This window comes from Cupressus sempervirens, chromosome 6 (assembly GCF_028749045.1).
Source record: "Cupressus sempervirens isolate cs-2001-9-10 chromosome 6, ASM2874904v1, whole genome shotgun sequence".
NCBI classification, from domain to species: Eukaryota; Viridiplantae; Streptophyta; class Pinopsida; order Cupressales; family Cupressaceae; genus Cupressus; species Cupressus sempervirens.
In genome coordinates this window covers 58,041,352-58,113,440 of record NC_143123.1, presented here as the reverse complement: position 1 = coordinate 58,113,440, position 72,089 = coordinate 58,041,352, and positions in this window count along the sequence as shown.

The following is a 72,089-nucleotide window of genomic DNA, read 5'->3' as shown; positions in this document are numbered from 1 at the left end:
TAAAAAAGGTAAAATCAAATTCATTTCTCACTATAAATTTTTGAGAGCTATTTGTGCAGAGTGTTCTTAGTGCATCTGAGCAATATGTGCAAATTACTATTTAAATTTTTTCATGTTCTCTCAAACTCTACTGAGAAAAATAGCATCCACTAGTAGAAAATCAAAGAAAGGATCTAATATATTGGTTCAAGGTGTGGAATGGAAGGTACCAAACTTCAAGCTGAGTCTAGCTATTGCAGAAACCCTAGATTCGAGCAAAGTACAATCTCAAATTTCATTATAGGTACTATTGATTAATGATATGTGTTAACATTTTTAGTGTGCTATTCAAGATATTGGAACTCTTGAAATGGATGAAACCCTAGAGAAGTTAAGTGTGAATGGTGTACTAAAACCAGAACATCAACACCTTGAAGTGAAAGGTTTGATTCATATTCCTCACATGCCATGAGATTTTTAGATCAAATGGATAATATTTATCCTTAGTCATGTGCATAATGGTTAGCTATAGTTGGAGGAACCCATTATGTTAACAAAGAAGATAATCCATAGGATCACTGATCTTCCCATGTTGGAAAAAGATAAAATGACCAAAACCCTAAGTTATGAAAATCAACTATGTTATGAAAATGGAATTGAAGTTCAAGATACATGTCATTGCACACAAAATATACAGCTCAAGAAGACTCAATAATGTATCATGTGAAATAGTGGATCTCGCATACAAAGTGGTCAAAAATAACTTGTCACTTGACCTTGTTGAGTTGATGCTAAATTAGTTCAACAAAAACATGGAGAGTATAAGAACTTCCAAAAAAAATCCTTGTTAGTTTGGTTCACTCTTAACTTGTGTATTTTTCTATTTGCAAAATTTTTTCTCTTATAAAGGTACTATCGTATGGAGGAAGGATGTACCTATTATTTATCAGATCAATGAATATATAGCTAAAATGGGAGAAAACTATAATAGTATTATGGATAACTACTTTGATGCATTTAAGGACAAGATGAATAATAGATCTAGAATACCAAAGAAACTTGTTGATGATTAAAAAGATTATATTTTTTTTATGGTTGACTGTGATAAAGTATATATTCAAGTAGTTAGACTGAGAAATGTATGGGTTAAGCCTCTAGGTTACGAGGTTAACATTGATGAAATTAAGGACATTATTGAAGCATTATTAAATGAGCCTATTGACCCAAAAGCTACATACTTTGGCACTGATGATGAAGCAAAGGAAAAAATATAACTTGAAATAAAACTCCCTCAGGTAGTCAACAAAGGAAAGAAGAGAATTGAAAAATTGAAAACCAATTCTACTCTTCTATTGACTAAAGGCAAAGGAGATGACATTGAGGATGATGAAGTAGAAGAGGAAGAAAAGTCAAAAGAAGTAGAGCCTATAAAGAAGAAAGGTAAGGTTATTATACCCAAACATACCAAACCATCTACTACTGTGTTCACAAGGAGAGCATCTAGGAAGAAACAAGGTGGAGATGTAATCTTCAAAAAGCCAACACCCTCTTTCCAAAAAAAGTTGAAAGAAATTAACACTAGAGCCAATATGGAAAACTTCAAAGCACTAAGGTATGAAACCAGAACTATAAAGGAGCAGAAGAAAATTAAAGACATGGTTATGTCTAAGTTGGGAAAATGGAAATATTCTCTAGATCAACTTGCTTAGCAAATTCCAAATGAGATAATGGAAAAGTTAAAGCCAAGATGGGATCATGCAAGTGTTAGGATTAACCTTAGACAAAAATAATAGTTACATGCAAATATATCCAATATTAGAAAATAGTAGATCACACATAAGAGAACACAAGACACCAAGATTTAACATGGTTCACCCAATCCCTGGGCTACATTCATCAACAACAAGTCCAATATTATTATGATCCAAAGATTACAACTTGATTACAATATGTAATCCCTTATAGCTCAATACCACTGCAAGAACTAATTTTTGCATCACACATTATGAAAATACCTAACCCTAAGCCTTTTTATACAATCTTTTTTTCTTACAAAATTAGGGCTAGAGTAATAGAAAAATAGTAGCTGACACCTTTTACAATATAAGGTTATTTTTGGCTTCAAGGGCACTACCTCTAAAAACCCTCACAGGGGCATTGCCCCTCAACCCCACCCTATATTGCAATAGGGATCAAACCTGGGGTGCTACCCCAAGACCTTGTATGAGTGCTACCCATTGACATCATCTTCAGGGCACTACCCCCAAACCCCTATAGAAATAATCTGGAGGGAAACCACACCGAATAAACCTCTAAGTCTGATTAGGCTCCACATCACAACAACAAGGCAAACTGCTAAAGACAAATATGAACAGACTCTGAGGAAACTCATGACAAGCTTAAGTGACAAGGAAGTAAAATAATCCTTAAAGAAGAATGAAGAAAAGGTTACCTTGAAGTTTAACACTTGTCTAATTTTGATCAATGACATTGAACATGTAGTGAAAAATGCTACAAACACATGGAGAAACATCTACAATCTTCATAAGAAGAGTGATTTTGTTGTCAATGTTAGTGACAAGAAAGATGATGGTGGACATGAAAAAGATGAGGAAATTGATGATGATGAAGTGACACATTATGATAACATAGATGATGAGGAATAGGAATAGGGATAGGAAGCTACCAAGGAAGATTTACCTAAAGTTCAAAACATAGAGGAGGATGACCCACAAAAAATTGCAGCAATGTTCATAGCCTCACTTCCTCATTCTTTGAGTGAAGCATTGAATACATCCAAAATAGAGAATGCTACTAGAGGATTGATGATGTCAAACATTGCAAGTAAAAGCACTCAATCAATTTTTGCACATCTTTAGCTCAGTACTTCATTGACAGAAGTGACAAGCACTTCATCTACTGAGTAGTCAATAGTTCCTCCTTCATCAGTTCTAATTACACAAGGTATTTCATTAATAATATAGTATTTACTTTTTTAGCTAGTCCTACTATTTATACCATTGTTTCCATTCCTAGCATGCATATAATAAGTACAAGGATAGTTGAGACAAAGCCTCAACCAAGTAATAATCTTTTTAGTAAAGGAAAAGAAAAAGAAGATGAAATTGATGTTGATGAGGAGATTGCTATTCCAAATTGGGACATCTCTAATCTTAATCCTGATCAAATGCATATATTTGGAGAGATAATTTAGAAGAAATCTAAGAAAAAAAGGCTTGAAGATGCAAAAAGTATTCTAGTAGAGGCACTTAGCATGAAGGTTGACACTTCTCAACCAATTTTGGATCAGTTAGTAGAGGTAGTCTAGAAATTTAATGAAGATTTAAATGGATAAGAGAAATTGTCATAGAGAGTGGAGAAGAAATTTGAAAATAAAGTTTTGGAGCTAATTGCACAAAAGATTGCAATTCATCAAGTAGATCTATCTCCTATTCTAAGCTCATTGGAGAGTTCTTGCAACAATGTAACTTCATTATACAGTAAACTCTATGATACTTCAATTTTCACAAAGGAAATCAAAGATAAACTTTGAAAGATTGATGAAGACCTAAAGGAAAGTACACAATAGTTGCAACTTGACCCAAGTTGTAGCTTTTCCCACTACACAAAGATGAGATTTTTAACTGATATGTAGGCAGAATTGTTAAGAGAAGAAACCATAATAAGAGCTACACTGGTAAATATATAGGGCATGATTCCCCCAAACATGGATGCATTATAGAAACATATTGCACATGCTAAAACCGTCATCCACGATAAAAACTTCTCAATTTTAGATTACATGATAGAATTTTTAGTAGAAGTTCAAGTTGCATTGCACACATGCAAGGTTTTGCAAGAAAATTGGGGCAAGACAATGGTGTTGATTCTAAAGGTATATTTAGATTTCTTGTCATATTTTGGCATTATTGTATAGTATATAGCATACATCGTTGGCATTAATGTCAAAAAAGGGGAGAAGATGTATATTGTAGAGAAGATATATATTGTAAAGAGGAAAAGATATAATATAAGATGTAGCATACACAAAAGGGGAGAAAATGTATATATCAGATGTGAAAAGATGTATAATCTATATATGTATGGGGGAGCATTATCATATCATATATGTACAGATACTCAGAAAAAAATTTGTTACAAAAGAAATTTTGAAAAATTCCAAAAATAGAGTACTCTATTGAGTTGGAGACACAATTGATGAATAAAAGGTGTTATTGAACTTTTTGAATTTAGTTTTGACTGATAAGTGTTTTTGACACTAATGCCAAAGGGGGATTTTTGACTTTACAATCATGTTTTTTGTTAGTGACACACACTTATTCAGATAGATAGTATCTATTGAGCTTATTGTATAGTTAATAGTGTTAACCAAGCATTTCAGGCTTTATCAAGTTCTATAGTTGCTACCGAGTTCAAGAAACAATATTTAGTTTACATTGAGTAGTTTCTACCAAGTTGGTAATCAACAGTGTAAACCGAGCATCTCAATGTATGTTAAGTTCCTCAGTGCAAACCAAGTTCATTAGGGCTTATTGAGTTCATATTTACAATGATGTGAATCTAGTGTTAATTGAGCCACTTAGTGTTAACCAAGTGATTCAGTTTATACTAAGCTCATTTTGATAGCGTTGATCGAGTTATGCAGTGTGAATCAAGTGGTTCAGTTTATATGCTAAGTTTCCTAGTATTCATTGAGTCACTAGTGCAGACTAAGTTTAGACTACTTAGAAGTGATCAGTATGGACCGAGCTTCTATGTCTACCAAATGCATGACAATGTCAAGCATTGACAGTAGATATCGAGTATCAAAACCTCATTGAGCTAGTCTTCAGAACTCCAGTTCTTGTAGTTGGGCTAGATTTGTGTAGTTTGTGTAAACTTGTATTATAGTTGACTTTTTTGAATTTTAATTTGGATTGGTATATATGTAATGTATTGTATCACATTGAAAGATATATGATAGAGAATGGAAGTAATGTAACTAGAAGAGAAGAGCATAAGTGCAGAATACAAAGGCTACAACAATATAAGGAGCAACAAATATTTATCTATCACAACAAGGTGATCATTAGACTCAAAGGGATCTAACTCAAAAAACCAAGTTGTAGATAAGATATCAATCACTGTTTCATCCTAACAGGTGGATCAGTTAAATCCTTTCACAAGGTAGACTTAATAGTCTTGTGTAAATCTCTTTACTGAGTGCATACTTCATTGTATGTCTGTAAATCCTTTGCAAGGTGTACCTAGCCATCCTTATTGCTCCTAATAGATAAAATCATTGTAAGCCTTAACATGTCAACTTTATACTGTAGTACTAAAAATTGTGGGTATCATCCCCAACCCAATTTTACTTTCTATTTGGAAGGTTTTTGGGTCACCATATTGTGTGTCAAAAGTGTTATGAATGTTTTGATGCTTTTAGTTTTTCATGCATGCAATTAGATTAGAATATACAAGAAGGATTAATTGCTAATAAAGGATTAAGTTTTATAGGTTGCTAATTCACCCCTCCCATCTTAGTAACTTATCCTATCACATATATTTCCAATAATTTTGACTTTGAAAACTGGTCAAATGATCACTTGGGGGTGTGAAACTTGGGCCATTATGAGAATCTTATGTAAAGAGTATAAAAATGCAATTTTGGATTATGAAAAATAATTGGAAAAATTAGGAAGATGTTCAAAGTTGGGTACTTGAATTTTTAGAACTGGATAATCTGACAAAACTAAGTTTTTTTTGCATATGTAATGGACCTAGGAAAATGTGCAGATACATTCATGAAAACTTGCAAATTGGCACATTTGAAGTAGTTTTAGTCTAGAATATAGAGGTGAAATCCATTTAACTCCATCTATTATAGTTTCAAAGGTATAACATCCCAAAAAGGGATACTTATCTATTTTTTAGTTTTAGTTACACATAAAACTTTAGACATTGCACTAGGAATCACATTTGAAAACTAGTTAATAGATACTTCACAGGCTCAAATTTGGAACATATCAAGTCTTAGATATGCTCTATTATATTCTGTTAAATACCAAAATTGGTAAATCAATTGTAACTTGCACCATATCATCTATACATGTCAACACACTAACATACATCATCATCATGTTGTCATATGTCGATCCTCAATTGTGCATGTCCTAACTTGATCACTGACATCTATATACATTGTATATATCTCTATACTACTACAATTTGTCTAATACTTAGATAATTTTCTATGTGTGATTGCATAAATGAAATACAAAATATATGTTGCCATAAATGAGAATACATTAGAAATCTATGTAACCATATTTTCAACATCTCATTCATCACTGGTGTCCACATCATCACTAACTCACCTGATTGGTCATCAATTCACTTGGGGAAATTATTCTCTCATCACCATTAGACCAAGTGGGCCTACGCATGTGAGAACTTGCACTTGTGTCTAAAAGTGCTTAGCTTTTGACACTACATTACATCCCATTCGCATATAAATATAAATTTTTATTTTCCATCCACCATGCATGTGGGATAAATCAATATTATCTCAAATGTGTATCAAAACTCCCAATTAGTTTTTTTGTTGAAATTCAAAGGGCCACCTCAAGATTCAATTCAGGTCCCACTGGTGAAGAGCTCAAAATGTCATCTCAAGAGTTCAACTCCATTTATTTTTTATTAATTTTGCATGAAAAAAAATTCTTACTAAGTAGGCTACTAGGTTAGTGTACACAGAGGGAAAACACTAGCCCATATCTATAAAAGATTGCAATAGCTTGAATGATAAAGACCCCACAAACTATCAGACCCATTTTGTCAAATGCAAAACATGGAAAGCTGAGAGACATTTGAAATAATCCATTTTCTATTTCAAGCATATTTTAAGCAATGAATTGTCTAGGAAGAGAATTTGGTATTTGGGGCTTTCATCTCTATTTATAGTCATGGTGCATTGATGAATGAAATATTTATCTCGACAATAAAGATCTTTGATATTGATTTCATTTTACCTTTCTTTACACTATTACCATGTGCCTATCATTCTTAATTTAAACATAAAAAATAGTATTCATTGATGATCTCTCCTTGACTTAGCTCTTTTTACTTGCCAAAATAGCACAATACTTCCCACTCCTTGTGACGATATTTTTATTACAAGAGTTACTTTTCTCAAACAAGGAAATAATAGCTAGTTGAGAATCATAAGCTCCTGAAGCATATTCATAATCCTACTCAAGGTTGATGTAAGCCTTCAATTAAGTTGTCACCTATAGAAATGATTCCATCTTCAAAATTAGTATGAAAATTGTAAAAATCTTTCATTGGAAGTGACATTTACTCCTCAACACACATGCTTTCTCTCAACACCCAATCTATAGTGTTACCTCTTCTTAAATATATACATGCTAGACTAAGGGAAACCACTTCAAATTGAGTAGTTGAATTCAACCAAGCTCACCTCTTAACCACCTCAAAAAGATGATACAATCATCCTTTTTACTAGAAAGCATAATGTATAATCTCATGGAATTAGGTCTTACTTTATAGTGTGGAGCACATTGCACATTTTCCATGAAAGGCCAATCACAATATTTCATTTAGAATAGAAATATTCTAGTTTTTGAAATAGTGTCTGACTAAAAAGTTCATTTTAAAATTTTAATGGAACTCCTCTTTATTGATATATTTTCTTTTGGGTCAAGCCCACTTTACAATCTTCGAATGTTGACCTTAGAATAGTGACATTTTCTTTATGTAAGTACATATAATGTTGTAGTTGTAGATCTTCTTGTATTCATTTTGATCTCTAATTCTTCCACATCACTGTTGTAGTCTCTATATTAAATAAAACATGGGATTTTCTTATTTAAAGTAATAGAAGGATCATTAAAATGGTTATCACTGACCCTACCACCAATTATAAAAGACAACACAATATATAAAAGCCATCATTTTTCATTGGGTCCTTCTGACAATTTTTTATATACTCCTTCAAGAAGACATATAAAATGGAAGATTTTTTTCAAATTTGATGAAATTCCTTTTGAAACCTTCATGTTTCAAGACTTTGAAATGGATTCATGACCCTTGATTTGTCACATTTACTCTTTTAAAACCTTCATGTTTGACATGTTACTCTCTTACTCTTGCAAAATTTAGCAACTTATATTACTCTTGAACTGATTCAAAGAATATCCCTACATCCCTCACATCTATTTAATATCAAACTTTTTCATATGCATATTAAAATGCCATGCTAATCTCTTAAGATATCTTTACTCTGCAAACATTATTTTAGCCATCTAGTAAAGTTAGTCTGACTAAAACACATTTTGATTCCAAATGCCCGACCTCTTGAAAATACTTTGATTGATCTTCTTGCACTAATTGAAATCAAAATCAATCATATCTAACCCTTCAAAACTCATTTTAAACCTTTTTTGACAAGTGCCAAACTTGTGCCAAGAGGCCAATAGGTCAACTTTATAAATTGACTAATCAAGCAATCAGGCCATAAAAGCTTTGTGATTATGTCCCTTGACATATGCTTTCTCAGTCCGCAAAATATTATTTCATTATGATCTTCCATTCAAAATATATTGACTAACAAAGTTTCTCTTTTTAATTTATCATGTAAATAATATGTTAGAAAATGATAAATGTCATCCAGTTTTGACTTTGAAAACTAGTCAAATGATCACTTGGGGGTGTAGAACTTGTGCCATTAGTAAAATATTACATGGAGAATATAAATGTACAATTTGGGATTATGACAAATAATCGGAAAAATTAGGAAGGCATTCAAAGTTGGGTTCTTGAATTTTTAGAACTAGACAATCTAACAAAACTAAGATTTTTGCATATGGAATGGACCTAGGAAAGTATGCAGATGTATTCATGAAAACTTGCAAATTGGCACATTTGAAGTATTTTCAATCTAGAATATAGAGATGTAATTCATTTAACTTCATCTATCATAGTTTCAAAGTTATCACATCCCAAAAAGGGCTACCAAACAATTTGTAGTTTGAGTTACCCATAAAACTTTAGAAATTGCACTTGGAATCACATTTGAAAACTAGTCAAATGGATACTTCACAGGATAAAATTTGGAATAGAAATTCTTTGACCCCTATAATGTAATGTAAACATATTTTTCTCAATAGTGTCAACTAGTTCAAAGTTGTGACTGGTCCAAAAGGGCTACCTAGAATTCTAAACAATGTATATCAACATGACCAAAATGGATAACCAACTTTGAGGGATTCAAAACCTTATCAAACATATCAAAATGAATTGAAATATGAAACATAGGTTCTATGATATACATATTAGACACTCCCAAAGTGGTGAGTGATGAAACTTTATAGGGTGCAATATATTCAATTACAAACTAGGCTTCTTGTTGTTATTTGACACTTAAGAAAAAATGCACATTTGAGAAATGCTCAAAATGAAACTTCACAAAATGACTCAAAATGGAAAATTATCAACACAATATGCATGAATGTACTGAATGAAAAGTTTTAAACACTTGAAACACATCATAGGCCTCAAAATTATAGCTAGGTACATATGTGTGAAAAGCTCTTATAGGGGCTTGATAGACTCAATTTTGAGAATGGTACTCAAAATCAGTGTTGCAATTTTGAGTCATAACAAAGCCAATAAAAAAATAGGACTAAGGGGAAAAAGAGAGAGATTTGGATCATTGATCTTGATCTAAACCCTTCATCAAATGGTTATAAAAGGAAAATACAAACCCTATTTTGTTAGTGTGTATAAGAGAAGCACAGTTTGGATGCCATAAGTGAAGTGTAAAGGTAAACCATATATAGCGACTGAAAAAAGAACTTAATGGAGGAAAACATACATATAAGATAAGAGATCATATTTGAGATTGTAAAGACAAGATCCATATTCAAAATATTATGTACAAACTAAACGATTGGGTACTAATACATTTTAATAAGTGAATTAGGGTAAATCTCTTAACACTGTAGTACTAATAGACCTTTGTAAATCTCCTAATAGATTGCTTATTTAGTTGTAAGATTTAAATCCTTTAATCAAGGTAGACTAAATAAGTCTTGCAAGATCTTTACATGGTAGACCCCTTATAGGGTAGATCATCAAAAGTGATCAAAATTGTCTCCCTAATAGGAAAACTTTATTGCTGCAGCAGTGAAGATTTGTGGGTGTCATCCCCACTCTAGTTTTACCTTCATGTTAAAGAGTTTCTAGGTAACCAAAATCTTTTTGTTGTGTGTTGATCATTTACTTTCATAACTCCTTGATGTGATTAGTAGCTAGATCTAATACATCATTACAATAAATGTTTATGTGTTTGATGATATTGTTGAGATAATGATATGTGGTGAAGTTATCATATCAAATAATTGTTTTAAAGGGTAAAAGTTTTATCCTGATTCACCCCCACTCCCCCCCCCCCCCCCCCCCCCCGCCCTAAGTATCTAACTTTCCCAGTAGACTTCCAACACTTAGCACATAAAAAATAACCTTATCCTTAAGTGGGAGTCTGCCTTAGAATGGCCAAAAGGAATTATTATTAGAATCCTCAATTTTCTCTTGCCTCACTAAGGCTTTGACTAATGTTGTTCTAGTTATCCTTAATGATTTACTTGTTTTTCTTATTATATTATATTTTTCCATTTCCTCTCCCATTATGGTTGATGTGAGGACATGTGTTTAATAGTATCAACATCTTTAATATGTAATTTTGAACCAATGAATTGATATGCATCAAAGATATTTTTAAAAATACTTCTTTCACTACTCTTTTAAGATGATCTTAACCCCGACATTCTCATCGTCTCTCTAAATTTCAGATTTTTAAGCATTGAACAAGAAGTTGGCATCTTTCACTTTGACTTAGTTTTTGAAAATAGTTATTAAAAATATTTTCAACAATTCTTCTACAATTTCTTTCTGACATTTTATTATGCATTGGTTTCAAAATATTTTTCATCAATGTCAATTAGAAACTTTGGTTTTCTATGAATTATTCTAGGAGATGTTAATGTAGGTGCATGCTCAATATTTTCATTAATTTCATTATGTGAATTCATCATGTCAATTTCAAATGTCACATTAGGTGCATTAGGGAAAAGTAGGTGTATTTGTCATAATCATTTCAATATGTGCATGTTGAACATTTTTATTTGTTGAATAGGGTACATGCTCATGATTTTTATTTTCTACATTAGGTGCACTGATCATGTCAATTTGAATTATTATATTTTCATCACTTACATTTTGTGCATTTGATAATGTACCTTCATGTAATCTTCTCATACACTCCCTTTTTTGTGCCTTTTCCACTTCTCGTTTTTCAATCATTCCTCTCTTATTCTTTCCCATGATTATAGATCCAAATTTCCCTAAAAATAATAACATGAACAATTTGTACAATAAATAAATAAAAATGAATCGTTATTTTATTCTTAATCACAAGATACAAACATAAAATAACATGTGGACATAAGAAAATAAACCAAATTCATCACTTCTAAGCACTAAAGACTAAATATTTGCATATCTAATGCTGAAAAACATGTAAAACAATAGTTGACTAATGGGTTAGAATGAAATAGTATAATATTTATTGATATGTTTATTTATTAACACTTTTTATTAACCCAATCGAGTTATCCATAACTCAATTAGGTTATTAAATCTTGGCTACAATGTCTATAGGATCTCATAACCCGATCCAGTTTTACAAAATTGGATCAGGTTATATAGAACCATTACACAAAGAGGGGTGAGGGATTTGTGGAAGGTAGAGAGAGTGAGATGGAGTGAGTGAGGAAGATAAGGGATTGAGAGAGATAAAGAGAGGATAGGGAGGGAGGGGGAGAGAGGGATAGGGGTTAAGGAGCTAGGGGTTTGAGAGGAGAGAGAGAGAGAGAGGGGGGGGGGGGGGGTTATCTTAGTTAGTGAGAAAGAGAGGTTAGGGGTTATAGAGATGTGGTGAGGAGTTAGATAGAGGGAGAGGTAGGTTATGGGTTTGAGTGGGAGAGAGAGGTAGGTGAAGTGTGTGTGAGAGAGAGAGAGAGGGAGAGAGGTTATGAATATACGTGATTATATATACAAAATAAGAATAAAAGTATTTAATTATATATGAATTTAGTTATATACTTATAAATGTACAACTATTAATATATAATATTTAATTATATAATATTAATTTAGTTATATAATTATAAATATATATAAAATGTTTAATTATATTTGAACTAGTTTATATATTTATAATAGTGAATTAATTTATGATAGATATAACCCAATTGGGTTATTGCTATCATAATAACCTAATCAGGTTATGTGAATGCAATATATTTTGTATTCACTCATTAATAACTTGATTAGGTTTTGTGTAGCAAAATAACTCAATCAGGTTTTTTAAACATTGCAATGCATTTTTGGCTTTAATAACCCAATCAAGTTATTTGAAAACATAAAACTTGATCAGGTTATGGCTTGCAATTAGCCTTGGGAGTTGACCCAAAGGCTTGGAAGCTCATTTTCCCTCCAATTTCAATACTTTAGAAATTTTTTCATCATATAGGATGAATTTTCATCTTTTCCTTCATTAGGCTTCCAAATATAAAGTGGGCATCTTTGAAATCACCACCATAATCTCACACATCCTTATCTTTCTGAATATATACATTTTTTCTTTTTTTGATAACATTAACAATGTAAAAATTAATTAGTTTTATCATTATCTCCATAGTCCTTAGAGACATACGTCTTACTTTTAAATATCTTTTAATATACTTAACCAAATACAAATTAAATTACATATTATTGTTCTACACTTACATTCTACACAATTTTTTGAAAAAAAAAATCATTTTCAATTATTTTGATTCAAGTTATATTGTGCACAAGAACATGTACCAAAATTTCAGTATGAAGTCACTTCAATAATTTATTAAAAAATTACTCATTATTACATAAAAATATACAACTTCCAGATATCACTCTTAATTATTGTCCTATTAAAAGGATTTGCAAAATACTAAATATACGCAGACGAAAACAACTATGTTATGTTTTCTAAACATTGGCAACTATTTTTTGTGTGCAATAGGCTTGACCCACCTAATCTTATCTATTTTGTAAAAAGTCTAGTAGTTTAGAAAGTAGATTTTGAGTACTATAGTTTATTTTTTTACACATCTTGTCATTTTGACTGCATGACCCTCAAACATTTTGTCCAAGTTTAGGTTTACCTAATTTTAGAAAAAAAAAGTAACCACTTATACCCCCCTTTTTATACACCATCTTGGTGCACTTACCCCTATATATTCTTGGATAGATTTTCCCACTTTTTTTTAATCCTTGAATCTTTATGAACAAACCAAGCACATAGTACTCAATAATGAATTGTCTCTTCAATTTATTTACCATCTGATCCCATCTTGTTATCTTATCCTTTCCTCTTCGATTCCTATCCATTTGGACCTCCTACCACCAAATATTGGCATGAATCTTCAATTTTTCCTTCACAAACTTGGCCCTCTTAAGATCTTTTTCATCTTTATACTCAGAATACTCTTCCATAGCATTGATCTATTAATCAATCAACTCTTCTAGAGTAAGATTTCCAAGAAAAGTGGACACTTGAATCTTTGGTCTTTTTCCTAATTATAGAATTGACCTTTAGAATCCTATTAACCTCCAAATTCCTATCCACTTCTTGGACTTCTTCAACCTTCCCCTCTTCTTCATATTCTTCCTCACTTTTTGTTTTTCTATAATATCAATCCCTCTTTGAAGTTATTCCTACAAGGATTCCACTTGATTCTTGAGGGCTCTAGAAGTCTCTTTTGTAACACCTGCAACTCGTCTACCATGGTTCCTTCATGGGGAAAATTTTACACTTATCTCTCAACCCACAACCATAGTCAATGATTTGTCTACTCACTTAGGAATTCATGTTGTGATACCACTTCATGAGGATACAAATTTGGACACAAGTGACACAATAGTAAAGTAAATTTATATAATTTAAAATGAGAAACTACTACATTTAGTACAATCTAAATAAACCTAACTATATGTGATATGGACTACAACATTACTAGATTAAGGAAAACACTATTCTCACAGTACCTTCTCCCAAAAATCCCCAAAAATCATCTTTTGACTGCCAAGATGGGGGGCCTTAAATAGCCTATTTTAGGGTTAGTTCCAAGAATATAATTAACATTATGAAAATTTTCAATTAGGTTCCAAAAAAAAGGATCTAGAATTCAAATTGGAAGTAGGTGCAAAAACATAAGGTTCTAGAAAAGGTGGTCCAACTTTTGAGAAGCATACTTTTTTATTTGGGGCTCTTATTGATGAACTATTTATGCCATTAGAAATATCTTTGAGTACTCTATAGTATTATGGATGGCCTATAGTTCTTCCTCATTTTTTGGGGTTATATGAGATCATTTAGTATCTCAAATATGACTCCAAGAAATTTTCAAGAGGTCTTCTGAAACTTAAAAACTATAATAACTTTCAAAAAGTGAAACATTATGATTCAATTAGTTCTTTAGAGTTCTTGAAAATCCAATGAACATCCCCCTAACCTCACACTCTCCAATTCTTTATAAATATAGCCCTCCTACAAAATAGCTCATTTTTCCTACATTTCTAATGTCAACTTGAAATTTGGAAAGCTAACCCAAAAAAGTAGAAGTGGAAATCAAAATGTTGGGGTCTCTAATTTTCCCAAATGGGTCAAAACTATCAAATAGAAACTATTAGTAAACATAGTTTTGGGTGATACAAGATTTCACTGATGTGATTGGATGCTCCTTCATCAAATATCCTATCCCAATCTTTTGAAACAAACTTGAATAAACCCTTTTAATCATCCTCCTCATCCAACTTTTTTTTTTTTCATCTTCATGCAACAAGTAGAGTGGCATAGATGAATTATGAATGATCTTTAATATGAGCTTGATCAATCTCCTACATCTTAAATTCCATAGCATCAACAATGCTAACAATTTATTTAACCTTCACCTCTAGGCACAAACTTTCTTTTCCATATTAATCAACTTATTTTTAGTATCATCATGAACACTAATGGTCTCCTCAATGATCATATTACTATTTATCCTTAGGGTTAGGGAGAGAGAGTTGGGAGAAGTGGAAATATCCATAATAGGGTCAAGATAGGTATTAGGGATTTCAAATGCATGAGTAGAGCTACTAACCTCAGGAGAGGGAGAAGTGGTAGTCAAAGAGGAACCACATTTTTATCATGCATGTCCTCCTCGTATGGGCTAGTAGAGTTGGCACTATTCTTAGATAACAAGTGATCTTTGAGGGTTTTCTCTTTTTCAAAGGGTTTGGTAGCTATCCTAGTGTAAAAGTGGGGGGTTTTAGCTTCATCAGTAATCTCAACATCGAAAATAATTTATTAAAGTTTGAACTTAGGTATTTTTGGCCCATCAGTTTATTATTAGAAGGGAGACTAACCCATTTATTTCCCTTGTGATAAGTAGGGGTTTCATGGGGAATAACATCATTCAAGGTTGGTTTAACCTCAACAATTATCTTTTGAAATTTTAATCTTTAATAGAAACTAGGTTCAAGTTAGCAGTGGCCAAGGTCTAGGGTTTGGAATCTTACATATCTTGAACTAAAATGGTGTAGGGATGATAGAGAAAGATTTTAAATTTTCCCTTGGTGTAGAATGGTGAATTTTCCCTTCTTTTCAGCCTCCACAATATCTTTCACATTTGAATCCATTATAACATGGAAAAATAGGAATAGAAGTTGAGTCTCTATTTCTAATATGATTGAGAAATAAGATGGTAGAAATAATAAACCCCATACTAGCCCTTTAACATGAAGTATTTCCTAAGGACATAGAAAAACTAGTCTCATGGCTTCAAAATTTCCTCATAGTTGAACTCACCATGAAGTTTCATAGGTTTCTGATTACCATGAAAGAACTAGTTCAGACTAGCAATGTTAGTAATTAAACTTTTCTTCTTCCCTTTTTAGCCTTCCATGGACAAGCTTGTGGCTTGGGAAATGAATTCTCCATTAATAAAATGGAAATTCCCTAATATTGATTTGTTGGTTTGTCCATGATGAGACAAAAATTATTGACAACCTCTCATTGAAGCTAGACACATTTTCCATGAATATGCCAAATTTTCACTCTATGAACACAAATTAGGTCACATAATTATCTTTGAAGTCATCATTTTAATCCAATTCAATTCTCAAATGGTCTTCACCCATATTAACTTTCTTATTCCTCTAGGTTCATAGATAGAATGAAGAAAGTCTTAGACTTGCAGAGACACCCAGAACTGAAAGAGAATAAATAAGAGGGTAGGGGTGGGGGGTGAATATTTTATCCAAGGTCCATATGTACAAATAAAACTTTTCATAGCTTACTGAACCCATATCCATAAAACATATTCTTTATGCATGCATCTAGTAGATCATATAATTACTTAAACTTATCTACTTAGGTTATTGTCAAATCAACTTTGCAAAAATGTACACATGAAAAAAAATAGAATCAATAACACATTTGACACAATAATTTAACATGGAAACCCAATTTGAAAAAACCCACTAGTAACATGCTACTCATTCTCACTCTTCTAGAGTGATTCCCTATGAAAGTTCAACCTTGTTAAAGGTTACAATACACACTATTAAATGTGATCTGGTTAGAGGACTTTAGATCATTCACTTGGAATGTCACATGGTTAAAGAATTTATAAATGACTATTAGGTTAACCTAAATCCAAAGGATTTACCCTAGGCTATTACAATGATTAGAGAGTAACAATAAGGCTTGATCTGATAAAAACTTACAATATAGTTGTAAATTATAGATCTCTATTTTTAGTCCTCCATTTTGCTTAGCTTTCACACACTTCAACTCTAATATCATGTCTAGCCTTCAAGCATCCATGCCCTTATTCTTTTTTTCTTTGCTTTCCAATAATTGTCTCTTCTCTTTGGTCACTAAATGAAGCAATACTGTAGACTCCTTGTCTTCCTCAAGTTCTCATACATGAAAACCTTTTCTTTTGACTAGCCATCTCTATAAATAGAAAATTAAGATCTTTTTCAATTCATCCTCTATCGTCCATTTTAGGGTTAGGTTGGATTAGGTAGGATTTAGTGAATCTACCCATGTCTTCATTATATTCCCTCTAAAAACTTCTTCTTCCATCCTCTTTAAATTTACCTCAAAATGGTTCAATCTTGAATTTTGTACCACCAGCTCATCAATCTTATCTTCCACATGGTTCACACAATCCAAGAAACCAAACTAGTTAGCTCAGATTCATCAAATTCATGATCTTTCTCATAATGCTAACACTCGACATTAACTTGCTTCTGATGCTTAGTACATACTGCATTGCTTAGTATCCACTATCAAATCACTTATTATGAACTAAATTTTATTGGTGCTCGACATCAACTAAAATTTACTTGGCTTACACTATATCAGTCAACATATACTATAATTTTAATTTGCTAAGCTCCAACTGATTTTTTGCTAAGCTTACACTAAATTTTCTCGCCATCTATTGTGCAGATTGTTAAGCTTGGTAGACTCAATTTTATTTTTCTTGTTCTTCTAAACTTAATCAATGTATCCATTCTTTGTAACCTTAAGTAGATTCTCAATAAACTATAATATCATTGTCTTAACTGATCTTTGTACTCCTTTTCCTTATCATAACTCAAAATTTCCTCTAGGTGCTATTGTTACCTCATTTTATCAAATCCTCTTCATTAATCAAACAAATGATATTACTCAAATCATATAAGCAATTGTCTTACTAGTAAGTAGTAGGTTTGACATCAATGACAAAAAAATGATTGAAACACATTCTCATACTTGAATCAATCTTTTTTCAACATTTGTAGGACCACTCAAATCTATGTGAATAATCTCCAACTTTCCTTTTGTAGTGAACTTCTTGCTAGGAAAAGAGGATCTTTTCTATTTATCCATAACATATTCTTTGAATACAATGTTAGTAGGCTTCAAAATTTTAGGCAAATCCCTAATAGGAAGTGTATTGCCCACTTTCACAATATTATCAAAATTTCTATGACAAAACCTTTTATCCCATAGCTAGATATTATGAACTAGAGCAACCAACCATGTCACCTTTATAGGATTCAAAAGAAAAACATCACCTCTTGATCTTGTGTGAGTACCAATAATATTACCATTCTTATCCTTGATTATACATGTCTTTTTTGCAAACTTTTATTGGTATCCCTTTTCAATCAACTATCCAACACTTAGAAGATTATGTTTCAATACATCAACAAAATAAACACCATCTATGTTAGTTTTACCATTAAGAGTAATAGATCTTATTCCTTTAATATGATAAGCCATACTGTTTCTAACTCTAAGAAATCCTCCATCACAATTGTTGAGATCAAAAAAATTATTCACATCACCAATCAAATGGTGTGAACAACTACTATCTATGTTCTAATCAACTTTCTTCTTTATGACACTAGGGATCTTTTTTCTCTAACTTATTTTTTAGGACTTTCTCCTTTTATAGAAACAAATCCTAACTCATAGTTAACTTTTTTAGAATTATTTCTTCTAGTTCATCATCATCATTTTCATACACACATTCTCTAGGATTTCTAGACTTATAATTATTTTTTGTACTTCTTAACTCTTTTAGGACATTTAGAAGCATAATGACCAAATTCACCACAAATCCAACATTTAAAGATTTCTTACCATATGGTTTTCTTCTCACAAGTAGGGAAATTCCCTCTTCAATATTTCTATCTTGTTTATATCTTGATCTATTGCTACCAACATGATTTCCACTAGTGCTTGCACTCCTAGATAGTGTAGGTCAAACCCTCAGTGCACTGAAGGTATTCTCCACTCTAGGAAAATCTCCAAAATATTTTAGATTTATTTGTGTTGCTTCCAATCTTCTAAGAAGAGTCTCTCTAGATAACTTCTTAGTATAAAGGTATCACTTACTCAATCATCTAAGTTGTTTGCTTGAATGGTGGTGCCAAAATTTTAAAGATTTTCCATATGATCACATCTATTGAAAATAGATTGATACAAGTATGATAATGTGTTTCAATCATTGTTTTGTCACTAATATCAAACTTGCTACTTGTTGATAAGACAATTTTTTATTTTATTTGAGTACTATTGTTTGTTTGATTGAAGAGGAGGTTTTGATCAAATAAGATAACAAAAGCACCAAGAGAAAAGGTTGAGTTATGATATGTAAAAGTTATACAAAGATCATTTGAGACAATGATGATATAGTGCATTGATTATATACTTAAGGTTGCAAAGGTTGGATACAATGACTAATTCTAGAAGAACAAGTAAGAAGAATTGAGTTTTCCAAGCTTGATCGAGTGGATAGTAGGTGCCGAGAAAAGCTAGTGCAAGCCAAGTAGAAAATTAGGTGGAGTTGAGAAAAGCCAAAGTTTAGTATATGTCGAGTGATACAATGTAAGCTAAGTAAAGTTTAGTTGATGTTGAGCACTAGTAAATTTTAGTGTTTGCTAGTTATCTAGTGGATCACGAGTGGAAGAACAATATGGAAGCTGAGTGACAACATATTGATGTTGAGTGCCAGTATTCATGTTAAATTGTATATTAATGAATCTGAGCTAACTATTTTATTTTCTTGAATTTTTTGAAGCATGTAGAAGATAACTATGATGATTTGGTGGCACAAAATTCATGGTAAGTCATTTTGAGTTGAATTCGAAGAGGTTTGAAGGAGAAGTTTCTAGCAGGGACTAAAATAAAAATATGGGTAGATTCATTGAATGCTACCTAATCCTACCTAACTCTAAAAGGGAAGATAGAGGATGAACGACAAAAAATCTTAATTTTCTATTTATAGAGATGGATGGTTAGAAGCAAGGTTGATCAATATTTGAGAACCTAAGTTAGGAAAGAGGTCTAAGGTATTGCTTCATTCAGAGACTCAACAAGATACTGGTATTGGCAAGAAAAGAAACAAGGCTTAAGAGTATGAATTCTTGAAGGGTGAACAAGATATCATAGCTGAAGTGTGTGAAAGCCAAGCAGAATGGAGGATTGAATTAGTGATTTGTAATCTATAAGTGAGTTGTAAGTTGTTATCAAACCATGCCTTACCAGTTACTTTCTAATCATTGTAGTAGTCTACAGTAAATCCTTTGGATTAAGTTTGACCTAACAATAATTTTTAAATCCTTTAAATGGGTGACATTCCAAGTGAATGATCTAAAGTCCTCTAACAAGGTTCACTCCTAATAGGGTGATTGAAATCTCTAACCAAGTCACCTTTAATAGTGTGCATTGTAACATTTAACAGGGTTGGCCTTTCATAGTGCATCACTTTAGAAGAGTGAGAATGAGTAGCATGTTACTAGTAGTTTTTCCAAAATTAGGTTTCCACATAAAATCATTGTGTCAAATGTGTTATTGAATATGTTATGTTTCATGATTACATTTCTACAATGTTTCTTTGACAATAACCTACAAAGTTTAAGTGATTGTATAATCTCATGGATGCTTGCATGAATATGTTTTATGAATATGGATTCACTAAGCTGTAAAAAGTTTTATTTGTACATCTAGACCTTGGATAATTTATTCACCACCCCTCTTAGTTATTCTAAATAATTTCAACAATTGATATCAGAGCCATCTACTTAAGAGGACTAGTTTGAAGGTACTAGAATCAAAAGATCAAGATGTAAAAAAGGGAGGTACAGGGAAAAATTGCATACATGGAAAAGTTTGATGAAGCTACACCTAGGAGGTCTTGGAGATCATGTACAATCTACCATCACCAATGAGCATGTTGATCCTGTTGGAGCCTAACTACTGAGATTTGAAAAAGAAGAAAGAATAGAATCAAGCAATGTTGGAGATTTCCTCTTCTCTAAGTTATGCCAATTTTGATGACATAAAAGGTTGTGATAGTGCAATGAAAATGTGGGCTGCTCCTCACGCCATCTATGAAGGTGATGCAAATGTTTTGAGAGCCAAATATGAAAGTCTTAGAGGTAATTTTGATGATACAAGAATGTAAGAAGGTGAGAATGTTTCTCAATATTTGTCTAGGATAAAAGATATTGTTAATGTTATAAGAGAATCTACTAGTAAGATAGATGATGTGACTGTATTAAGAAAAGTTTTGAGAACACTACTATCTTTCTATGCTATTAGAGTTTCTGCAATACAAGAACTGATATGTATACCAGGTTCAAATCTAACTCTTGAAGGTCTAGTAGGGAGTTTCAAAAGTTTTAAGCTATCTAATTTTGACAACTTCAAATCTAACAATGTTGAATTTTTCTTTCAAAGCTAAGCTATCATTGAAGGAACCTAATGAGAAGAAGAAGAAAAAGGTAAAATATGTTTCTAGTAATAGTGATATAGATGAGGAAGATGTAGAACAACTTGGAGTACTACTAGTAAGGAGATTTCATAGAGGTAAAGGAAAATTCAAAGGTAAGTTACCTATCATGTGTTTTAATTGTAATGAGGTTGGTCATATTGCTACTAGATGTCCAAAGAAGAATAACTATAGAGGTGGAGACAAGTACAAAAGTAGAGGACATGAAGACAAAAAAGATTACAAAGACAAAGGAAAGAAGTCTTACTACATTGCAGAAGAGGAAATCAAAGATGGATTTGACAATCATGATGATGAAGTGGTGTATGTTGCAATGAAGGATAATTCTAATGAGGATGAGGCAAATGCCCTAGTGTCTTGTGTGAACAAGAATGATGGATGGATTATTGATAGTGGGTGTTCACATCACATGACTAGAGATAAAAGTAAGACCATAACCCTGAATTGTTATGATGGAAATAGTGTAAGGTTTGGTAATGATGCACTATGTTTGATAAAAGGAAAAGGTTCTATCAAACTCATAGAAAATATTGTATGTGACAATTCTTATTATGTTGATGGACTTAACTATAATTTGTTGAGTGTGTCACAACTAAATAGTTCAGGTTGCAATATTGAGTTTGAGAACAAGATTGCTAAGATATATGATACTAATGGAAAACTAATGGAAAAAGGTGATCAAACTAGAGGTAATTTATTATACCTTGATATGGATGATGCTACTTGTCTAGTTGTAGAATTTGATGATGTGTGGTTATGGCACAAGAGGTTATGTCATGTTAATTTTGATAACTTGGTTAGTATTAGTAACATGAGAAGAATTAGATATTTTCCTATGTTGAAGAAACCTAACAATATAATTTTCAAACAATGTTAGGCAAAATGAAAAAGTCTAGTTTTAAGAGTAAGACTCACACCTCTAAATGAATTTTAGAGATTGTTTATACTGACTTGTGTCGACCAATTGATGTGAATATATACAAAGGTGATAAGTCCATTATACTATTTGTTGATGATTACTCTAGGATGATGATAGTTATGTTTTTGAAACAAAAATATGATGTTTTCTAAATGTTTAAGTGGTACTTAGAAATAGTTGAGAAGGAAAGAGGAAAAATACTAAAATGTTTGAGATCTGACGAAGGAGAAAAATTTGCATCAAATAGTTTTGAGATGTTTTGTAATGAAAGAGGAATCAAAAGACATACATTGACCCTAGGACCCCTCCACAAAATAGAAATACTAAAATGAGGAACAAATTAGTAATGGACTGTGTGTTAGAAATAGGGAATATTGAGGGGGTGAATCAGTATTCTACAAACTTTTGTTGCCAACTAGATTTTACTTGTTACTTTGAACCATGCATACAAAAGTAAACAAGTAATGCTAAACAATAATAATAATCATCCACAAAGAGAACTCATAACACCATTTTTTTAAAATAGGGAATCCTTGGCCAAGGAAAAACCTCGATGGGGATGATACCCACTAGATGATGTACTAATATAAATGTTTCTTGTTAGAGGATGAATCCTGTTAGGAGTCTATAAAAGCATTCAGTACATAGGATTCTCTATTAGGAGACTTTGAATCCCTATTACGAGTTGAAGTACAAAGGACGCAAGAAGAGCTCACTGCCCAACATGCACTTTCAATTACAAGAAGAGCTCAATTCCCAAACAAGTAATTGAACTTTAGGTTCCTCAAATATAGATATATAGATGTTATAACTTCTTCTCAGTTGATCTCTAAACTCAAATGGATATTGGATCACAAAATTAGGCTCTTAAAAACTTTGCATATATCACTTCACAAAAAGTTCACATAATACTTTTTACATGAATAATGCACATTACTTGCACACTTAAGCTCACAAGATATCCTTTGTATAAATACCATGATTTTTCACAAATTCATGCTAGGTCATCTAAGACCACAATATACTTTTCTAACTTAGAGTAAACATCTAGGATGTCAGCCCTAATTGGTCAAGGAATTATTTTGCAAACAAAATAATTCCTTTAACTTTAATTACGTTGTTTTGTTCACTGGTAAATTGTATATATCTATTTTTTGTACTATTTTTACTAATTTTCAAGGTTATATATATCATCATAAATATGTATACTACTTCCATTTGACCCCTCTCTCTTATATAACATCATATAAACAAGTTATACATCAAAACAATACATTGCTATAAACTAGTTTCATACTAAAACAATTTTTTGAATACCAAAAGCTAAGTATCTTTATGTACAAGGTTTTCTACAACACGTGCATCATGTGTTTCCATTAATGAAAATAATTACATCACTACATATAGCCAATTGTCAACAATCTCCCCTTTGGCATTGGTGGCAACAAACTAAGGAAAATTTACTAAGTGACAAAACTTTACCAAAACTTACAATACATAACATCTATTACATTACATACACTTCATATTACAAATTCTCCTTCCTTTGACATCAATGAAAAAGGTTAGAAATTCCAAAAAATTGTCAAAAACTTTCAAACACTATCAAAATTTCTATCTTGCTGCCTCAAACTACCATTATCTTCATACAATCATCAAAATTTGCCTTCAAATTATGCATACTTTTCTCCCATGAGTCCTTAGTTACTTCAGCAATAGTGAGCATTGCACATAAGGTATATGATGCAATCTCAACTACTTTAAGGTTAGAGTAGGTGAAATTGGCATAAGTGTCATTTGCTTTGACACAGTCTTCCAACTGTCTCTCAATAACTGACATCTTTAGAGCAATAGATTCTTTGAATTCTAATAGTCTTATCAAAATGTGTTCTTTTTCAAGTTCTAGTTTCCTAATTTCTATGTGAATACCAGTAACTTGTCCTTGTCCTTCAAACTCATCAACTCTGTAAGAGGGTTGATGTATCTATCTAGTTAGAGCTTCCAACTCACTCAGCTTCCCTTGAATCTTGCTATTCAAATATTTGGTCAAATTATGAGATGAAGTACATTTGATGTACAATACCTTACCAACTTGTTGACATCTTAAAAATTTGTTGATACAAGTATCAAGACTCATTAAATCATTTTGAATGTTTTGACAAATGGTGCTAAAAAGATTAACACTGTGTGAAATTTGAGCCTTAGACTCAAAAAAATTCAACAAATTTGAAAACTTGTCATCAAATGATTTTATAACTACTTGAGCTCTTAGTTCAGGGTCTACTTCTATATTCTTGGCTATGAGAGTGTTGTGCAATCTATCAGTCGCCTCGATTAATGCTCTTTGTAGACTATTAACTCTTCCATTCTTCTCAATCAATTTTGTCAAGGATGAGATCAAGTTAGATTGATTGTAATCATCACCTGTAAGGGCAACAAGAAATATAGGAGTGGATGAGCTAGCTCTTTCACCTTTTCTTTCGCTTATTTCTTCTCTACTACCTTCTTAGATTTTCTCTCTTCTTCTTTCTCCTCTCTTTCTTTTCTTTCTTTATCTTTCTTTTCTTTTTCTACTTCTCTCCTATTTTCTTCTTCTTTCTGCTTGTTTTCCTCTTCAATCAATTTCAGCTTGGCTTCTTCAATCTTCTTCTTCTCTTCTACTAGCTATCTTTTCTCTTCTTTAATTAGTCTCAACTGATCATGAATATCTTCAGAACGGGGCTCAGGTTGATCATAACTTACAAAAGGGTTATCATCAATGTTAACTGTAACATTTGTTTGATCAATTTGAATAGTATCACCACTTATTGATAGTTCTAAAGTTTTCTCGAAAGTGGTAGAAGTTGTCTCTATCTCAATCATCATTTTATTGATAGCTGCAATAGTTTCATTTCTTATTACATCCTTATCACTGCCCATAAATAGAATTGGCCTCATTTTGTTTCATAGATAGGGTGCTAGTTTACCCATCAGTTTCTTTGCTTCTTCTTCATCTTTAGCCTTGCACATAGTTCTTATCATTGATTTTCGAAGTTCCATATCGTCTTCCTGAATTGGTGCCTTCTTTGCTATAAGTCTATTATAGACTTCCTAACTGACCAAACCTTTAATGTCTTCAAGTTTCAAGATATTAAGAATCATATATCTCATAGCAGAGATATCAATCTAATCTTTGTCAATATCATTATACAAATCATAAAACTTATTCATCTGTACAAAGTTTCCTTCATTAACAATGGATGTGTTAATCTTCTCTATCTTAGGTTTCTAGGGTTGACTTGTTTTACCCATCGACTACTTGGAAACAATAACCTTTTCTAGTAGTTTATCTTCTTGTTCCTCTTCTTCTTCATCATTACTGGAGTTTTTAATCATCAACAATGTCTTCTTTCTTTTCTCTGGTCCAGTAGCTTGCTACTTAACTCTTTTTTACTACCTTTTAGATCCACTTGGTTGCTCATCTGATACAACAAAATATGGGATGCTTTGTTCTGAAGGAGTTTCTGCAATAGATACATTAGATGCTTGGCCAACTGATACAGGTGTCACATACATTACACCTTGTTTACTAGTTTTCTTTAATTTGATGATTTTTTTTCTAACTACCTATGATTATTCTTCTCACATACTAGCCTCAAATAGTGCTTTCTTCATTATAGTTGCAATCTTCTTATGAGATGCCTTCTCTAATGATGCCTAGCAAGCTGATTGATTTATCTCTTCATATGTTCCAAATCTATATGATACTTGATCTATATTGGATTGCAACAATCAATCAATATAACCAATAGCTACATCATCACTTAACTCATAATTTAAGGACTCAAGAAATGTTTCCCAAGGGTTAATTGCTTCAATATATGTTAGGTTTGTATCCATGATAAAACATATATCATTCTTAAATTTGTCAACAATTGCAGGGGCAATTCAGAATCTCTATTTTATCTCATTTTGAAATGTCCTCATAATCAAATTTTTGATGTCCAAGAGTTTCTTTTCAGGATGCCTTTTGTACACATTTATTATCTTGTCCATAGTGCATCTTTCACTACTCATAATATCAGTAACTGATAAAAATAGAAATCTCTTAAGTAAATGAAAGAAAATATAATTAATCAAAGACTAGAATCTGAATACACCATTTTTAGTTCTCTTAATCTTTTCTAAATTCTCATGGAGTTGTATTCTTAAAATCTCACTTAAATTTACTTGTTCCTTCTCAACACAAATCTTATACGATGCATAGATAAAACCTATGGAGAGCTCATCACTCTTAGAACTTGCACAAATAGAATATGTAATGATTCTGCTAAAAAATCTTCCATCATGTTGTCTAATGGTGCTAATAACCATTTCCTTACCATTGTAAATCACTTTCATATAACTCTCAACCTTTTTCTTAACTAGTTTCTCACCAATATGTACACTAACTTGTTTTCTAAGACTAGTGTCCTCATAAATAAGGTCAGTAGAAATGTCAACTACATCTTCTCCCATCCAAATATTCCATTATGATTTATTCTTAATATAATTTGAGTCCACTCTTTAGTATCAAGTTCATGGTAAAAGTGATATACAACTAAGTCTAAATCCTTTAGATGCTCATATCCAAGATTAATAGTCATATCATGATTGAAAATAATTTCCATATCTTTGTTCATAAACTCAATTCCAATAGTCTCAAACCTACTACACAAGTAGCTTCCTATGTCTTCCAAGAAAACTACATTGTCTAGAGTAATTAATAAAGTCAAATTAAGGTTTTTCTCTAGGTTTTCATAGGAACAACCTTTAATTTGGGTCTCTCAACATTCTCAACATTCTAAACTACCAAAATATCCATGATCACACCAAATAGAATTTTACCAAAGAATTTCTATGTAGAAAATGATAAAATACCTTTTTCTTGAAGTAGGCTTTTCTTGAAATCATTTTGTCAATTTTCTTTTGGGTGCTCTAAGCTTATGAGATAATCACAATGTGAAAATAATCAAGTTCGTACTCCATTTCTTCAAATATAACTTGCATTCATTGCATACTTTGCTAACTCGAAAAAGCTGTTAATTTGAGTCAAAAATCAAATATCTGCTCAAGATCTCTTGTTCGATCTTCAACTATTATCCAAGGTTCACCATAGCTTCCTTTCATCATGAAAATGTTCCATAAAACTTTGCTCCATGAAATTTACTATAGAAACATATATTTCATCTTCTATCATAGAATTAACTTTCTCTATTGTAACAATAACTTCTATTTCCTTCATAACTTTTTATAGTAAGCTCCAAATTGCAAGTGAGCTTAGCTACCATATAAACTCATCAAGATACATCTTCTCTCAACCTTGCTACTCATAGCTTGATCTCTAAATGAAGTTTTAGATTGTAGTGTTGTGAACAAGCTTAGTTCAACTTGGTTGAACCAAACTCAATTGTTGACTTCAATTTTCCTATCTCATCATCATCTAACTTTTCCTTTGAGATATCTAATCCTTTAATAAATGCCTCATTAATTTCTTCTTAAAGTTCATTGACTACATTTGTTTGATCTTCATTTTCTTTCTTAGTTCTAGAGTTTCTTTCATGATTCCTTCTTTCATTTCCAAAGTTTCTTCCATTGTTGCTTTTGTTTCCAAAGTTCCTTTCATGATTCCTTCTGTCATTCTTGAAGTTCCTTCCATTGTTCCTTCTATCCATTCTCTAGTACTTTTTTGTAATTCCAAAGTTGATGCATAACTAACATACAGGGGTTCTGCTTCTAGGATTCTGTTAATTAATAAGTGCTTGACAATTCTGAGCTATGTGTCCAAAGTTGTTAAACTTATAACAAATGATCTACTTTCTTTCATCAAAAGGTCTTCTTTCTCTCAATGTCCTTTCAATAGATATTCTTCTATTTGTAGGGTTAGTACTTCCAAACATTCTACTATTTCTTCTATCATTATCATATTTAGGCTTCTTACAATCAATTGCTTTATGAACCATACCATGACAATTATGACAATAAAATTTTTTAACATCATTAAATGACTTATTTCTATAATTTATTTTCATATGACCAATTTCATTACATGAAAAACACTTATGTTGAAATATATATCTAGTTTCCTTAGGAGATTCCACTTGTCTAGGTTATCCAATTTCATAGTTTCCTTCTCTTGTTCAACTTCTTTGGATTTATCAGAAGATTGACTGCATTCAATCTTATCATTAGATTTATCCTTCACTTTCAAATCTAATCCACTTTTGGGTTTCTTTGTAGACATATTAAATAGTTAACCAAGACTAGTCTTATCATAGGTAGGTCTTTGTATTGACATTGATTCATCAAGATTTTCTCTACTAGAATAAATCTCTTCAAGTTGTACCTTACTTTGAGTTAGTTCACCTTTCACAATAGTGTTTTACTTTTGAAGTTCTACATGATCTTCTTTTAATGCTTCAAATTTAGATGTCTTCTTTGCTAAACTTGCTCTAAGATTTGAATTTTCATTCTTCAAATTAGATTCAACTTTCCTAGGATCATTCCTCAAACTCAACTTTAGATTGGTAATATTCAATTCATGCTTTAAGATCTTGTACTTTATTTTTAGTTTTGAATATTCATCATCACCAGTCTTAGATTCAGTAGATTCAAGCTTGGATTTGAGATGTTCAATCTTGTCCTTCAATTGTCCAATGTATACTTTGGAGTCTTCATATCTATCTTTTAGCTTATCTCTCTTTTTAGTAAGGGGATCAATTTGTTCAAGTGTCTCTTCAAGGTTCATCAACAGTTCCATATCCATAGGGATCTTACTCAAGCTATTAAGCCTCTTTTGAGTAATTGTGCTATGATACCAATTGTTAGAAATAGGGAATACTTAGGGGTATGGAGTGAATCAATATTCTATAAACTTTTGTTGCCAATTGGATATTATTTGTTACTATGAACCATGCATAAGAAAGTAAATAAGTAATGCTAAACAATAATAATAACCATGCATAAAGAGAAATCATAACACCATTTTTTTTTAAGCTAGGGAAACCTTGGCCAAGGGAAAACCCTAATGGGGATGATACCCACTAGATGATGTACTAATATAAATGTTCCTTTTCAAAGGATGGACCTTGTTAGGAGTCTATAAAATTATTTAGTGCATAAAGTCTTGTTAGGAAACTTTGAATCCCTATTAGGAGATTCCAACCCTATTAGGAGTTGAAGTACAAAGGTTTCAAGAAGAGCTCATTACCCAAATATGCACTTTCAATTACAAGAAGAGCTCACTACCCAAACAAGTAAAAAAAACTATAGGTTCCTCAAATATAGATGTATAGATGCTATAGTTTCTTCTCGGTTGATCTTTGACCTCAGTTCAATCTTAGATCACAAAATCTGGTTCTCAAAAACTTCACATATATTGCTTCACAAAAAGTTTGCATAATACTTTTTACATAAAAAACTCACACTACTTGCACACTTAATCTCGCAAGATATCCTTTGCATAAATACCATTCCTTTTTCATAAATTTCTGCAAGGTCAGCTAAGACCATAGTATACTTTTCCAACTTATAGTAAATATCTAGGATGTCAGCCCTAATTGGTCAAGTAATTATTTTGTAAACAAAATAATTCCTTTACCTTTAATTTCATTATTGTGTTCACTAGTAAATCATGAATATCTCTTTGGCATGCTTTATGTATTGATTTCCAAGGTTATATACATCATCATCAATATGTATACTACTTCCATCTGACCTCTATCACTCAGATAACATTGCATAAACAAGTTATACATCAAAACAATACACTGATATAAAGCAGTTTCATACTTAGACAATTTTATGAGTACCAAAAGCTAAGTATCTTGATTTTTGAGGTTTTCTACAACATGTACATCATGTGTTTCCATTAATGACAATAATTACATCAATGCATGTAGCTAATTTTAACACTATGATAGGACACTCATGATGGAGAAGAATGTTTCTTTGAAATATTGAACAAAGGTTTTAAGTACAACTATCCATACCTTGAACCATGTGCAAGTCAAGAAAGGTACTCACTCAACACCTTTTGAACTATGGTATGGATAGTCACCCATTGTAAAATATTTTAAAGTATTTGGAAGCAACTGTTATATTCTTAAATATTTTAGGAATGGTAAATTAGATGCAAAAAGTGAAGAAGTTATAGTCCTTGGCTATTCCACAAGAAGTCAAGGTTATAAGTGTTTAAATACTAACACTAACAAAATTGTGGAAAGTGCAAATGTGAAATTTGATGAATATATAGAAGTACATGAGACTAAACCTATGAAGGAACTAGGGGAATAAAAATCTTTTGTATACTTATATGAAGGTACACCTACTGATGAAGATGTTTTAAATCAAGTTGCAAATCAACAACAAGTTTCAGTGAATGTTGAGTCACATATAATGAATGTTGAGTTGCATTCAGGAACTGAGCTATAGTTAGGTGCCAAGTTACAAAATAAAGTTGAGGCACATTTTGATTCTGAGATTAGTGTACATGAAAGAGATGTTGAATTACTTGATAGAGAAGTACATAGTAATTCAAAAGTTAATAGACCAAATGAGGAAAATAGAGCAGAACCAAGATTGTCAAAGTATGTCAAAAGACATCACCCTGCTGCACAAATTATTGGAGATAAAGATACGAGAACAATGACAAGAGATAGGTTAAGAAGTGATACATGATTTCTTAGCGTGCATGAACCTAAAACATTGAACGATGCCTTAGAAGATGTAGATTGGAGTAAATCCATGAAAGAAGAGATTGAATAGATTGAGAAAAATAAGACATGAATTCTAGTTCCTAGGCTAGAAGATAAAAATGTGATTGGCACCAAGTTAGTGTACAGAAATAAGTTAGATAAAAATGGTGAAGTCACAAGAAATAAGGCAATATTATTGATAGCCCTTATTTTCACTAAGCTAAATTTGCAAATTTTATGGTGAAAATGTTTTAGAAAGTTTGTTGTGACGTTAGGGTTCTTGTTTTATTTGTTTTCATTTTCAGAGGATGGCCCTAACATAAATTTTTTTTCCCTAATCTAATATTAAATTCCCTTTCCCTAGTGTGAAAAATGGTGCCCCAATATTGTGTCTTCATCTTTCTCATGAAAAATTTCATAAAAATCACAATCCAACCCTTACCTTAGGTTTTATGTCTAAGTGGGAGATTGTTTGTATTTTAATTTTTCCCTTATGATCTTATGATCAAAGGGGTCATCGAGTGGTCATAGGGTTAAAATGTGAGTCTCTTGATCTTAAGATATGCTATGATCACAGTATCACAAATATAAAAGATGAGTCTCTCGATCTTATGATTTCTTTATGTTGTATTATCGTAAGTGCTAATGAAAGGGTTTTTAAACCAAGGTGTAAGATGTTACAATAGATAGGTGATCAAAGGATCATAGAGTCATAAAAGAAGGGTCAAAACCTTATGATAACTAGTTTATCATAGGATCATAGAAGTGTGAAATACAAAGAAGCAACTGAGGTTCTCTGATGTTATGATAAGGCCCTAGGTATAGGATCATGGGAGGAATTTTTGAGGTGTCCAATGACATGATAGAGAGATGATCATAAGATCATAGGGTAATAAACAAAAGGGTAAGGTGGTAGTTGAGTATCAGAAAAGTGATGTGTGTCCTATCTTGATTGGTCAATGATACAACATATAAAAGGTGGATGCCTAGTTGGACTGGTGCGGCCAAAAGCTTATTTTGCATAATTTTATTTTAATATAACATATTGTGATCTTCAATATTATGATAAATAGTGTATCATAAGATCTCAAGGGTAGAGATAAAGGGTTTTGATGCTATGAGGCAAGTGTGTTGTGAGATAATAAAGTTGAAAGATAATGTTGATGATGCTATGATGGAAAAGGGTAACAGTTTCTCATAGTATTGTAAAGGTTTGAAGGGTAACTACCAAAGTCATAAGATCATAAAGAATTTAAATGACAAGCTCAAATGTCATGATAACTAGTGTGTCATGAGATCGTAAAGGATTTTCTCAAGGTTTATGATTGTGTGATAAGGGTTTGCATTTCAAGGTAGCATAAGATCATAGATCCTCTCAATCATAAGATTGTAAACATTAAGTTTGACATGATATGTTCTTTTCACTCTTTCTAAGCTAGAGATGACAAATGAATCTCGACCAATAGAATTTGAGTATGTACAAAAAAGTGTAACGTTAGATAGTAATGGTGATGCTCTCCTAAGGTGACAAAAGAAACTGATTTTATGGCTTGAGCATGCTAAAAATCAATGCAAAATGAATGTTAATGTTGTACATTAAACTATAAAGACATCCTAATGATTAGGTAAATATTACCATTCATAGAGAAAAGAGAATTCAAGTGATTGTAGAGTTTTTAGTGCATGTAGATTATTATTTTCAATGCCTAAGTATAGTTTTTCCACACTAATTTCCATCATTACAGTCAGTATGTCTGATAAGGAAGTTGAAGAGATTTAGGAGTTAGACATGGAAGTTACAAAGACCTCAACTTCCAAGGAAGGGAAAACAAGATAGAGGAAGCTTAATCGGTTTGTTGAAGAGTGGATAAAGGTTTTCCTAGGATCCTTAAATGCAAATTCAATAGATGATAATGCTTCTTTTGACCCCTACGTCTATTGCAGAGATGCTGCATGCCTTGGAGTCATAGGTTCTAAGAATTCTAAATATTTCTACATAATAGAGAGAAGAAGATCCCTGTTTGTGACCCTTGGAAGAAGAATCTGACAAAGTTAATCTTTTGAGAGGTCTTTGTTGATGTTGATTTAGTGAAGGCCCTAATTGAATCCTATAAGCCAGCCATAAAGGTATTCCACAAGTAGGATGGAACTATTCTGTGCACACTAGACCATGCCATTTTTATTGATGCATTTGGATTGGATGGTGCTATGAGTGAGCTAGTAGAGCTAGTTGACCTATAGAAGAAATTTTAAAGAAACATCAAGGCATACACAGGGAAATCAATGCTTCAACATATTCCCATGGACCTAAAGAATGTGGGTGATTACCCTAAGAAGGTGGAGAAAATGATTCCTTTGGACAAATTTAATAATTATTTTTGTGAAAATAGTATACAGTGTCCATAAGGTGGTGGGTAAAGATGGAACAAACATGGTGTATGGAGCTTAATTTATTGTTGCCAGAGATGTGTAAGACTCCTACCATGGTGGAGAATATGATTATATAGAGTATATTTTGGAGGCAATAAAGGAGAACATTGCATTGACCCAGAGTGGGGAGATGAAAGATTTCAAATTCCACCATTACTCACTATTGATACACCTGATCCTATACAAAAATGTGGGGTACGTAAGCCTAGATTTCATTGATGACACCTCTAATGCAAATGGAGAGCTACTATTTTAGCTATGGACATGGGTATGGGATAGTTCCTATTGTTATTCTGATTCTATCTCATTTTTAAATAATTTTAGTGTTGTTATAATGAAAATGCTAGACCCAAGTTACTTTAGGGCACCTAAAATTTTGAAGAGTCTTTTAAGACCAGCCCTACTCCCTAAGGGTAAATAGTTAGATCACAATTGGGGGATTATTTTCCTATTCCCAACTTTTTCCTTGATGAGAGTATAGGGTTGTCCCCGACAACCCCACATATTGTCAAAATTTGTTCCCCCTATGTTGGGTATTATAAAATTCATGTGGCAACTATTTATGGTAAACAAAGAGTATCTGGGACCTAAGGTGCACAAAGGTATATTCCTATGTAGGTGTTTTAAGGTGGGGGAATTTCCAATTGGAAAAGAATCCCTAGACCAAATTCATTCTTTCCTCCACCATTATAATATATCAATTGGCCCATATAGGATGTATGATATTGATAACAAGATGAGGAAAACCCTCAAGGAAATTAGAAACTATGTGTTGCTTAATAATAAAGAATTGCCCCATCAAGATCCCATTGCTAATATTGTTGCTGAAGGGGAGACAACTAACAAGTTGTCCAAGCTTGATGATTTTCTAAGGGTAGAAAGAGAAAAGAAGAGGATAGATCCTAGCTTCACAAGATTTTACATGGATTTCCCCTATCCTCAAAGGTGAAGGAAGATGTTTTTCAACCATGTAGAGATTATGGCATAAATTCCAGATGTACCACTTGGAGAGGAGGAGAGGATATGTCTTCACAACCATGAACTTGAAGTAACTCTAGAAGAAGAAGAGGAAGAAGAGCATAATGAGGCATCATGGGTCACTAAGGGAAACGAGAGGCAAAAAATTGTTCACATCCCTGAGATAGTAAAATAGAGGACATTGTAGATCCTACCTATTAGAAGTTAGCAATTTTATGACTTAGGACAAAGTTATATCCAAGATAGAGTCATTAAAGCTAAGAACACTTTGACTAACTTGGAACTAGTAGTAGCAAGGCTAGATGATAGGATCATCCAAGTTCAACAATTCATAGAAGATGATGAATTCATCAAATCAACTGAGTTTAAAAGCATTTTGTACAAAATCAAATAGAGTGAACTGGTCCCAAAGATGAAACCAAATGAATTAATTGAAAAGAGGTAGGAGTTGGTTGAGAAACTGCATGCCTTTGATCTTGAAATTGAGATAATGACTCTAGATGAGGAAAGGGATCTAGTGTAGAGGAGTGGAATGCTACTAGTGCTTGGTTGGGATTTGGAACAAGCTTTTATGCTTGAGAAAATCAAAAGACAAGAGAGTGTTATTTCATATAAGGCATATGGAGTTGATGGTTTTCTAAGAGGAACCAGTTTTAATATTGACACTAAGTCTTTGGTAGTGTGGAGCATAGCTCCCTCATCAAACAAGCCCAAGAGAATGGATGTGTAGAGCACAAAGCAAGGTAATATGATTGTGTAGACCTTAGAAGGAACCTCTAGGACAAAAATTTCCAAGGCCTTACAAAATTTCTCTTTCATGAATGAGGCAAAGGTAGAGGAAATAGAGACAAGAGTAACCAAGTTTATCCATGATTACATTGATGTGAGGAAGCTCTATGAGGATGAGCTTAGGAAGAGCCATGTTTACAAAGAAAAGATTGAAGAGCTTGAGGCTAAGATCTAGGTGCTAGAGGCTAAAGTTGCATCTATCAGAGAGAGACTATCCAATGCTGAGTAGGTTGCCATTAAAGAATAGGGTAGGAAACATAGTGTTCAAGAACAACCATCCAAGGTCACATGAGAGTTAACTACACAGGGGGTGAGCAAGATACAAAGGATACAAAAAACCCTAAAATGGTGATTATTTTTATTGTTGACAATTGGCTAATGAAGATATGTGATTTTTGTAATTTATGGCAACACATGATTACAGGAATCCTAAAAAATAAAGATACTTCACTTTTGGTACTCAAAACTTGTCTAAGTGTGAATTTGGTATACAATAGTGTATTATTTTGTTTGTAACTTGTTATTGACATCATGTTATGACTAGAAAAGTTAGTTGGAGATAGTATACATGTTGATGATGACATGTATAACCTTAGAAGTCAGCACAGATAGTACAAAAAATAAATATTCATGTTTTAGCAATGTAATAGGACAATGGAATTAAAGGAAAGGAATTATTTTGTTTACAAAATAATTACTTGACCAATTAGGGCCAACATCCTAGATGTTTACTCTAAGATGGAAAAGTGTATTGTTGTCTTAGCTGACCCAACAACAATTTATGAAAAGGCATGGTATGTATGCAAAGAAAATCTTATGATAAGATGTATGTGCAAGTGTAGTAAGTTGTGTTAAGAAATTATATGCAAACTTTTATGAAAGTGATAAATGTGAAGTTTTGTAAAGCTATTTTTGTGATCCAAGATCAAGCTAAAGATCAACGATTAGTCAAGGAAGAAGTTACAGTACCTACATTCTAGAAGTCTAATTACTTCTTTGGGTAGTGAGCTATTCTTGTAATTGGAAGTGCATGTTTGGGTAGTGGGCCCATCTTACATCTACTGTACCACAACTCCTAACAAGGTTGGAATATCTTAACAAGGATCCAAAGTCTCCTAATAGGGGCTCTCTATACTAAACTTACTCATTGAATCCTAACAGGGTACATCCTCTAACAAGGAACTTATATATCAATATATTATTTAGTGGGTATCATCGCCACTAGGGTTTTCCCTTGGCCAGGGTTTCCTTAGTTAACAAAATATGGTGTTATGAGTTATCTTTGTGCATCTTTACTATTACTATTTATCATTACTTTATTACTTTGTTATGTATGGTTTAAAGTAAGAAATGATATCCATTTGGCGACTAAATTTTGTAAATTACTGATTCACTTGCTTGCCCCTCATCTCAGTAATTCCTATTTCTAACAATTGGTATTAGAGCATAGTTGCTCTGATGAGACTTAACAACTTCAAGATACCTATGGATATGGAATAGTTGACGAAGAACCTTGAAGAGGCACTTGAATAGATTGATCTCCTTACTGAAGAAAGAGATAAGCTAAAGGACAAATATGAAACCTCCGAATTATACATTGGACAATTGAAGGAAAAGATTGAACATCTCAAATCCAAGCCCAAATCTATTGAATCTAAAACTAGTAAGGATGATTATTCAAAGTTGAAGACCAAGCATAAGATCTTGAAGCATGAATTAAAGATTATGAGTCTAAAGTTAACATTGAGGAGTGATCCTAGAAAAATTGAAACTAATTTGAAGATTGAGAATCCAGATCTTAGAGCAAGTCTGGCAAATAAGACATCATTGCTTGAAACATTGAAAGAAGATCATGAAGAACTTTATAAATACAATACTATTGTAAAAGATGAATTAACTCAGTGCATGAAACAACTTGAGAAGCTTTATTCTAGCAAAGAAAAGCTTGATGATTTAATGCCAATATAGAGACCTACTTATGATAAGACTAGTCTTGGTTATCTATTTAACATGTCAACAAAGAAACTTGAGATTAGATCACATCTAAAAGGAAAAGATAAATCTAATTATAAGATTGAATCTAGTCAATCTTTTGATAAACCTAAAGAAGTTGGACAAGACAAGGAAGTTGAGATTTTGGATGAACCAAAGCAAGTGGAATCTCCTAAGGAAACTAGGTATGAATTTAGAGGTAAGTGTTTTACATGTAATGAAATAGGTTATATGAAAAGAGATTGTAAAACTAAGTCATTCAATCATGGTATAGATTTTTATTATCATAATTGTCACAGCATGGGTCATAGAGAAAATGATTTTAGGAAACCTAAATATTATAATGATAGAAGGAATAGTATAATGTCTATAAATACTAACCCTATAGATAGAAGAAGATCCAATGAAAGGACATCAAGAGAAGGAAGACCTTATGAAGAAAGAAGACAGATACTGTGTTATAAGTATAACAAATTTGGACACATAGCTTAGAACTATCATGTACCTAATGATCAAAAAATTCCTAGAAGAACACTAGTATGTCAATTATGCAACAACTTCAAAAATACAACAAAGTAATGCAGAATGGAAAAAAACTTTGGAGATAGAAGGAACAATGGAAGAAACTTTGGAAACAGAAGAAATAATGAAAGAAATGATAGAAATGATAGAAGGAACCATGAGAGGAACTCTGCAACTAAGAAAGACAACGAGGAACAAAGCAATGTATTTAGTGAACTTTGAGAAGAAATCAATGAGACATTTGTAAAGGGATTAGACATTTCAAAAGATAAGTTATATGATGGTGAAATAGGAAAATCATAGTTAGTAATTGAGTTTGATTCAATTAAGTTGAATTAAGCTTGTTCATAGTACCATAGTTTGAAAGCTTCATTAAGAGATCAAATTATGGGTAGAAAAGTTGGGAAAAGATCAAGATAAGTTTAGATGGTACCTAGGCTTGCCTATAATTTGGAGCTTATTGTTGGAAATGATTGAAATGACCAGAAGCTAAATATGGAACTGGTAAAGAATGTCCTCAATCATTGTTTTGTCATTGATGTCAAACTTGCTACTTGTAGGGATGACAATTTCTTTAGTGATCCAAATACAATCAATTAGTTGGTTTTCAAGGTGGAGGCAATCAATAAGATGTAACTAGAACACCTAGAGAAAGGTTGAAGTTATGATGTTGTAATGAAGTACAAGGATCGGCTAAGCCATTGATGAAAAATTGTATTGGATGACATACTAAAAGATACAAAGAATGAGCACACTAAAACATATCAAAGATCTAAGGTTTTAGCTAAGTCTTTTGTAAAGCTCAAACTAAGTTCAAGTGCCAAGAAATCTAGTAAGAGCCGAGAAAATTCCTAGTTAAGTGTCAAGAAAGTTCAAGTGCCGAGCAGAATCAAATGTCGAGCAGAATCAAGTGCCGAGCAAGTTCAAGTGCTGAGTAGAATCAAATGCCGAGCAGAATCAAGTGCCGAGCAAGTTCAAGTGCCAAGCAGAATCAAGTGCCGAGAAAAATCTAGTGCCGAGTAGAATCAATTACCGAGCAGGTATAGGTGTCAAGTAACACAGAGGTGTCGAGCACCAGTAACTCAATAATGTCAAGTTGCTACATTATTTAGGAAATCAAAGATTCGTCAGATCTAAGCCGACAAAGTTGTTATCTTGAAATCTATGAATTAAAAGGAAGATAAGAATGATGAGTTGGTGGCATAGAACACCATGTAGAACATTTTTAAGATACAAATAGCAAAGTTTCAAGAAGAGAACAAGATATGGGGTAGATACATTGTATCCTACCTAATCCATTTTGAAACCCTAAAATTGGAGAGGGAGAATTGAGCGGCAAAGGAAAATCAGACTTCTATATAAGAAGACATAAGTTAATGAAGAAAGAGAGTAGAATAGAGGGAATAGTGAGTGAGAGAGCTGTGGTCAAGCATAAAAGCATGAAATGCTGAAGAATGTGCTAAGGAGAAGATAACACAGGAACTCTGTTTGAATAGACCACCACAAGGATGATTGCATTGGAAGAATGAGTAAGAAGACTCAAGGAGATGAAGCTTGAGAGGGAGACAAGTAGTCAGAGCTGAAGTGATTGAAGCCAAGCATAAGGATTGAACTGAAAGAGTGATCTGAAATCTGCAAAGTATGTTGTAAGTTATATCAGATCAAAAGACCATTATCGTTACTTTCTAGCAATTGTAACAGTAAGATAAATCCTATGGACTTAGGTTGGTTTAACAACCATTAGACAAATCCTTTAATAGGGTGACATTCCAAGAGAATGTTCTAAAGACCTTTAACCAGGCCCATTCCTAACAGTTTGGTGAAATCCTCTAACAAGGTCACATTTAATCGTGTGTTGTAAGCCTTTAACAGGGAATCACTTCAGAAGAGTGAGAATCAAGTAGCATGTTACTAGTGGTTTTTTCCAAATTGGGTTTCCACGTAAATCATTGTGTTATGTGTTGATCTTGAATGTTTTATCTTTGCATGTTGATTTACAGTAATTTGCTTATATGACTAATTTAAGTTTGAACAAATGAAAAGGGTATGGATTCATTAAAAACTATTAAAGGTATTATTAAGGCATTTGGACCTTGAATAATTGATTCACCCCCCCTCTCAATTATTCTAAAGAATTCTAACACTTATCTAAACTAGTTACAAAGGGATTAAGAGTTACTATTATTATAGAGAAAGTTAATTCTACAACAAAAGATGAAAACTGTGTTTTTACAAAGAATTTAGTGAAGCAAAGTTTTGCAAAACATTTTCATGATGGGAGGAAGCTATAATAAACCTTGGGTAGCATCTGAAGATCAGATAGAAGATCTTGAGTAGTTATTTGATTTCAAAACATGATTGGTCTAGCTTTTTGTGTTTGAAAAGTATGTGATTAATGCATGTTTTATTTGATGGAATAAATGGAGTACAAACTTGATTTTCACTTCATTGCAATCACATCAGAAGCATAGAGCACTCCAAAGTGAATTGACAAGGTGATTTTGAAGCAAACCCTATTTTCAAAAAGAGGTATTTTATCAATATGTGCAAATTATTTTTTGATAAAAGTTCATATTTGATAGAATCATGGATATGTTAGTAGTTCACAATGTTGAGAATGAGGAGAGACCAAAATTGAAGGTTGTTTTTGTAAAACCCATAGAAGGAAACTCTAACTCTAAAGTATCCATTACTCTAAAAAATGCAGTTTAAATGGAAGATATTGGAAGTTATCTTACCAGTAAGTTTGAATCCATTGGAAGTGAGCATATGAAAAAAGATATGGAATTAATCTTTAATCATGATATGACTATTAAATTCGAATTTGAACACTTGAAGGAACTAGACCTGTTCAAATATCATTTCTATTGAGAATTGGACACAGATGAATGGACACTGATCATACTAAGTAGAATACATGCTAGAAAAATATGGATGCAAGATAGTGTAGTTGATATTTTAGCCAACCTTATTCATGAGGTCACTAGCCTTTATAAACAAGGTAGTGTACCTATAGGTGAGAAATTGGTTTAAGAAGAAAGTTGAGAGCTACTGAAAGGTAGTTTATAATGGAAAGGCCATGGTGATCAGCACCATTATATAAGATGGTGTAAGATTCTTGAGTAGAATCATTTCCTAATCTATATGTGCAAGTTCCAAGACTGATGAATTGTTAGCCAGATTCATCTATGCAGCCTACAAGATATGTGTTGAGAAGGAACAAGTTAATCTTAGTGAAATTCTAAGAATGCATCTTCTTGAGAATGTAGAAAAGATCAAAAGGACTAAGAATGGTGTGTTTAGATTTTAGTCACTGATCAATCATGTATTCTTTCATGTGCTTAAGAGATTTCCATATTTTTTAGTCAAAGATTATGAGCAGTGAGAGGTGTACAATGGAGAAAATCATAGATGTATGTAGAAGACTTCCAACAGATAAGATATTGGATAGTGGAAACTTAATAATGAAAACATTTCAGAATGAAACGAGGCAAAGATTTAGAATTGCACCTACAATTGTAGATAGATTTAAAGAAGATATTTTTGTTTTGGTTGATACAGATTTTCCTTATATTCAAGTAGTAGAACCTCAGAGAAAACTTCTTGATCCCTTAGGTTATGAATTAAGTGATGTAATAGCAGTTGGATATATTGATTTATTGTTGAAATTAGAGAAGGACCAAACATAATATGGATTTGGAACCTATGATGAAATTACCTAGTTAGCTCATAAGGCATCCTTGGAGAAGGCATCTCACAAGAAGATAGAAACAATAATGAAGATAGCCTTAACAAAAGCCAGTATGATTGAGAGTAAGTCATAGGTAGTCAGGTAGGCCATGAAGCAAGGTTTGTCAGTATCTATTACAAAGACACCTTTGGAACAAAGAATACCTTATGTAGCAATGTTAGATATCTAGACAAGTGAGCCAAAGAGAAAATACAAGAGATTAGTGGAAGTTGTGACCAAAAAGACTAAAAGGGTCAAACAACAAGACACTAGACTAGGAAAGAGACAAAAGACATTGTTGACAATTGTTGAGTCTAGTAAAGAAGAAGCCAAATAGATAGAGAAGATAACCACTTCTAAGAAGTTAGTAGGAAAAGCTCAGAAACCTTGGAAGTCAAAGATAGAGAAGATAAATTTAGCTATTTCTAATGAAGGAAACTTGTTTAGATGAACAAATTTTATGATTTGTATAATAATTTTGAGAAAGATTAGATTGATATCTCTATTGTGAGATACATTATAGCCAATAATATGAAACTAAAAGACATTAAGGGTATAGTAAACCAGAAAGTCTATGATAGACTCATTGAAAAGAAGGCACCGACATGAGAAGATGACATAGAACTTTAGAAGTCTATGTTAAGAACAATATGGAAGACTGATGAAGAAGAAGAAATTATGATATTATTGAATAATACGGCACCATACTTGAGAAAAAAGTAAGACCATTTTAAATTATGGTGGGTGAGAAAGATAAGATAAGAAGTGAGACTGCAACAACTATTAGTTAGATGATGATGGAGTCCAAGGTAGCATCTTCACTAGCACCTAGAACCTTGGAAGTGTCAGTGATTGGTGACACAATTTAGATAGATTAGACCAATGTTACCATTAACATTGATGATACAAATCCATTTGAGAGTTTCAAACAAAATGAACCTCACACTAAAGATATTGAAGAACAATTGAGACATATTGAAGAGGAGAAGAGATTATTATAGGAAGAGAAAAGGAAAATAGAAGAGGCAAAGTAGAAATTGCTTGAGGATGAGATGAAAAGAAATGTAAAGGAAGAAAAGAAAAGAGTAGTTGAAGAAGAAATGAAAAATAAAATAGAGGAAGATAAGAAGAGATCAGAGGAGGAAAAGAAGAGAGATAAAGAAAGAAAGGAAAGAGAAGACAAAAAGGAAGAAGAAAGAAGAGTCGAAGAGGCAGCTATAAAGAAGCAAAGGGAAGATGACACTAAACCTTCTAGTTCGTCTACTTTGCTTTTTCTTGCTATCCTAAGAAATAATGATGATGATCAAACTGCCTTGATCTCATCTTTGTCAAAACTTATTCAAAAGAACAAGATAGTGAATTTCCTATAGAGAACCTTAATGGAGGTTACTGATAGATTACTTAGTACTGTAGAAGTGCAACACACAGAAGTAGTTCTTGAACAGAATTCACAGGAAGTGCTAAAATATTTTGATGAGCAATTCACAAATTTTTTGAATATTGTAGAAACAAAGGTACCGATCTCACATGATATTAACTTGTTTAGCATTGTTTGTCAGAATATTAAGAATGATTTGATAAGTCTTGATACTTATATCAAGGAACTTCGAAAGTGTCAATAGGATGACAAGATATTGTACATCAAGTGTACTCTATATCACAAGTTGATGAAGGATATTGAAAGTCAAATTGGAGGAAAGATGAGTGAGCTTGAGGCTCTATCGAGCTAGTTATAACATATTGCTAGTAAAATTAATGATTTTGAAGGACAAGTGGCCAATATTCATAGTGATCTCAGGAAATTGGAACTTCAAAAAGAACAAATTTTGAAGAGAGTATAAGATTTTAGAGAGTTTATTTCTTTAAAAATTTATATTTTTGAGAAATAGTTGGAGGAATGTGTCAAGGCCAAGGACACTTATTATGACTTTTTATACTCTGATCTTAATGCAGTTGAGATTGCATCATATGCCTTATGTGCAATTCTCACCTCTACTGAATCTACCAAGGATACATGGACTAAAGTTGTCAACAATCTTAAGGAAAGTTTTGATGATTGCATGAAGATACTATCAGTTTAAGGTAGATGTTTACAAAGATTTTGATAGTAAATGGATAGTTTTTGACATTTTAACCTTTGTTATTAATGTCAAAGGGGGAGAAGTACATAAGATAATTATAAATCAGGTATTGTTAATTAGATAAAGAGGATCAAATAATATTTTAAGGGGGAGCATATGTAAGATGGAAAAGTTGTAATAGATGTAATATTAATATGTTATTTATTTTGAGTTTTTGATACTTAGCCAATTTTCTCTATTTTGTTGCCATCAATGTCAAAAGGGGAGATTGTTAGAAATTGGCTAATGAAGATATGTAATTGTTGTCATTTATGGAAACATATGATTACAGGAAATCTCAAAAATAAAGATTCTTAGCTTTTGGTACTCAGAACTTGTCTAAGTATGAATTTGGTATACAACAATGTATTATTTTTTTTGTAACTTGTTACTAACACCATGTTATGACTAGTGAAGTTAGATGGAGATAGTATACATGTTGATGATGACATGTATAACCTCAAAAGTCAGCATAGACTATACTGAAAAGAGATATTTTTGTTTTATCATTGTAACAAGACAGTGGAATTAAAGGAAAGGAATTATTTTGTTTACAAAATAATTACTTGACCAATTAGGGCTAACATCCTAGATGTTTACTTTAAGCTGGAAAAGTGTATTGTGGTCTTAGCTAACCCAACAAAAATTTATGAAAAGGCATGGTATTTATGCAAAGGACATCTTGCGATAAGATGTGTGTGTGAGTGTAGTAAGTTGTGTTAAGAGATTATATGCAAACTTTTATAAAAAAAAAATTGTGATCTGAGATTGAGCTAAAGATCAAAGATTAATCAAGGAAGAAGTTATGGTACCTACATTCTAGAAGGCTAATTACTTGTTTGGGTAGTGAGTTCTTTGTGTAATTGGAAGTGCATGCTTAGGTAGTGGGCTCATATTGTATCTATTGTACCACAACTCCTAATAGGGTTGGACTCTCCGAATAGGGACTCTCTATACTAAATTTTCTCATTGGCTCCTAACAAGTTCCATCCTCTAACAAGGAACTTATTTATCAATATATTATCTAGTTGATATCATCCCCCCCACCCCACCCCACCAAAAATTCCTATTTCTAACAATTACTCCACCAACTCAACAAGGAGATGAAGTAAGGACATCTATCCTTAAGAGTATAATGAGCCATATGGTTGAAAATCTAAAGAGTATAGCACAACAGGTTCATATTTTTTATGTTTCTTTACAAAATGTTGAGCTAGTTTGCAATGAGGCACTTTCATGGATATCGCCCACATTCAATTTGTGGTGGCCATATACTAAATTCTTAGAGAGGCTCATTATGCTAATGGCTAAGGAGCTTGATTTTCCTGATAAGATAATTACAGTGACAGAGAGCTTGGAGGTAGTTAAAGAATGAATTGGTTTCTTCACTGGGAAATTACAATTGATATAAGGGAAGTTGAAAGTTTTATCTCAGGAAATTCAACCCTACATACCACCAATTTTGGATGCTACTAATAGAGTGAGGGATTGGTAGGAATGATCTGATTCCTTTGGTGCCATTTTGATTCAAGAGGAAATAGTGGTAATTTTTGAAGACAATAGTGATGCCCCTTTTAATAAATTAGTTGACTCCTTGTTCAGAGCAGAGTTAGACTTGAACAAATTTTTAGTTGACTCTAAAGCTATCACAGATGCAAGGTGGAGTAAAGCCACTAAGGACCTAGAAGAGGTTAAAACCACAAAATGACCCACCAAGCGAGATATGTGTGTGTGTGTGTAGGGGGGGGGAGCAATGGGAGAAATAAAGGCTCTACCAATAGGGGGTAGCTGAGAAAAGTTTTGGTTTGAAGGTAGTGAGAGATTTGGATAGGGTCAGATATGATAAGTAATATATTAAGTACTAATTGTAGACACTTAAAAACCTTTAGAAAATAAAGTATTTTTATTTTTTGAAAAATTTCTGATGACATCATCATTTATTAATTAATTTATTTTTATGCCATTAAATCCCTTTATCTTAATTAAAAATATTTCATTAAGGAATCCCTCCCAAAAATGTTTAAATCTTATTTAAACATTATTTCCTTATTTATTAATTATTTAATTAATAAATTGACCAAAAAACTCAAAATAAATAAAATATTTTTTTTGCCCAAAACTTGGCCAATTTTCTTAAGACCACTAACCTCTTCCAAAATCTTCTAATCCTTCTTTAATTTTGATTAAAGGCTAATCCCATCATTTCCTACCCCTAATCCCAACTCAAAATATTTAATTAAGATTAAATATTAATCCTCATGTTTATTAAAAAAGTTTTAATAAATATCTCCTCAACCCAAATCCTTGAAATAAATAAAACTTTATTTATTTCCTAAAAATATAATTTATCCTCATCCTAAGAAGTTCTAGACTCTTTGAGAAAGTCTTCATCCTCATCCTAGGAAATTCTAGACTATTCTAGAAAGTCTTTATCCTCATCCAAAGTCTAGACTCTTCTAGAAGATGTCTTTAAACTTAATCCTAATCCCCTCCTAACCTTGTCACATTCCCTAAAAATGGGTTAAGACTTACTAACCCAAGCCAAAGTTAACAAATATCTCCTCCTTCACCCACCCTCATTAAATGCCATCCACTTGCCTATCCCTAAGCTAATCCTAAACCATCCTAATCCATCCTCTAATCATTTGCACAATCGTAAGCAAGCTTAGAACTTTCCTAATCAAGCCCAAGTCGAAATTCCTCTCATCTCCTTCAAAATATCCCAACCATAAAACTTTATGAAGCCCACTTGGCCATAAATGACTCTTCCAAGCCCTTTATTGCTCTTACAAGCCATTATGAGGGTCTTTATGAAGATTTTATCCCTTGAGCCTCCTTTTTTGACTCATCCTTCCCCTTTCCTCCATCCTCTCACCCTATGACATGTGTCACTCCCTGATTGGTTGTAAGGAAGCACAATCCATGTTCTCTCCTCTCATGCAATCTGAGCCCTCCATGAGCTTTTTTCCATCTTTGCATCTTAGCCCGCAATCCCTCAAGCCTCTTGCCTATAAATTGGATCCTTCCCCTTTTCAAAACAACACAATCCATGAAGTAAAGTCATAATGCCATTTTAAGAAGCCATTTTACATCAAAACCATACACTCACACCCAAATTCCAACTCCATTTGAAGCCCTTTTTGAAGCATAAAGCTTGAGCATACATCCTATCTATTTAGACAAAGCTACTCAACAAGAGAGCTTCTCATTGAGAGAGCCCATTAATGACTCATATTCTCAATTGAGAGCTCATCTTACTCTATCTTGATGATTATAAATTTTGTTTAGTTTGTAGAAGCTTTATTTAAATTTGGTTTCTATTAGCATACTAACATTGCTCATATACATTTTGGCACGCCCGGTGGGACCCCACATGGGTCATCTTCATTAGCTTTTTTAGTCAAGTTTTGTATGTCATTTGCTAATTTTGGCTAATTTTTCTTGTTTTTGTGATTGGTAGGATTGTATAAATTGGTTTTGTAGGTCCACATGAGCATGAAGAAGACAAAGGAACTCATAGTCTATCTCATAGTATTTGTAGATTTTTCAAGCTTATAGCTGGACAAAGCACTTGGAATTCTTCTTCCTTTTCTTGTCTATATTCTTCTTATTCCATCTACTTCTTATTCTTCTTGTGGAAGATCTTGGCCATTTTTTTTAAGGAAGGAAAATCATACACACTTCTTTTTAGTGCTTAAAATGAACCCCCAAATCATACTTAAATCCATTAAAAAATTAAAAATTTGCAAAAAAAGAAAAAATCTTTTAACAAGTGAAACTAAACCAATCCAATCATTTGCATCCTTGCAACATCAAGGTTTTAAATGCATTCATGCAAAGTGAGGAACACTTCATTTCTGGGAATTTAAAAAGAACTTCAAGTTTCCATTTCAAAAGGTTCAAAATCAACACTAAGTGCACACTAAAATCTAAATCAAACTCAAAGCATCAATCAAGGATAAAATGAACCGCATTTGTAAATATTTTAAAGTTCTTTTAAAAATCTGATGAAAACTAAGATTCTTAAATGGTTGCCAAAAATTGTCCTAAAAGCTTTGTTATTTGTTCCAAACAAATGTCTTGTTGCAAAATCTTGAATGTTTCTTAGGTTTTTCATGCATCAAAACAATCTAGGAATATCATTTTTGGGCTTAAAATATGCAAATTAGAACACAAAATCTTGAATGAAAATCAAAGTCCAAAGAGTCATTTTCACTTTTGAGTCCAAAACAATCTTGAATGATCTAAGGTTAAAACAAAGCACTTCAAAGTTCTTAAAACAACACACAAAATCTCAATCTTGAATGCTCAACAGAAAAAAACTTGAATGTTTAATCACTTGTCTTTGAATGCATGTTGCTAAAATCACTCTTGAGTGCCATGGATTAAAATCAAGTTTTTTTTTTTTATGAATGCATGATTAAAACAAAAAATCTAATCTTGAATGCCATAGATCAAATAATCATCTTTTGGGGCATAAAAAGAATCCACATTTTTGAAATCTTCTAAGTTATAAAAACTAATAAAGATGCTTTGAGTAAGTTTGTATTTGGACTCACCCTCTTTAATCACCCATCAATTTAACCATTGGTTGCAATCTCATCGCCATCTATGGGGATGGGTCTACCTAAGAGGGTGTTAAGTGCTCCACAAAGATCAAACTCCACTCACTTGGGTCTTTAGTGGTTTTTCTAAGTTAGAAAATTCCTTGAATGTGCATTAATCTCACTCACACTTCATTTGGGCATAAAAATTGGACAAATCTTGACGTGGAGGACCTCTTAGTGCGCACTTGGCAATCGAGTTTCACAAATCTTTGTTTTGGGCTTAAAACAAACTCACACTCAATCTTGAATGCCTAACAATCAATGAACATTGCATGGTTTGGATGCATTTTCAATGAAACTCGCATTTCTTATGTTGACAATCTCTCAACTTTCATTATGCTGATGATTCTGTCAAATTGGAATGAACATTGTATGCCATAATCACAAGTGTCTTCAATCATAGCTTACAAAATCTAAATCATCAATTGGAATAAACGCGTGTCTTTTAAAGCCCAAGATCATGTATGTGGTCTTGTTTTACACTTTTTAGGAGGCCTGCTTGGGGATTTCATCACCCCTTGGGACGACCTCAACTCTAGTGTTCCGACGGAGTATAAAAATCGGGAGGTGAATCCAAAGACACCTCTCTTGGAATCAATAATTTGTCACTCGGGCTAAGCCTCAAGGAACTTTATACCCTTGAGAAGTGAAAGAGGAGAAGTAGGTTACCGCTCCTCTCAGCTGTGTGACATCTTTTTTGTTTCATCTATAGATTTGAGCCTCACATACCTTGCGTATATCGAGGACTCCCTAGCTATAACAAATTTCATCCTTGTAGAAAGCTTCCTAGGATGTTGGTGTGCTTGACGTGCTTGCTCTAAAATTTTGTCTGCTAGTTTGTTCATAGCTTTTGAATGAATGTTTGCCAACTTTGGTCAAAATACCAAAAAAGCAAAAATCTCTCAGCTCAAGGCATACTTAGCATAGTCACTGCCTCATCAGAAAATCATCCAAGCTCCCCTGCTGCAACTGAATCTATCTAGTTCCTTGCTTTAGAAAAATCCCAAATCCAAAGTCTCTCCAAATCATCCCCCCCAGCCAGCTAGCAACCCAATTCAAAATCACACCCAAGCCTTTAGAGAGTTGTTGTCATTCTGCTAGAATTTGCTATCCAATCAATCTGACCAATCCACCAGCCTCACCAAAGTTATCTCTTTGATAGAGCTTTGTCTAGGGTAATCTAGCTTTGTCACTTGTTATCCCTCATCACCTTGAGCTAAAGGTCAGGATCCACAAGTGGTCAATCTCGTGTCATGCCCATAGGATCATTAGTCTATCCTTAAGTTGACACAATCTCCACCAATCCAGTGCATAGGAAAGCAAAACTCTCACTTTTTGACAGCATGCCCTTAAAGTCTTCCATCCATAGGAAAGCCAAAAATCTCTAGCCAATCCTCCTTAGGTCTGTCATATAGCTTTGACTCTCCCTACGAAATCCTTCATCAACCAATCCAAAATTTGTGCTTAATCCAAATCCAACCATGAGCTTCCATGTTCATCCATATACAAGACCCCATCCCCATCCAACTCATCATCAAAACATGAAATCCCAAACCTATCATGATGTGTTCAGTCGTATTGTCCTTGCTCCCACCACCTCCTATTCCAATGATGATGAAAATCTTGTTGACTATGACGGGTATATTGAAAGCCTTAGAAACATTCCCCCAAGTATCCCACAAAATTCATGCATTCTTCCAAACTATCTAGTCATTCCATTTGATATCCTAGCTTCTCCTCCATCACCTAATCAACCAAGCTTCCAATCTTCCACCCCCATCACACTAGCTATTCTTGTCAATCCACCTCCACCTCTGACACACGAGTCTCCAAGGAATCTCCTAGAGGAAATACAAGAAAAGTTGCCTCCAGCAATCGATGAGCCATGTCATCTAATCCAACCATGTGAAGTAGTCAGTAATGAAGCTTCTCCATCTATAATATCACCTCCATCTCCCATAGCTATCATCCCCATACCATCCATCAAATTGCTTAAAATCCTTCCACTTTCTACAAGCATCAAAATCCCACCATTTTTCAAAACCCTCCAAATCCTATCCACATCACCTCCAAGCATTTCCCAAATCTCCCATAATGACCCTTATGCATCCATCTTCTACTCACCCATCTCCACTACTGAATCTCCCATCTATCCATCTGCTACCTTTGAATAGTCCATCCCTTCACCTCCTATCGCACCATCTACTCCAAACCAATCCTATCAAGATCCTGCCCAAAAGCATGTTGACATCCCCCAAAGCATAAACAAAGATATCATCGTACCATGTCTTCCATCCATAGTGTACTCACTATCCCCTCCATCTCCAAAACCTCAAGCCATACCTCCTCTACTGCAGGATATCTTTTCATCCCATCAGCTAAATCAAGATCCGATCCTACCATCTCCTCCACTCCATGCTTCCATCTTACCACCTATCCAAGCTATTTCACCATCTATAATATACCCTCTTGGTTCACTTACATTCATCCATAGTGGCCTCCTCTCAGAAGAAGAATTAAGAATAGTATCTCCCTATTGCAGTACATCTGATAAAGAACTTCCACCATTTTCTGCAAGCAAAAAGTATCCTCAGCTAGTTCAAATGCTCAATTGATGGCATTATCAAGGTCAAGGTTTAGGACCACAAGAGCAAGGAATCAGAAAGCCTATTATTGCACAAAAAAATCTAGGATTTCATGGTCTTGGATATGTATCCAAAGGCTCACCATCTAAAGGTGTTGGTACACCACACCCCCAAACCAAGCCTATCTTCAAACCCCCCATGCCAGCCTCCCATCACTCCTTCAAGAAATCTTATGTCATCCCCCCTCCACCATCTTTGCAACCTAAAACAACCTACCATATCCCCCCTTCATCCGCTAAATCCATTTTGGGTCCATATGTCCCAAAATCTACCATCCTCCATCCTCCTATCAACCATCATTCAAATCCTATTCCCTCCATTCCTATGCAAGATTAGCAAAGGCACATATCAAGGCACATCATCCATCATCATCCCCCTACACGCTCTCCCATATCCTCTCCATCTCACAAAGCTTCTCCTAACCATCTTCCCAAAGCTTACCACAGCAATGTAAATGCCAACTTCAAAATGCATAAAGCTAAAAATCCACATCCTAGGCAATCATATGTCTATTCTAAAAGACATACTCCAAAAAGGAAAAATCCAATCAAAGAATGCAAAATAATGCAAAAGCCTATGAAAATAAAATCCAAAACCATGTGGATCCCAAAGAAAAAAGTTGAAAACCAATGCATAATGGCATCCACCATTGCTAATCCTCCATCTAGTGACTCATGTCCCCCATCTCCTAACTCCATCTTGGGTGCCTATATCCCCAAGCACGCTTTCACAAATCCTCCATCACGCTCGCATCTACCATCTATCCCCCATATGCTCTTTTCACAACCGTCCCAACATGTGCCAATGTTGCTCTTGCAAGAATCCCCATCTCATGCTCCTTTCCAACCTTTTCATCCCTCCATCTCCTACCATCAATCCCATCTAATCCAATCTATTGCATAAATCACACATCTGGTGTACCAATAGCTAGCAACAAAATTGAACATTCCAACAGCCAGTGAAAAATCCCAAAAAAGCCAAAATAGCTGAAGAAAGCCAAAATCATTCCAGCTAATTCCAAAGTCAAAAAGTGAAAAAAATAATAAAGAAAAATAAAGTGTCCACTGGTGAAAACTTGGCAATTCAAGCACCTTGGACAAGTACCATGATGAAAACTTGGCAAACAAGCATCATGCGTAATCCTGCCATCCCCAGCTTAGCCTATCGCCCTCATGCTGTTGGTCATCTCTTGACATCCAACTCCATCTTCCAATCTATCCACCTATCCTCCACCCTCCATCTTCCATCTCACACCATCCACTTATCTCCTACAGCTTCAGCCAGCCATCCCAGCTATCATCCATCTCCCTAGCCCCTTCAACTTTTTCCATCCTAGCTTCAATCCTATCACATCCATCATAAGACCTCCTTCTACATGTTATCTTCTGATTGGGGGCACTATATTCCTTGGAGATCTTGTCTTGTCCATCCTCCCTTGTCATCGGTATCTAGCTCTAGGCTATCCTCATGCAAACCCAATGTCATCTCTTTATATCCATCATAATCCTAGCTATCTACCATCCTATTCAGCCATCTCATCCTGCTCCTCTAGCTATCCTTGGTCACAAAATCTCTCATCATCATTGGATGCATCCTGCCAAATCCATATCTTTCACTATCACCCCACCCTTAGCTTTCGCATCTTGCACAACATCGAACCATCCTGCTATCCTATCATCCTGAGCTTTTGCCTGCTTGTAACTATCTTGGTCCATTAGCTTGTACATCCTCTTTTTCTTAGTACCATTGTATCTATCCAGCTTTTGTGTTAGTTCCTCCTTGATCAGCATCTTGCACACATCACACAACCCTTGGTTAGCTATCCCAATGCATCCTTTAGCTAGATCTCCTATCACCAAAGTGTTATCCTTCTTAGTTCAGCTTGCCAGATGCATCACTCATCCAGATCCACCAACTTAGGTGCTCTTCGATAGATCCTTGTAGGATATAGCTTTCCTCATGTCTGATCTTGGTCCGTTAGTACCTTGTCCTACCCATCTTGTTGGCAAATGTTTCTCTTTTGGATTTTCATTTTCTTTTGATTTGGAATCTTCCCTTTTGGGTCTTGAAGTATCTTTTCCAAACAATATTTTTTTTCCCTCCTCAAATTTGCCATGATCTTCCATATCATGGTATACTGCGAATGGGGAAATTTGGGCGTAAGGTCTTGATCAAGTCTTTTGTTTGTTTTTTCTGCTTGTGGGTTACCCAATGTTGGTTCCACTCTGATTCTTTCGAGATTCATGTGTGATGCTGGGGAAATTCTTGCATGTTTGTTTTGAGTTAGTCTGTCAGTCCTCTGGATAGTTGGTGAAAAGGCCTTGATGTTTTTGGTAACCTTGGCAATTAACCAACAGTCCTATAGCAAATCTAGTGCTCAGCTACATGGTGGTACTTCTCTTTGAAGTATCCCCCCACTCAAAAAGCTTCAATGGTTTTCCTTCATCTCCATTATCCCCCATCCATATCTAGCATTCGTCTCTCCTACCCTAGCTTATGCATCAGTATCTCTTTGAATCACTCCTCACCTTTAGCTTTAGTGATCCACAATCCTAGTCTTAGGGATCCACCAATCCAAATCAATCCACCAAGCCTCATCTTTTGAGATCCACTATCCTAGTCCTAGGGATCTCCGAAACCCATCTTCCACCAATATGACTCTTTGAAATCCTATTGCATTAGCTTTTTAATCCCCTCATCCATGTCCCTATCCTGGATTCCTTTTATAGCACTCTGCTCCTTCATCCTCTGCAATCCCTGAGAACTTAAGCTTACTTCCTCTTGTGCCTCTAATTCTCCCTTTATCATTCTCCCGTAGTGAGAGTTTGAGCTAACTAAACCTCTTCTCTTAAGCCAATCTAAGTCTTCTTGCTCATCTCATATTCTTGTACTTTTCAAGAAGTCATCGAGCCTCGCTTTCTCTCGCCGCCACCTTCTTGAGGGGGCATCTTGCAATCCATTCTCTCCTCTTCTGCTCTAGCCTTGGGCATCTTATTTTCTTATCTTTGATGCCATGTCACTTGCAGCATCACATCAAAGAGGGGCAAAATGTAGACACCTAAAAACCTTTAGAAAATAAAGTATTTTTATTTTTTGAAAAATTCCTGATGACATCATCATTTATTAATTAATTAATTATTTAATTAATTTATTTATTTTTATGCCATTAAATCTCTTTATCTTAATTAAAAATATTAATTAAGGAATCCCTCCCAAAAATGTTTAAATCTTATTTAAACATTATTTCCTTATTTATTAATTATTTAATTAATAAATTGACCAAAAAATTCAAAATAAATAAAATATTTATTTTTTGCCCAAAACTTGGCCAATTTCCTTAAGACCACTAACCTCTTCCAAAATCTTCTAATCCTTCTTTAATTTTGATTAAAGGCTAATCCCATCATTTCCTACCCCTAATCCCAACTCAAAATATTTAATTAAGATTAAATATTAATCCTCATGTTTATTAAAAAAGTTTTAATAAATATCTCCTCAACCCAAACCCTTGAAATAAATAAAACTTTATTTATTTCCTAAAAATTTAATTTATCCTCATCCTAAGAAGTTCTAGACTCTTCTAGAAAGTCTTCATCCTCATCCTAGGAAATTCTAGACTATTCTAGAAAGTCTTTATCCTCATCCAAAGTCTAGACTCTTCTAGAAGATGTCTTTAAACCTAATCCTAATCCCCTCCTAACCTTGTCACATTCCCTAAAAATGGGTTAAGACTTACTAACCCAAGCCAAAGTTAACAAATATCTCCTCCTTCACCCACCCTCATTAAATTCCATCCACTTGCCTATCCCTAAGCTAATCCTAAACCATCCTAATCCATCCTCTAATCATTTGCACAATCGTAAGCAAGCTTAGAACTTTCCTAATCAAGCCCAAGTCGAAATTCCTCTCATCTCCTTCAAAATATCCCAACCATAAAACTTTATGAAGCCCACTTGGCCATAAATGACTCTTCCAAGCCCTTTTATTGCTCTTACAAGCCATTATGAGGGTCTTTATGAAGATTTTATCCCTTGAGCCTCCTTTTTTGACTCATCCTTCCCCTTTCTTCCATCCTCTCACCCTATGACATGTGTCACTCCTTGATTGGTTGTAAGGAAGCACAATCCATGTTCTCTGCTCTCATGCAATCTGAGCCCTCCATCAGCTTTTTCCCATCTTTGCATCTTAGCCCTCAATCCCTCAAGCCTCTTGCCTATAAATTGGATCCTTCCCCTTTGCAAAATAACACAATCCATGAAGTAAAGTCATAATGCCATTTTAAGAAGCCATTTTATATCAAAACCATACACTCACACCCAAATTCCAACTCCATTTGAAGCCCTTTTTGAAGCATAAAGCTTGAGCATACATCCTATCTATTTAGACAAAGCTACTCAACAAGAGAGATTCTCATTGGGAGAGCCCATTAATGGCTCATATTCTCAATTGAGAGCTCATCTTAGTCTATCTTGAAGTTTATGAATTTTGTTTAATTTGTAGAAGCTTTATTTAAATTTGGTTTCTATTAGTATACTAACATTGCTCATATACACTAATCTCTCACATATATGACACAATTTTTCACTTGCTAACTTTTTCAATTACTTCCTCTTTTAGATCAAACATTGAGGAATGTCTTGTATAAATTTTTAGGCATGTCTTGCCACCTTTTGAATCCATTCAAGTTTTGACATGTGTCCTCCTCCCATCTATAGCTTGTTGCAATACTATATAAGGATTTCCATGATGTGGAGTTGTTGTCAGAAGTCTATATAATTTTTAGTCTTATGTTACTTTATAGTCCATCCAATTTTTTTTGTGATTGTATGAATATGTTCAAGCTTGTGAATTTGAAAGAACAATGAATATGAATGATAAAGTTTCCATGTTTTTAATTATATCATAAGTCTATATAATTGTTTTTTTCATTTTCAAAGAAAATCATACAAAGGGAAATTTTGCATATTTGTGTAACTAAATTTGGTCTCCTTCCTTGCATATCTGTGATCTGCAGATTGAAAAAAGAAATGTTCTTTTTGTTTAATACAATTTAGATAAGTTGTATATCTTTTATTGATTTCTTTTAGTTCAAAGAACTATGCAATTTCTTTAAGTGGTAAGGGTTTTGGGTACATAAGGAGGATATGATAAGAAAGAGATTCAGAGTCCATTATTAACAAATTTAATAGCATGTCAATTGAATAGGTCTAAGGTTGCTAGTTTTGACTCTATATAACAATGGATAAGACAATGATCAATTAATTTCAATTGCAAGTTGATGGTTTATAGAGTTGCAAAAATATAGACATCAATCAAAATCAATTTACCATTTTATGTAATGAAGAACTAAAATTTCTAGTCATTACTTATTTGTATCTACTTTTTTGGTTATAGTTAGCTACTATGACCAGGAAGTTTAATAGCAAGTTACAAAAGAACATTGACCATTTTCTGCTATAGGGGATAGTCTTGAAGAGAATAATATCATAAAATTTTTCATATCAATCCCTAAGGTTTTCCCACCTTGGCCCTATAGAGCCTAAAGTGAAGGGAGTCCTGATGACTCTATTGATGTTGGCCCAGACCTAAGATTTAACCCTACTAAATATAGGATTTGGTTAATACTTAGGCTTGTCCCTATCTTATGATTCTTGGTATTAGGTTTAAATTTACCTAATATGTTCCTTACCAAAATAAACTCAAACAATTAGTTTGCACAAGGTATGCACAAGAAGAAGGGATAGACTATGGAGAAACATTCACTCCTGTTACAAGTTTGGAAGGAGTAAGAATTCTACTTTCTTACTCTTCATACATAGGTTTCAAAGTTTATCAAATGGATTCTAAATCTACAATTATGAATGGCATATTGGAAGAAGAGTTCTATATAGAATAGCCAAAAGGATTTGTTGATGCTAACAACAAAAATACGGTATGTAGACTACACAAAACTTTATATGGTTTGAAGAAAGCACCAAGAGCATGGTACGAAATGATTCACAATTATCTTATGAAGATTGGATTTGAGAGGGTTGATGATAATAGTAATCTATACTTGAAGATATAAAAAGGAAAAAGTATTTTACTATCTAAATTTTTTGTTGATGATATTATATTTTGAGGTCAGGATACTTTCTGTAAATCTTTTGCAAATGAAATGATGAAAGAATTTGAGATGTCCATGTTTAGAGAGATCAAGTCCTTTTTGAGTTTACAAGTACATCAGATGAAATATGGTATATACATCACTTAGTAAAAATATGTAAGGAGATACTAAAAACTTTTGGATTGGAAGATTCCAAGCCAGTAAGCACACCTATGGTGATAGGACATAAATAATCAAAGAATGATGATTCAGCTAAGGTGAATCAAACATTGTACATGTCTATGATTAGGAAATTGTAATATGTCATACATAAAAAACCTAATATTGTATTATTTATTGGGATAGTTGCAAGATTCTCTACTAATCCTAGGGAGAATCATTTGATGGCTATTAAGAGAATAATGAGATATCTGAAAGGAACAAAATACTATAGTCTATACTATAAGAAAAATGAGAAGTTTGAGTTGAGAGCTCACATTGATGTTGATTGGGCTAGAAATGTTGATGATAAAAAGAGCACTAGAGGAGGAAAAATTTTCTTAGGAAAAGGCTAGTAACATGGAATAGCAAGAAACAAAACTGAATATCTCAATCTATTGCTGAAGTTTAATATGTTGTTGTAGTAAATTGTACAAACATTGTATGGATCAAACAACTGATCAAAGGTATGAAGGAGAACATCACTGAACTTGTGATACTTTATTGTGATAATACAAGTTCTATAAATATATCAAAGAACCATATGATGCATACAAAGACTAAGCACATTGCAATCAAGTATCATTATTTGAGAGAGTTAGTTAAAGATAAAGAGGTGAAAATGAAATATTTTAATATAAAAGAGAAAATAGTTGATATCTTCACAAAAGTATTACCTAAGGATTCTCATGAGTATCTAAGAGATAAAATAGGGCTAATTCCCCTATCCAAGGCTATTTAAGAAGCATGATAAACACCCTACATCAACTGAGATGATTGGCATATGCTACACATTGATGCAGTGGATGTTACTTTAGGGGTTGCCTAAAGTAATCAAAGAGCTAGAGCTATAGCTCATTCACAAGCAAGGTGATAGATGGGGAAACTAAAAATGTTCATATCTACATATTAAGATGACAAGTCTTTGACACTGTTGTCTAAGATGAAGAAGTACACTAAAAGAAAAAAAATCCGAAAAGGGGAGAAATACAGAAAGGAAGAAAGGGAGAACTACAAAAGAAGAAAAATATAGAAAGAAAAACACATGGAATGTCTACTCAGAGGGAGATAGTGCTGAGGGAGATATAAGAATAGATAGATAGAGACAAATACATGACTATTAGAAAGAGGAAGTGATCAAGAGGGAGCCATACAAATGAGTTGATTGTCTATTGATCAGAATAGAATTTTGTAACCTATACAAAAGATGAATGCTACTGATAGAGGGAGATATTTCAATACAAGGAATTATTTTCTTTTTGGTATCATTGTTGGTTGTAATTGTTTTCCATCAATTCCAAAGAGGGAGATTATTGAAAATAGATTGATACAAGTATGAGAATGTGTCTCAATCATTTTTTTCTCAGTGATGTCAAACCTACTACTTGCTCATAAGAAAATTATTTAGTTGATTTGAGTATTATCATTTGTTTGATTAATGAGGAGGTTTTGATCAAATAAGATAACAAAAGCACCTAGAGAAAGGGTTGAGTTATGATATGTAAAAGGAGTAAAAAAATTAGTTAAGACAATGATGATATAGTGCATTGATTATCTACTTAAGGTTGCAAAGGTTGGATACACTGACTAAGTCTAGAAGAACAAGTAAGAAGAATTGAGTCTACCAACCTTGACTGAGTGGATAGTAGGTGTCGAGAAAACTTAGTGCAAGATAAGTAGAAAATTAGTTGGATCTAAGAAAAGCCAAAGTTTAGTGTATGTTGAGTGATACAATGTAAGCCAAGTAAAGATTAGTTGATGCCAAGCACTAGTAAATTTTAGTGTTTTTTGAGTTATCTAGTGGATGACGAGTGGAAGAATAGTATGGAAGTCGAGTGACAATATATTGATTCCAAGTGTCAATATTCATGTTAAATCATATATTTGACAAATCTAAGCTGACTATTTTATTTTCTTGAATTTTGTGCAACATGTGGAAGATAACTATAATGAGTTGGTGGCACAGAATTCATGGTAAACTATTTTGAGAGAAATTCAAAGAGGATTGAAGGAGAAGTTTCTAGAAGGGACTAAAATGAAAATATGGGTAGGTTCATTGAATCAGTAATCCTACCTTACCTTTAAATGGAAGATATAGGATGAACGAAGAAAGATCTTAATTTTCTATTTATAGAGATGTCTAGTCAGAAGTAAGGTTGGTCATTGTTCGATAACCTAAGTTAGATAAGAGGTCTAAGGTATTGCTTCATTCAGAGACTGAATAAGAGATTTCTATTGGCAAGCAAAGAAAGAAGTCTTAATAGTATGAATTCTTGAAGGCTGAACAAGCTATCAGAGCTAAAGTGTGTGACAACCAAGAAGAATGGAGGATTGAATCAGAGATTTGTAATATGCAAGTGAGTTGTAAGTTGTTAGAAAATCAAGCCTTACTGTTACTTTCTAATAATTATACTAGCCTAGGGTAAATACTTTGGATTAAGGTTGACATTCTTTCTAATCATTTATAAATCCTTTAACTAGGTGACATTCCAAGTGAATGATCTAAAATCCTCTAACAAGGCTCACTCATAATAGGGTGATTGAAATCCTCTAACTAGGTCACATTCAATAGTGTGCATTGTAACCTTTAATAGGGTTGGCCTTTCATAGGGAATCACTTCAAAAGAGTGAGAATGAGTAGCATGTTACTGGTAGTTTTTCCAAAATTGGGTTTCCACATAAAATCATTGTGTCAAATGTGTTATTAAATCTATTATGTTTCATGCTTACATTTCAACAAAGTTTAAGTGATTGTATGATCTAATGGATGCATGCATGAATATGTTTTATGACTATGGGTTCACTAAGATGTGAAAAGTTTTATTTGTACATTTGGAGCTTGGATAACTAATTCAACCCCTAGTTATTCTAAATAATTCCAAAACTCATCTTCTTTAGTTCCTTCATAAGCCTTGATTCATGAAATAATTTTTGACATTTTTCCAAAATAACTTCTTACAAATTCATCTTCCATTATTTTAGCTTCCTGAAATAGACATAACCAATTTTATAGTCTAATTCTTTTAGCATGTTTATCACCTTCAAAAGTAGATTCCAAATCTTTCCAATTTTCACTAGACAACCTCAAAGATTTTACCCAACTATAGTCATTTTCAGGAAGGGTTAACAAAAGTGATTCTATGGAAAGCATGTTAAACATGAACAAATATCTTTTAACTTCAATACATTCTTCAAGATTATTTTCTTCAACTACAGTCTTCTCATTCTTAGTTATCAACCAATATCTTTGACCCATGCATAGAAAATGTTTCTTCATCTTCTCTTTCCATCTATCATAGATAACTCCATTAAACACAGGAATTTATTTTCTCCAATCACTCGTCATTGATCTCCTTAACCTATTAAGATTTTCTTTCAAGGACTCGATGCTCAAATACCAATTATTAAAAAGTAAATACCAATTATATGATCAATACAACTTTTATTAACCTTATTAACTATCAAACATGTGATCCATATAAAAAAAAATCATAAGAAGATAATCATACACAATAACACCAGCTATGTTAACTAGGTGTAACCTTGATCAGAAGGAAAAAACCAGTGAGGATGGTACTAACAAAATGATATACTAATATATAAGTTCCTTGTAAGAGGATGGACTCTATTAGGAGCCAATTAAGTGTATTCAATACATATTAGTCCCTAGTAAAAGACTTTGAATCCCTGTGAGGAGATTCCAACCCAATTAGGAGTTGTGCTAACCCTATTAGCAGTTCTTGAAAGTGAAAGGACCCACTATCAAAACAAATTCAAGGGAAAGACCACTAAACTCATTGTTCAACTAACCTTTGTATTATTGCTTTTAGAAAAATAATAATTGAGATCAATTGTCCACATAAATCAAGCTACCAAATATAATCACTACACTCATTCGTTGTGCCTCTACTATACCAAATACTTTTAGATCTCATTACCAAATCCATAAACTCGTATCACAATAATCCATTAGATCACTTACTTGCAAGTAAATCACACTTACAATTCACCTTCTCTTTTAAAAGCATCTCATACACACTTCATTTTTTATCACGAGGAAAATAACTTTCCTTTTTACCAAGTCCTCAAAATTATTCATTGAGTCATCTTGGAGGATTTCCCAATATACAATAACAATTGGACCTTATTAAGATAAAACAATGCATGCTATATTATATATTTTTATAATTATGTAACACTCTCAGCTCATAGTGTAATGTCCCCTTTTGAAAATATGTTTAACTCATTCAAAAAATTAAGCTAAGGTCTTATAAGCAACTTAAATTATTTTCTTTACACTTGGATATATATAGACTTGTGGTATCTTATCCCTTTTTGAATCTACTTCAATGGCTATTAATTCCCAATTTAGGGTCTTTTGTGAATATGGAATTTGTATTTATAATCTTTTGAAAAGTTAGCATATATACACACACACACACACATAGATAGATATACATATAAATATATATACACATATAAATAGATATACATATATATATATACACATATAGATAGATATACATATATATACATATATATGCATATATATATATATATACATATAGATAGATATACATATATATACATATATATGTGTATATATATGTATATGTATATGTATATGTATATGTATATGTATATGTATATGTATACATATACATATATACATATATATGTGTATGTATATGTATATGTATATGTATATGTATATGTATATGTATGTATATATGTATGTATATATATATGTATATCTATTTGTATGTATATATGTATATGTATACATATATGTATACATACATATACATATACATACATATATATACACACACACACATATATATATATGTATATGTATACATACATACATTACATATAGACATATATATATATATATATATATATATATATATATATATATATATATATATATATATATATATATATATATATATATAATTGGAAATATAGATGAAGTAACTAAGAGGGGAGGGGTGAATCAGTTACCACAAAAATCAGTTCAAAAAACAAATCCTTTATATGTCTTTACTTGTTGCTGATACTTGGTAAACAGTGCAAGAATACTATAATTCGGTAGATTAACTAACTACTGATCATCTAGCATTCATAATTATTAATATGCTTGCAAAGATCAAAATAAATGAATACAAGAGACACTAGATTTAATGTGAAAACTTAATATGGGAAAAACCACCAAGTAACTAGTCACCAATTTTCATTGTTCTGAAGTGAGCCCTATTAGGAGCCAACCCTGTTAAAGGTTACAATACACACTGTTAGGTGTGACCTTGTTAGAGGATTTAATCACCTTGTTAGGAGTGGCCTAGTTAGAGGTATTTAGAACAATTCAACTAAATTGTCACCTTATTAGAGGATTTACAAAATTGTTGTTAAACCAACTCTGTTAAGAGATTGTAGATTTAGTGTTACAATGATTAGAAAGAAACAATGAAGTGACCTGAATGATATGCAACTTATCTTTTTCTGATTACAGATCTCTATTCTACTTTACTAGATCTTTATTGATCAAATACAACTTTGCAGCTCCACTAGGATATCTAATCCTTCATTAGAATTCGCTCAATATTCGCTTATTCCATCCTCATCCATATATTCACACACATTAATTCACAACTTGAACATCTAAATATATACCTTTCAAATTATCAAGTTAGCTCAAATATAAGTTACAACAACTAGAAAAATCATTACATCAGTCGATTGCATGAAACAATTGAACTTAATATCAAAACAATAAAATCTTTCACTGGTCGACCCAACTCGGTAACTACTGCTCTAGAATGGTTTTCTATTGTTAACCAAGTGAGGCTCGGTAAACAATGCAAACCTTGAAAAAATCTTTTGGAGATTGAGTGAACTTGGTTAGCACTGACCTTCCTTTTCTGACCTTTGGAGCTCAGTAAAAGCTAACTCTCTGCCACATTTCCTTTGATAATTGAGTGAGCTTGATAAACATTAACTTTTCTTTGTTAACCTTGGAAGCTTGGTTAACACTAACTTTCTGCTACAAAATCCTCTAATGTCCAAGTGAGCTCAGTAAACATTAACTTTTCTTCATTAACCTTGGGAGCTCGGTTAACACTAACTTTCTGCTACAAAATCCTTTGATGCTCGAGTGAGCTCGGTAAGAATTGATTTTACTGAGTAATGTTCGTGAATGCTCGATAGACATTGTAAATTGCTTTATTGATCATCTGAGCTCGGTAGACTCTATCTGATGACTAATATGACATTTGTGTAACATCAAAGACAATAAACAATTGACAATTGTATCCAACAATCTTCCTCTTTGGAATTGATGGCAACACAACATGTCATAGCAGAATAAAATTTGAAAACAAGTCTAACAAGTCTTCTTCTGTCAGAACAATTTTCTATATTGGATAGAAAACTCTCCCTCTTTTAGTAATCTCCCTCTGTGAAGGAATTACATAGCAAACTTCTTCCTCTCAAACTAATTTCAGAAAGATATGATAGTAAAACTCTCCCTCTTTGACAACACATGCCAAAGAAAACACAACTCAAATGAATTTTAATGTACCTTTAGTACTGATTCATATGCAATATTTCCTGATTATGTTGCATCAACTGATAGCTCTTCAACTTGGTATGCATTGATGGATCACTAAAAATTCATTTTAGTAAACTTTAGATAGGGGAGTGACCCCTAACTTACCTCTTAGATATAAGAATGCATTCTTAGGTAATGGTGTTGTGAATATGTCAGCAACTTGTTCCTTTGTATGGACATATTCCAATCTGATTTCCTTATCTTGCACCAATTCTCTGACAAATTGATATTTTATTGCAATGTGCTTGGTTTTGGAATGCATCACTGAATTCTTAGATATGTTGATTGCACTTGTATTATCACAAAACATAACAACTGGTTCTTTGATTTCCACCTTCATGCCTTCCAGCAATTGTTTATACCAAACAATATTAGAATAGTTTACTGCAGTAGCAACACACTCTACCTTTGTTGTAGATTGAGATGTACAATTATATTTTTTTCTTATCCAAGAAATCAACCTCTTTCTAAGAAAGAATGCTCCTCCACTCGTACTTTTTTTGTCATCAAGGTTTCCTACCCAATCAGCATCAATAAACACTTTCAAATCCAGATTACCTCCAAATTTGTACCATAAACCATAATCTTCAGTTCCTTTCAAATATCTCATTACTCTTTTGATTGCCATCATGTGATTTTCTCTTGGTTTTGCTAAAAATCTTGCTACAATACCAACTGCAAGGGCAATATCTGGTCTAGTGAACTACATACTGCAACTTTCCAATCATAGATCTATACGACGTTTGATCTACTTCTTTTGATTCATCTTCCTTGGTAAGTTTTAATACAGTACACATAGGAGTCCAAACTGGTTTACAATCTTCCATACCAAACTTTTTCAATATCTCCTTGATGTATTTTGATTGAGTGATGTAGATACCATTTTTATTCTACTAAATTTGAAGACCAATAAAGAATTTGATTTCACTAAACATAGACATTTCAAATTCCTTGTTCATTTTCTCTGAAAATTCTTTGCAAAGATCATCATTCCCTATGAAAATAGTATCATCTACAAATATTTCTGCCAAGACAATCTTATTATCTGGTCCCTCCTTTATATACCAGCTACTGTTATCATTAGTTCTTTGAAAACCAATCTAAATAAGATAGTTATGCAATCTTTATACCATGCTCTAGGGGCTTGTTTAAGACCATACAATGCCTTGTGTAATTTGCAGACCATGTTTTTCTTATCTAGATCGAAAAAACCTTTAGGTTTTTCAATATAAACCTCTTCATCCATTATACCATTGAGGAATGATGACTTGACATCTATTTGATAAACTCTAAATCTTTTGTGAGTAGCACATGTAGCAAAGTTTTGACTCCTTCCAATCTTACAACAAAAGCAAAGTTTCTCTATAGTCTATTCCTTCTTCTTGAACATATCCTTTGCATACTAGTCTAGCTTTGTTTCTTGATACCTTACCATCTTCATCCAACTTGTTTTTGAATACCCACTTAGTTCCAATCACATTTTTATCTTTAGGCCTGGGTACAAGAGTCCATGTCTTGTTTTTCTCTATCTATTCTATCTCTTCATTCATAGCCTCAATCCAACTATCATTTTCTAATGCATCATTGATATTTCTAGGTTCAAAATCAGCAAGTAAACAAGTACCTTTAAACTTACTTCTTGTCATGGTTCCTTCAGATTTGTCTTCAATGATCTGATCTGCTGAATGATGTTTCCTAACATATTTTGCTAATATAGGTTCCTTGACTTTTGAATGAATTTCATTGTTATCTTCTTGCATTTCAACTTCAGGTTCTAGTTGTCTCATTAGATATTGACTCGGGTCTTTCAGACTCAGTAGGCACTTGCTCGGTAGCATCTGAATGTAACTCAGGTTGCTGTAGCTCGGTTTGAACTTCCTATAACTTGGTTACTAATGACTCAGGAGTAGAAGATTTCAGATTGACTGGTACTATATCAAGTTCAGTGAAAAAAAACCTTCTAAAATCTTCTGGTTCCCTTTTTCTTTCTTCTTTAGTCTTTTCTGCAAACTTATCAACTTTCACTTGTGCACTTTCTATGACTTTGTAAGTAGACAAGTTCAAACATCTATATGCTTTACTTTTGCAAGAGTATCCCAAAAATATTCTTTCATCACCTTTTACATCAGATTTTCCTTTCCTAGATTCTTTCAAAATGTAACATTTACTTCCAAATACTTTTAGATAACTTACATTAGGTTTATAGCCATACCATAGCTCATAGGGAGTTTTGAATGAGTCATTTTTAAGCTGTACCTGATTCAAGGGATGAACTGCACTACTGATAGCTTCCTTCCAATATTTGATAGCAATGTTCTTTTCAATCATTAAGGTTCTTGCACAATCCATGATAGATCTATTCCCCCTTTCAATTATTCCATTTTGTTCAAGAGTTCCAAGGGCTGATACCTGTCTTTTGATTCATCTCTCAATGCAAAAGTTATTGAACTCATGTAAAATGAATTCTCCACCTCTGTCTGACCTCAAGAATTTCAATCTTTTCCCTGTTTCTTTTTCTACTCTGGCCAAATACCATTTGAATTTCTCAAATGCTTCTGATTTGTTCCTTAGATACATGATAGTCATCATTCTTGAGTAATCATCAACAAAAAGAATGAAGAACTTTTCTCCAGTATAGCTTTCAATTCAAATGGTTCCACATAAATTAGTATGCACAATTTCTAATATATCTTCAGACTGATAGTTTTTACTTTTAAAACTAGTCTTTCCCATTTTACCAATCTGTCAATTTTTGCATAGACTACCTCAGGTTTCCTTATATTAGGAATGCCTCTTACTTTCTTGAATTTTCTTATCTTCACAAAGTTATCAAAATTTACATGACACAACCTTTTATGCCATAACCAACTTTCTTCAACTTGAGCAATAAAACATGAACATTCACCAAGTTCAAGATAAAATAAGTTACCTTTTGTTTGAGTGCCTGATCCAATCAATTTTTCTTTGCAATATAGCAGTCTTGCTTTTCCATGCATGAATTCTACTTTGAATCCATTATTGAGTAGTTGTACCACACTTAAAAAATTATACTTTAGTCCTTCTACCCATCACATATAAGTTCTTTGGTTAGAGAGATTCTTCCTCTTCCTTTTATACAGTAAGGTTCATTGTTACCAAATCTTACACTGCCACCATCATAGTCTTCAAAGTATTCAAACTTAGTTTTATCACCAGTCATGTGATGAGAACAACCACTATCTATGATCCATGTATCATTTTTTCTCATATGAGAAATGAGTGCCATTTTCTCATCATTATGAGACTCATCTTTCACAGCAATGTAGACAATTTCATCTTCTTCTTCATCATTAGAATCATTAGAATATTTAGCCATAAAACATGTTTTCTTACCTTTATCCTTGAATAATTTGAAGTCTTTCTTGGCATTGTACTTGTAGCCTTTATTCTCATATTTTTTCTTCTTGTTTGGGTACCTAGTAGCAATATGACCAACTTCTTCACATGAAAAGTAGATTAGAGGAACTTTACCTGTATATTTTCCTCTGCCTCTAGAATATTTTCTTGCTAGTAGAGCTTCAATCACTTCAAGATCACTGTCTGAAATTTGGTCTGATTCATCTTTACTTCCTGACTGAGATTCTTTTTTCTTTTTGCTTTTCTCCTTGAGTGAAATCCTGGCTTTAAATGCCGATTCAATGTTCTCGAAAGCTGGAACATAGTTGTCAAAGTTTTCTAATTCAAATGTAGTTAATCTTCCAACTATGGCCTCTAGATTTATTTTGTGATTTGCTTCACACCTTCTTTCTTGAATTGCAAAAACTCTAATTGCATAAATGGGAAGTAGAGTTCTAAGAACTTTACTTATTACTATCTCCTCCTTGATATCTCCTCTAGATGCTTTGATTGCACTGACACATGCTTTTACTCTTTCAACATATTTTGCAATGTTTTCATCCTCTCTCATCCTCATCTAATCAAATGGTCCTCTCAAACTTTCTACTTTGGCTCTTCTTACATTATCATCTCCTCAATAGATTTTTTTCAGCTTTTTCCACATTTCAAAGGAAAATTTGCAGTCTTTGATGTCATCAAATTTTTCATAACTCAGAGAAGATGCTATATCTATTATCATAATGTTGTGGGTTTTCTTTTCAGCAATATCATTGACAGATAGTGTACCAGATGGTTTTGCATATTTTTCATCAAGGTATTTTAGTCCTGTATCTCCAATAGAAGCTAGATGAAGTCTCATCAACCCTTTCCATGTTGAGAAGTTGTCCCTATTAAGTCTTGAAATTTCTTTCTTATAAGACATCCTGATCTTTGGCTTAGATCCTTAAAATCTTGTCCTATAAGCACCAAAAGCTTTGATATCAATTATTAGAAATATAGATGAAGTAACTAAGAGGGGAGGGGTGAATCAGTTACCACAAAAATAAATTCTAAAAATAAATTCCTTAGATGTCTTTACTTACTACTAATACTCGATAAATAGTGGAGGAATACTGTAACTCGGTAGATTAACTAATTATTGATCATCTAGCATTCATAGTTATTAATATACTTGTAAAGATTAAAATAAATGAACACAAGAGACACCAGATTTGACATGGAAACCCAATATGGGAAAAACCACCAAGTAACTAGTCACCAATTTTCACTCTTCTAAAGTGAGCCCTGTTAGGAGCCAACCCTGTTAAAGGTTACAATACACACTATTAGGTGTGACCTTGTTAGAGGATTTAATCACCCTGTTAGGAGTAGCTTGGTTAGAGGTCTTTAGAACAATTCAACTAAATTGTCACTTTGTTAGAGGATTTACAAAATGGCTGTTAAACCAACTCTATTAAGAGATTCTAGATTCACTATTACAATGATTAGAAAGCAACAATGAGGTGACCTAAATGATATGCAACTTATCTTTTGCTAATTACACATCTCTGTTCTGCTTTACTGGATTCTTACTGATTGAATATTACTTTGCATCTCCACCAGGATATCTAATCCTTCATCAAAATTTTCTCAATATTTGCTTATTCCATCCTCATCCATATATTCACACACATTAATTCACAACTTGAACATCTAAATATATACCTTTTAGATTATCAAGTCGGCTCAAATATAAGTTACAACAATTGGAAAAATCATTACATCAATTGGTTGCATGAAACAATTAAACTTAATATCAAAACAATAAAATCTTTCGTTGGCCAACCCAGCTCGGTAACCACTGCTCCAGAATGGTTTTCTAGTGTTAACCAAGTGAGGCTCGGTAAACACTGCAAACCCTACAAAATTTTTTTGGAGACTAAGTGAACTTGATTAGCACTGACCTTCCTTTGCTAACCTTTGGAGCTCGGTAAAAGCTAACTCTTTGCCACATTTTCTTTGATAACCAAGTGAGCTTGGTAAACATTAACTTTTCTTTGTCAACCTTGGGAGCTCAGTTAACACTAACTTTCTACTAAAAAATCTTTTGATGCTTGAGTGAGCTCGGTAAACATTAACTTTTCTTTGTTAACTTTGAGAGTTCGGTTAACACTAACTTTCTGCTACAAAATCTTTTGATGCTTGAGGGAGCTTGGTAAGAACTAACTTTACTGAGTAATGTTTGTGAATGCTTGGTAGACACTGTAAATTGCTTTGTTGATCATCTGAGCTCGATAGACTCTGTCTGATAATTGATATAACATTTGTGTAACATCAAAGACAATACACAATTAACAATTGTATCCAACATATATATATATATATATGTATATGTATATATGTATACATATATATATATACATGTATATATATGTATATGTATACATATATATACATATACATATATATATACATATACATATACATATATACATATATATATATATATATATATATATATACACACACACATATGTATGTGTGTGTGTGTGTGTGTGTGTGTGCATATATGCATATATGTATATATATATGAGATGATTGCTTTATATAAAAATAAAATGTATTTGAATTAGGAATCTTATCCTAATATATTAACTTATAAACTCCCTTTCTACCTACAGGTACTCTTTGTCTATTATTATTAATGGTTTGCTTGACTCGCTATTTGGCATCTATTTAACAAAGGGTATACGTAGCATCCCATAGTTCAGACTTAAAGTGTTGATAGGTTTCAATGCAACTGTACTTCCACGCTATCCTGCCTTGAGAAATCTACATGATCTGCTAGTACACTGTTCGACCAGGTTTGTATTTTCTTTGTATTGCTTTGTACTCTTCCTCTGATATGTTTTAGTCATATGTATCATTCAATCTTTGTGTTCTTCTCCACATCCCTATGTGTTATGCTTGATGCTATGTTCTCCACATCCCTATAAATACCTTTGATTCACCCGCAGGAAGACATGTTCCTTCATGGATTGGTGGTAGTTTAGATTACTCCTAATCTTATTGCATACACATATATATTAGTTTGTGTATTAATTATGTTTGATTGACTTAGTATAGTTTATTTTATATATATATATATATATATATATATATACATTAATGTATATTTTATTAATAATTTTTATAATTAATAATATTATGAGGTTATGTGGAGGATCATGGTGTACCAAACTATGGCCTTAAGTGGGAGTGCAAAATCAACAAATCAGGGTTATGTCAGCTTGACACATAATTTAAAAGTGGTTATGGAATTTATATCAAAAAGTTGTAAGAAAATAATCTATAGGAAATTGAATGTAGTTTCTAAACTACTAGGCCTTATCAAGAGAAAAAAATAATTGATTGGTCAAAAGTTTGAATTTTAATACAGTACTACAAAAATTTCAAGGCAAAAATAAAAAGTAGGTGTATGTCTGACCACCTTATCAAAATCAAATGATAATATTTTTAAAATATAATTATAGATATGAAAAGTAGACTCATGCTCGGATGTGATGCATATTTTTTGATATTTTTATTCCAAATAAATAATTAAATATGAATTTTCTACCAATTTTTTTTTAGAAAAAAGAAGTCTCATGTCTGACTACCTTAACTAATAGAAAATTTTACCAAATTTAATTTAATTTTTTTTCTTATACTAGGCGAAGCATAGATTTTGATGCAACTTTTAGATTTAAAAAATGTTATACCATTTGAAAGTTATAGCTATTTTTCAATTAGTGTGTTAATCAACACTTTACAATAATCTTCATTGATAATTAACTAATAAATACTTATCAAACTCCGAATTTGATAGAAATTATATCGATGGAATCTTGAGAGTGATATTAAAAAACTCTTTTCACTTCATTCAATTTTGATCAAAATAACATTGTCAAACGACTACCCAAAGTCTGAGTATCACTAAAACCCTCTACAAACACGTCTTTTGGGTTGACCAGGTAGGCTTGGTAAATACCAAGCCTAATCGAATATCTGATTTCAAATTGGATATCCAATATGGCTCAATGAATTTTGGTGAAAAATTTGAAATCCCAATCCATTTTGAAGGGGAAACCGAATTTAAGAGTTATAGCTTATGATTTATAAATTACTTTCGTTATATTACTATGTAAATATGTATTATAATATATTATATATATAATAATGTAATGTAAAGATATAACATATAATATATTAATATATAATAATATATTATGTTATTCTTATTATAATCTATAAATATAATCTATATTATTATTATTTTTACTAAATATAATAATGTAATATATATATTATATATATAAGTATGTTATTAATATATATAAAATAACGTAATATTTTTATTAAATATAATAATGTTATATATATATATATATGTTAATAAATATAATAACGTAATATATATGTTATTAATATATATATATAATAACATAATATTTTTATTAACTATAATAATGTTACATATATATAAATAAATAAATATATATATGTTATTAATATATATTATTAAATTAATATGTATGTTATTAATATATATGAGTCAAAGGGGGTCATAGGTTGACCTATGACCCCCTTCGACCCATTACATAACGACATATATCCCTAGGGGTTCTAAGACCCCTAGTGACATATTAGAATCATTTTTATGGGTTGAAGGGGGTCATAGGTTGACTTATGACCCCTTTTGACACATTACATGATGACATATGTCCCTAGGGGTCCTAGGACCCATAGGGACATATTAGAATCATTCTTATGGGTTAAAGAGGGTCATAGGTTGACCTACGACCCCCTTCGACCCATTAAATGACAACATATGTCCCTAGGGGTCTAGGAACCCTAGGGACATATTAGAATCATTCTTATGAGTCAAAGGGG